Source organism: Euphorbia lathyris, chromosome 7 (genome assembly GCF_963576675.1).
Source record: "Euphorbia lathyris chromosome 7, ddEupLath1.1, whole genome shotgun sequence".
Taxonomy (NCBI): Eukaryota; Viridiplantae; Streptophyta; class Magnoliopsida; order Malpighiales; family Euphorbiaceae; genus Euphorbia; species Euphorbia lathyris.
Genome location: NC_088916.1, coordinates 12,855,591 through 12,927,679, shown reverse-complemented (window position 1 = coordinate 12,927,679; position 72,089 = coordinate 12,855,591). Strand labels below are relative to the sequence as shown.

Below are 72,089 nucleotides of genomic sequence, written 5' to 3'. Positions count from 1 at the left end.
GGGATCAGTCCAGACGTGATCACTCACAAGCTCAACATTGACAAAGATGCAATTCCCGTAGCTCAGAAGCGAAGAAACCATGGGCTTGAAAGACAAAAGGTGATAGAGGAAGAGATCACCAAGCTTCAACAGGCGGACGCCATTGAGGAGGTACTTTACACTCAATGGTTGGCGAACATCGTTCTAGTGAAGAAGGCAGGCGGATCTTACCGCATGTGTATCGACTTTACAGATCTTAACAAGGCTTGTCCCAAAGACAACTACCCTTTGCCATGTATTGACATACTCGTGGATGGAACTGCCGGACATGCGATGTACTCCTTTACAGATGTGAAGTCGAGTTATCATCAAATTCCCATGGAGCCTTCAGATAGAATCAAAACCTCGTCCGTGACTCACCAAGCCACTTATTGCTTCAAAGTCATGCCCTTTGGGCTTAAGAACGCAGGGGCCACCTATCAGCGGATGATGAACAAAATATTCGCAGAAAGCAGAGGTGATAACTACTCAGTCTATGTGGATGACATGATCATTAAAAGCACAACCATAGAAAGGCATGCAGATGATGTAAAGGAGGTACTGGACGTACTCCGATGCCACAATATTAAGCTGAACCCAGAGAAATGTACTTTTGGTGCGACGTATGAAAAATTCTTAGGGTTCATGATCAGCGAAAAAGGAGTTAGCCCAAATCCTGACAAGGTTAAGGCTGTCCTAGAAATGCAAGCACCACGGAACATTAGAGAAGTGCAACGCCTTAACGGGCGGATCGTAGCCTTGGGCAGGTTTATCTCCTGTTCAGCGCGCAGATGTCAGCCCTTTTATGAGGTTATCAAGAAGCAAAAGGTGTTCGAATGGAACGAGGATTGTGAAAAGGCCTTTGAAGGGATCAAATGGTTTCTCACGGAGCCGCCCATGATGAGTCGGCCGGTGAAAGGAGAGGACCTCTACATGTACGTATCGGTTATGGATAAAGCTATATGCACGGTCATGATACGAGAGGAGGATGGCCAGCAGTTTCCGATTTATTATGTGAGCAAGGTTCTGAAAGATGCCGAAACCAGATATTCTAAGCTTGATAAAATGGCGCTGGCTGTTGTCACCACAGCAATCCACCTTAGGCCATATTTTCAGGCTCATACTGTGGTGGTTCGAACGAATATACCGATGAGAAAGGTGTTGCAGAAGCCGGACACTTCTGGAAGGTTGATGGAATGGGCAATCCGCCTTGGTGAATTCGATGTGAGATATGAAAGGAGGTCAGCTTTGAAGAGTCAGGTCTTGGCAGACTTTGTGAATGAATTCACTGAAGAGGGGATAGATCATCCCAAGCCTCCAATGGAAGAGTGGACAATGTACACCGACGGCGCCTCCTCGGCGGATGGAGCTGGCATAGGCGTTGTGATCAAGGGTCCCCAATACATAAAGTTACGGTACGCAGCAAAATTGAATTTTCATGCAACTAATAATGCTGCTGAATATGAAGCTCTGGTATTGGGATTACACCTACTCAAAGAAATCACTCCCGAGCGGATTGTGATCTATAGTGACTCCAAACTAATGGTCAATCAAGTAATCAAGAATTACGAGGTAAAAGATGATGTTTTGGCCAAATACGTAGCAGAAGTCAAAAAATTACTAGATCACCTTGAGGCAAAAGAAACCAAATGGGAACTGATTCACGTACCCCGGGGGTCCAACACTGAGGCGGATCATTAAGCCAAAATGGCCTCTAGTGAGGAGAACTGGACAGATCCACAATGTCCCTTCGAAGTTAAAATAGCTCCAGCCTTCGCTTCAGAAGAAGTATCCCTACTCACAACAGTGGAAGATGATTGGAGATCGGCCATACGCCAATATCTGTTGGAAGGAGCTCTACCTGGGGATAAGGAGGAAGCGCGGCGGATCGTCAGAAAAGCGGCTTATTTCTCCATGATCAATGATGGCCTTTATAGAAAATCTTTTATCCACCCTTGGTTAAAGTGCATTCTGCCGGAAGAGGGACAACAAGTCCTCAAGGAGCTACATGAGGGATCATGTGGGGCCCATGAAGCATCCGCCACCATCTTGAAGAAATCCAGGTTAGCAGGTTTCTACTGGCCCACGGCCGAACTGGATGCACAAAAATTGGTAGAATCTTGTCATAATTGCCAGATTCATGCGAATGAATCACATACTGCAAAACATCTCCAGAGGCCCATCATAGAAGGACGTCCATTCGCCCTTTGGGGAATAGACATCATCGGACCATTCCCTCCAACTCGCCGACAGAGGAAGTACGTGGTAGTGGCTGTGGATCATTTCACCAAGTGGGTAGAAGCCGAAGCTGTCTCCTCCATCACTGCAGAATGAATGATGGAATTCATCAAGGACAACATCGTGGGAAGATACGGTGTTCTGCATACCATCATCACCGATAATGGAACACAGTTCAACTGTAGCGAGTTCAAAACTTTCTGTGAAGAGTTGGGCATTTTGAACAGATTTGCCTCCGTTTATTATCCTCAGTCTAACGGAATGACCGAAGTCACGAATCGGACGATCGTAAAAGGGAGAAAGAAGAGATTGGGAGAGCATGATAAGAAGTGGGTGGATCAGCTGACAAGCGTTTTATGGGCTTATCGCACCACCCCTAGGATGGCCACAGGAGAAACACCATTCGCCCTCTCTCATGGTGTAGAGGCTGTGATCCCGGTCGAAATACAGGTCCCGAGCGATAGAGTGGCCTTTTATTGTGAGGAGGACAACGGCAAAAGGCTAAGGGAAAGTCTGGATCAGGTAGGAGATCGAAGAGACCAAGCCTATGTACGCATGGCGGCGTATAAACAACGGATCGCCGCTTACCATGATAAAAATGCCAAGCTTGTGGATCTGAATGTGGGTGATCTTGTGCTCCGAAAGGCCGACAAAATCCAGTCTCGAAAAGGCAAGGGCAAGTTAGGGCTCAACTGGACGGGTCCGTATCAGATAGTGGACAAGATTGGATTCGCCACATTTAAAATTCAGGACATGGAGGGCAACACATTGCCGCGCATATGGAACCTCCAAAATCTCCGCAAATATTTTGTCAGAAAATGAAGTGTACACACGGTCTTGAGTACTCTTTTTCCTTTAATAAGCTTTTTCCCATGTGGTTTTTCTTATTAAAGGTTTTAACGAGGCTCACCTGTCAGACCTGCTTACTGTAATAAAGCATTTCTCATATCAATAAACATCAGTTGTTCTATTATCTGTGTTCTTTTTAAAAGTTTATTGCAGCAATATCAATATTCCAGTCTTAAAAAGAAGGGGGGCATCCAACGCTCTCCGCATTAACAAAGTATCGCTATCTCATAGCTACTTTTTCTCCTTAGACATAAGAGAATCAATCTTATGGGCGGATCCATCTCTAAGAGGATCCCAATCTCCGATAGAGTTAAAACGATCCTTGGACGCAAGGTCTTTACACTCTCTTATATATCCTTCCCAAAAAAGGATTCACAAGTCCTACGGGCGGATCACTTCACCTCAAAGACAGGTAGCAAATTGATCCCCTAGGCAGCTTTACTTCCTTCAATGGAATAAAACAGCTTCTAAACTTCACAAAGGTCCATGCAATGGAGTATGGCTGGCCACCTACTCCAAAATAAATCCTAGATGCCTATATATTTACTTACGCAAACGTAATAGTAAAATAAATAGCTGCCATAAAGGATTAAACAAATTGTACTTAAAGGATTTTTTACAAATCACAAGTAAACAACTAAGTAATAACGGGAGCATCCTCCTTTACACTATCTTTGCTTACGGCGCTTGCCTGGGAAGCCTCCTTCTCCACAGCCTCAGATACGCCAACCAAAGGTACCTCCTTTTCCACGGAAGATGTGGGGCCAAGAGGAAGGGCGTTATCAGTGATCGGTTCTTCACCCGCCTTGGGGGGCACTTCCTCAAGCTCCACTAGCGTGACATTAGTGGAAGGTTTGCTTTCTTCCATGGGTCCCTTCATCCATCTCCGAACATATTCGCGGAGGTATTCTTTAGCGTCTGACATTTTGTCATATTTGGCTACATCCTCTGGGTCAGGGACGGCGAACTGCGGATCTATAAAATTAATCTCGGGATGCGCCAGGGAAAAGTACGCCATGAGCAGTTCGCCGTAATAGAAGGCTTGCTCACCCGCCGTATATTCAGCTTCTCCTAGGGCGTCCTCATGGTTTTTGGCGTCTGTCACAGTCTTTTCCTTTAGCTTCTCAATCTCCGCATCTCTAAGGACTAAGGCGGCTGTGGCAGAGGCAAGGTTCGCATTAGCAGAAGCGATGTTCGCATTGGCATCCGCTACCTCTTTCTCCAACTTTTCAATGGTTGCCTTATCCGCCACACCTTGAAGGAGCTCGGCCTCCATAGCACGTATGCGAGTATACATCTGTAAAAACGAACAGTTTCATTCAAAGAAAAGAGCAAAGGAACAACTTTTTCTACAAAAAGAAATCCTTTCTAGGGGACTCACCATAAGGAGCTCCGTTTTCCCCTTTTGCGCATGAATGGAACTAGGGATCTGGTTCTGATTCCTTTGAACTTCGCCCACCTGACCCAGGGCCTCATCCAAGTCGTTTATGATGGATTCATTCTCAAGAGATCCTTGAGCGCCATATTTGGTGGACCAGTATCCGCCCAGATCAGGCTTCGCCATCTGCACAAACATTCAAGGATCAGAACTTAGATCTTAAACTTGATGAACAGGTAACGAGACGACCTACCTGTTCCATCTCCACCGCGGGCGTCGCGGGCTTCATGGCATCCGCCATAAGCTTAAGACCTCCAGAAGCTGCAGGTTTCCTCCTTTTTAGTGGCGGCTCAACCACTACTCCCGCGGGACGCTTCCCGTCATCTTTTTAGGGATTCGTCGCTTGATCTTTTCTACGCGCCTCTGCCTCCAGAAACTTCCTACGCTTCTCTGCAATAGCGTGATTGGCCTTAGATAAACCCCTGCCAAAGAAAACAATAAAGTAATCAAAGTTCAAGAAGAAATAAAAGTTACCTTGGTCAAATTGCGCAATCTTGGAGTAAATGAACTGCTCCCCCTCTCGGCGAATCAACGGAATATCGCTCATCATGAAGGCTAAAGCGTCTGCGTATGTCCATGCATCCGCCTTGATCTTCTTCATGAGCTCCGCCACCACTTCATCACTATCGGTCAATATTCGCATATCGCCTGTCATGTGTAAAGGCTTGGGATTCCAAAACGAGGGAAAACCCAGTGATTCGCCCTCTTTTATCTTCACATAGAAGAATTTCTCATCCCAGCAATGGACATTGGACATTTTGTCACTGAATGGCGAATATACTCCGAATTTGGCGAAAGTGAGATAGGATTCGGACTTCCGCTTCGAGGGTTTATGGAAAGCTCTAAAGACACGACCCGTATATACCACTCATAAATTTGAGGCGAGGTAGCAGTCTAAAGCAATATCCAACCAACCGTTGGGGTGCAGTTGGCTGGCCGTAATGTCAAAGTAGGAGAGGATGTCCGCCATCATCTTTGGGAGAGGAAGTCGGAACCCTCTCTCCACATGACTGCAATATACTGTTAGAAAACCGCTAGGCGGACAGGAGGGTCGTTGATGGGCTGCGGCTAACTGAGTCTCGTAATTATCAATCCAAGGGAAGCGATTCGCCAGATCCACTAGATCCGCGGCACTCATACGAGACGGAGTAGACTCCGCTCGAGGGTTCTTTTTCCTAGGTTGGATTAAAGAAGAGGCCATTGTCCCCGGAAAACACCTGGACTTAACGGCTGGAGCGGTACCAGAGACAGAAGTAGAAAGAACTTGATTCCTAGTGGAACGAGTTTGGTAGCGATTATGCGCCGAGTTACTAAACCCAGCTAAATCGGAGCTAACCGTGTCCTCGGAGGAAGATGAATTTTTCGATGACGAAGTGGTCCAACTAAAACTAACTATGATTTCAGGGGGAGAAGCCAAATTAAAAAGCTCGGAGGTTGATCTAGAGGACGATGACGAACTCCTAAACATTCAGAGAAAAGTTAAACAGAAGAAGATGAACTTACATGTGAAATCGAAAGCTTGGAACGAAACTCTGAAATTCCTAGGAAAAGCTTCGAGCAGTAAAGGAGAAAGTGAAGACGAAATGGCGAAGAAAGAGAAATCGAGGGAGGAAGAAGGATGTCTTCTCTTTCCTGGGACAGTGCGTCCGTTACACGTGTCACTCCTCGATTGGTATCGAACAGAGTGCTCATTAATACAGATGTTCATGACGGCGCGCGGAAGCTCAAAAGCCCTAAAGGACTTTAAAGGAATTTTGGGGGGGCTTCTGATAACATAAAGATATTATCCCGAGGACCAAAAGGGATATTCACCTTGAGAACGCCGCGTATTAATCCCCAAAGGAGAGCCGGCTGGCGGATCTCCACGGTCCTGCTCAGAGAGATCCGCTGGCGAACCTATGAGGCGAATCTCCTCCTTCATCTGATTCGCCACTATAACGGCTGAACGCCGACTCGGCCATAAAGACCATTCAAGAGCTATCAATTAGCTAACCGCCAGGTTAAAGATAACCTGTAACCGCCATTAATGGAGCATTAATGGAGACTTTCTAGTTGCTGAAGGTTACGACTTCCTAGCTATATATAGCCTACATCCCTAGGCTATCAAGGTACACATTCTCACATCCTTTGTCAATTCAGTTTGTTCCCTTGATTTACCTTACTGACTTTGGCATCGGAGCTTCCCCCCGTCGAACCCAACGACGCCCCCCACAGGGACGAAAGTTGATCAGAATTTCTCCACAAGTCATCAACCTTTATTGCTAAAGGGTGTCTTTGTCATTTTACCTTTTAAACATGATTCGCATGTTTCCAATAATTCGGAATCGATCGGATCTATAAGCCCATCTGAATGTAGCTTTAGCATGCGTCTCTTGTTTATATGGCCTAAACGACAATGCCACAAGTAAGTTGAACTATCTAGCTTATGTCTTTTGGTATCAATTGCAAAAGCAGGAATTTTGTTATCTAACATATAAATCCCATTTTGTGAAATTCCTGAAAAATAAAAGATCGAATCTTTATAAAAATTGCAACTCTTGTCTTTTATTGAAATATGAAAACCGTCGTCAATAAGACGGCTAATAGAAATAATGTTACGAGACATCTCAGGAACGTATAAACAATTCCTTAATTCTATTACAAGCCCAGAGGGCAACGGTAAAACATAATCTCCAATTGCGAGGGCGGCAACTCTTGCTCCATTTCCAACTCGCAAGTTTATGCTTCCTTTCTTTAGTTCCTTAGTCTGATTTAGCTCCTGCATATTTGTACAAATATGAGATCCACATCCGGTATCAAGTACCCAAGATTCAGACAGCGAAACTGTATTTATTTCAATATAAAACATACCAGATGCTGAAGCACCGTTATTTTCCTTCTCATGGAAGGTTAGGTACTCCATGCAGTTCCTCTTCCAATGCCCCAAGTCACCACAATAGTAGCACTTTCTTTTGGGCTTCTTTGGTTCCTTTCCCTTCGTTTCGGTGAGCATAGCCCCCTTGCTTTTATCAAGATGGTTTGGATTGGGAGAGACCCCTTTCCTTTTTCTTGATCCTTCAATAGCAAGGGCCAGTATCTCCTCATTTTCTTTTATAATGGGCTCGACTGACTCGAGCATATGTGCAAGCTCTACAAGAGAGGTTTGCAAGCCACTCATTTGGTAGTTTATTATGAAATGTGAGTAACTCTCGGGGAGGGACTGAAGAAGTAAGTTTTCACTTAGTTCATGGTCCATCGCATCTCCAATACTAGAAAACTTGGTGATAAGGCTGATCATCTTTGCACAATGTGTCATTACAGATGTGCCCATCTGCATCTTGCTTTTATATAACTCCTTGGTTATTTCGAAGCGTTCGCACCGAGTTTCATTCACAAATAACTCTTTGAGGTGCTTGACCATGGAATAGGCATCCATATCTGAATGTAGTTGCCTTTTAACTTCCGGTGTCAGAGATGCAAGTATGATGTCTCCCGTTTGATCATCATCAGATTTATGCTTCAAGTAAGCATAGAATTCTTGGTAGGGAGCATCATCAGTTGGGTAAGGGGGTATCGGTGTATCAAGTACATACCCTTTCCTCTCGAACTTCAAAACTATTTTGAGGTTACGAAACCAGTCGGTGAAGTTTGAACCATTCAATTTGTTATCGGTAAGGATGTAACGCAGATCGGTGTTAGTCATGATTTTAAGAGTGTGTTTAAACAAAACCTGAGAGTGAGAAAGATTAAACGTATGTCATTCATTTGTTTTAAAGTATATCAATCTAGAATTATAGGCCTTTTAATTTATTTCAGATTGCTCCCACTATTTTGCCAAATTAATAGCCCTCCATATTAATTCGAAGACTTTCACAAATCCTTTAGTGAGCTAGGATCCTAACTCCTGAGATTTCGCCTTGAGTTTGCTCAACAAGCTAGTCTCATTTGTTAGGTAGATTCATGTAATCAATCACATATTGAATGTGACTCCTAGGTTATTGGGTTACTAACCACATTAGTAACTAATATGCTATTCACATTAATCCCAACCATATTGCCCATTAGTTTATGACAACATGAGTTTGCTCATCCAATTATCATAATCTAATTTAAGTATTACCCCATATTCATGAAAGAATGACTTTCGATAATTCAGGTGTTACTATAAGACCCCGAGCTTGAGTTTGCTCAACAACCCAAAGGCCCCCAGTACTGCCGGCTGAATTATAATATTAGGGAGGGGCAACCGATTTTAATAACTTGCTTATTTACTTAACTTTTTAACGAGGGATTTTATTTAAGTCTCATAATCTAACTTAGTCTTAATTTGCTTTAGCATATATCAGACACATACATTCACATACATTGGCGTTATGGACATATCATCTAAATTATTCCGTCGAGCCAGAGACGGAATAAAAGGGCAAACCTAAGGAAATACTAACTATTACATATTTCTCTTTAGGTCCTCCGTCTTCTCCATGACGCCTTGAAATTACATATTAATTTCTATACTACTAAAGAAAACTTCAACTGAATTGAAGGGAATTAGATGAGAGGAGAAATTACAATAGATAGTATATAGGCAGGACACGCAAGCCCTATTTCAAAAATACCAAAAGACTAAAGAGAGGGTCCAAATATGTCCATAACTCCAAACATGCATAGACTCAATTAAATAAATTTAATTGGTTGATTACATAACTATCTTATGTAATATTCATGTTAATCACATTAACTTATCAAATTAACTTTCATCCAATTTTACTTCTAATAGTTTCGTATCCTTTTATATTAAACTTTTAGGTTAATATAACTATACAAAACTTTAATTATGCATGTTCCAATTATTAAATTTTAATTCATTTAACATTTTGATTTACAAATTGGTAAAACAAACTTTTAAATAAATTTTCATTCGAAAAACAGAAAACTATTAATTTCTGAAATATATATATATATATTTAAAATAAAACATTTTTAAACCATTTAAAAACAAGTGGGTATCGGGTCGGGCCCGAGAATGGGCCGCTGCCGATTGGCAGCGGCCCTTAGGGCACGCGGGACGCTGCTGCCTTGCGGCAGCAGCGCCCCAGCGCCGCATGCGGCTGCTGCCGCGAGACAGCAGCCGCGTGCGACAGCCGCCAGTCAACACCTTGTTTCTGACGAGGACGTGGCAAAAGTCAAGGCAAAAATGAAAACGACAACAATAATAATGACAGAAGCACTCAATTCACCAGAGGCAGAGGAAGAGGTCGATGATGCGGTTAAGGAAGAGGAAACTAGAGGCCGAATGAAGGACGTGACAAGTCTAATATTCAGTGTTATAATTGCTCCAAGTATGGTCACTACGCGGTAGAATGTTGGAGTCCTGCTAAGGAGGTAGAAGAGACTGCCAATAATATTCAATATGAGGAAGTAACTGGCATAGTGTTACTTACCTACGAATGTGAAGAAAATCACGAAAATAATATATGATATCTTGACAATGCGGCAAGTAACCATATGTGTGGTGACAAGAAGATGTTCGTGGAGCTCTATGAATCCGTTCGCGGTAATATTGTATTTGGAGATTCCTCTAATGTTCCTATTACAGGTAAAGGAACCATTCTTATTCAGCTAAAAAATGGAGTTCACCAGTTTATTGATGATGTTTATTATGTTCATAACATGAAAAACAATATTTTGAGTTTGGGATAGTTACTGGAGAAAAATTATGAAGTTCATATGGCGGACCAGACACTACTCCTATTGAATGAGAAAAAGGAGTTGATTGCACGAGTACCCATGGCGAAAAACAGAATGTTCACCATTAACATTCAGATGGATGTGGCCAAATGTTTGAAAACTTGTGTGCAAAGTCCCCCCTAGCTTTGGCATCTACGGTACGTGCATCTCAATTTTGGAGGACTGAAGTTGTTGGTACAAAAGCAGATGGTAAACGGATTGCCTCATGCTGGCGAGCCTTATCAACGTGTGAAGGATGTCTTGTTGGAAAACAATTCAGAACCAATTTTCCAAAGGAGTCCATGTCAAAACCAAAAGCGCCGCTTTAGCTAGTTCACACAGACGTGTGTGGACTGATCACTCCATAGTCCCTGGGTAAAAATAAATATTTTCTACTTTTCATTAATGATTATAGTAGAAAACATGGGTGTATTTTTTGAAGGAAAAATCAGCGGTGTTTGGTGCATTTAAAAAATTCAAAGCCCAAGTGGAGAGAGAAAGCGATCATTTCATCAAGGCACTGAGATCTGACAGAGGTGGTGAATATATGTCCAACTTGTTCAAGCAATTTTATAAAGAACACAGAATCCGTCATTTCCTTTCATTCGAGATCGCCTCAGCAAAATGCGTAGCTGAAAGGAAGAACCATATAGTGCTTAACATGGTGAGAAGCATGTTAAAAAGTAAAAATTTACCGAAGGAGTTATGGGCTGAAGTAGTGTACTGTGGTGTCTATCTATTGAACCAATCCCCAACTGCCAGTGTTTGGGATCAAACTCCACAAGAATCATGGAGCGGAATAAAGCCGAGTATTTCTCATTTGCGTGTTTTTGGCAGTGTTGCTCGTGTCCATGTACCAGATGAAGAACGCAAGAAGCTAGATAATAAAAGCAAGAAATACTTGTTTATGGGCTATTCAGAACATTCCAAAGGGTACAAAATGTTCGATTCTCTGACTCATAAAATCGTCATAAGTAAAGATATCACCATTGACGAAGAAGCATTTGGGACTGGACTGGTGAAAAAGAAAACAACTACAGTTTTTTATCATTTCATGGATGAAGACAATGATCAGAAAGAACCAGCCACAACCGTAGCCACAACACCAGCAACCAGTTCGACATCAGCAAGCTCATCCAATTCGAGTTTGAGTTCATCCTCAAATGATGAAGACAATTCAGATGAACATCCACTCCGGAAGCCTAAAAAATTCATACCTTTTAAAGATCTTTATGATGTAACAAGAAATCTCAATGATGAATTAACTCTTTATTGTCATTTTGTTAATGATGAACCAACATATCCACAAGAAGTAATGAAAGATGAAAAATGAAGAAAAGCCATGGAAGAGGAGATTCATTTGATCGAGAAAAATAAAACATGGGAGCTGACATCACTTCCGGCCGATGAAAAACCCATTGGAGTTAAATGGATGTTCAAAGCAAAGAAAGATGCAAATGGTGAAATTGTCCAACATAAAGCAAGATTGGTGGTGAAAGGGTTTAGTCAACGACCCAGAATTGACTACAATGAAGTTTTTTCTCCTGTTGCTATAATGGAGAGTATGAGACTAGTGATTTTAGTAGCTACTCAGCACAGGTGGAAAATCCATCAAATGGATGTCAAACTCAAATTTCTCAACGGTTATTTGGAGGAAATTTATATCCAGCAACCACCTGGGTATATTGTCAAAGATCAAGAAAATAAAGTGCTAAAATTGAAAAAGGAACTTTATGGTCTCAAGCAAGCACCACGAGCCTGGAACAACCGCATTGACAAACATTTTTAAGAAAATGGGGTTGTCAGATGCCCACATGAATATGCCATGTATGCAAAAGTGAAAAATGGAGACATGTTACTTGTTTGTTTGTATGTGGATGATCTTATTTTTACAGAAATAATCCAAAGATGTTTAAGAAGTTCAAGAAGACAATGACTCATGAATGCAAGATGACTGTCATTGGTCTAATGTCATATTATCTTGGCATTAAAGTGAAGCAGACCGACGATGGAATTTTCATTTCTCAAATTGTAAAGGAGATCTTGAAGAAGTACAAGATGGAAAATTGCAATTCCGTCAGCACACCGGTCGAATGTGGAATCAAGTTGACCGAAGATGAAGGCGGAGACAGAGTTAACCCGACATTATTCCGAAGCTTAGTCGGAAGTCTCGGATACTTGGCACGTACGAGACCAGATATTCTTTATACAGTCGGCTTAGTAAGTTGATACATGGAAGCCCCAATGGTGTCACATTGCGGCAAAAAGAATTCTCCATTATGTGAAAGGTACAATTAATTTGGGATTACTTTATTCAAAAATTAACGATTTCAAATTAGTTGGATACTATGATAGTGAATGGGCTGGTGACAAAGATGACCGAAAAAGTATAACTGGTTTTGTATTTTTTTTCTTGGTCATACTGCATTCATATGGAGTTCGAAGAAACAGGGGATTGTGACGTTGTCAACCTGTGAATCGGAATATGTTGTTGTTGTTGGAAATTAAGGCTAAGGTATAGTAGCGAAAATATAAAATTTTAGCCTACTTCCATATAACCATAGGATCCGTTAATCGTTATTTCATATAAAGAGGGATAAGAAGAAATACCTTTTGAAGAACAATCTACCGTTGTTAAAGAAGCGCCCACAATTCTTCTCCGAGTTCCCAAGCACGAAGTATAACACGGTGAGGTTAAGTTAGAATCAACCGTATGAGATGCAACCAAAATAGATTGCCTCTAATTAACCAACACAAGATCAAAGAGAAAAGAAGATGAATGAAATTAATCAAACGATGAAAGCCGTATTAATTCTTGTCCACGAACTAGGGGAGTCGAATTCTCTTTCTCTCTCTAGATGTAGGTTTCGAAAATCACATAGAGGGGAGGGTTAGAGCTTAGTCGAAATTCATGTAGTAGGGGGGTATATATAATAACTTGTATCTAAACCCTAGTTAGATAGGAATAGGTTACTTAATAGGAATTCAATTCGGAATAGGATTCCCAATTATTATCTCTTTATATATCTAATATATCTAGGATAATAATAAATAACCTAATTGGATAATAATAGGAGTATATTAATCTAATTAAAACTCCTAACTTAATTATCTCTTAATTAATTTAATTCACAAACCTAATCAAATTAGGATTAATGGAATTAAAATAATTCCTTATTATTACATATAAATTTCGGCCCCCCCTTCTAATTAAATGGGCCTTACTGGGCTCAATTGGGCTTCCATCTATTAATGACATCCATCTCTCTTTTGGTTTCAAGTCTTATGTGTGATCCATTAGGTTCTTACTACTTCTGGCCGTATGCAACTATTAAATTAATTTCTTCAAGAATTATATTTAATCCTTGCATAACGGAATGATGAATTGAGTATGTTATTGGCAAGTCTGTAATCATTCCCCCAGAGTCCGTTAAGAAGACAGGTTGATTCTGTCGTTAACCCTTCCGTATTAGTTACGGTATAATTCGATCCTTTATCAACTACATCCTTGAACTGAATCTTGTGACTATGGATGATGTCAAGTCACATATAACGAGACGTTCGTTTTACTTGTTCAGGCCGAGTCAACTCAAAAGATAGGTTAAGTGAAATCTGTATTTCTTACTCTTAAGCTATCACCTTGCAAGGATTTAGAGTCGGGTCTTCCACAAGCGATCCTTGGATGTATCTCCCATTAATCGGGAGTGATAAATGCTCAATCCAATGTATAACTACCCTGACATTACCTCCTGTGACACCCAACCTTTGCAGTTCACACCCCAGAGTCATCTCTGTTAAGGATCGTGGGACCGCAGGATCAAAGTCTCACATTCAGTAATTCAGGATGACCAATTAACATTCCTTTGAGTCTGAGGATTAGTTATACCTATTAGTACCAATGAGATGAACATGTGACAAGGATGAATCTACCCATCCTGTTATCTCAAATCGGATTTCCAATCCTAATGAACAACATTTCATCGGATCTATGTAACTGTCCAGATATCTGTAGAAGCTTGTGAGATCAGCTTTCTGTCGGACAGAAGACATTGTTACATACAAGTCTCAATAGTGATATATCAATCCTAAACATATCACTTGACTTGGGGTGGTTTTAAGTTTATTAGTTTATTATAAAGTTTTGTCTCACTTCATGCTTGTATGAACACTTTATAATCACTTTAAACAAACTCACAGATTTCCTTTTATTAGACTTTATTTAGTGTTTAAAAGGGATTGCCTTTATATAGTTATAAAACATATATCTCATTAAAACAAATGATATAAAGAACAATTCATTTACATTAAGTTTGTATCCTGCAACAATTGTCTATAGGACACTAAACCCCAACAGTTGCAACCTCATGTGTATTTCATGTAATTTGGTTCCGAAAATTGCTAAAACAATTTCAGATGACGCAAAAATGATCCAACGGAAATTTTTATTGATAATAAGTCGGCACTAACATTAGCAAAAAATCCAGTGTTTCATGATCGGAATAAACATATTGACATGAGGTATCATTTTATTCAGAAGTGCATTGAGGAAAAGGAGGTGAAACTGAAATACGTGAAAACCCATGATCAAATTGCAGATATTTCCACGAAGTCGTTGAAGTACGATGTGTTCAATCAATTGAGAACCTAGGAGTCACGGAAAATTAAGTTTACGGGGGCATGTTGAAATAATAAACTAAATTTTCTTTAATATTGATTTGGCAACATGAATCAACCACGTAGACATGCATTGTTTCTTTGAATAAAAACGTAGCAATTAAATGATCATATTGCTATATGAATACATGGTGAGATAAGAGTTAGTGGGTGCATGTGATTAGATTGTGATAAAAAAAAAGGAAATAAGGTTGTTGGCATGTGAAGACAAGTTGATAGTCAGATTACAGAGGAATTGGTTCTTATTAAGGCCACGTTTATGGCTAGAATTAGATTACAGTTTTGTGGCAAAGATTCAGTTTAATACTTTATAAATAGAGTTTATATTTGTAATTGTCAATGTGAGTGCAAATAAAAGGAATTTGTTAGTGTTTGTTGTGCCATTCGGAAAATAGATTTACTTGTGTTAATTAGTACTAAAATTCCCTTTCTATAAACTGTTTGTTTTTATTTTCAACACTTCTAGCATCTATCCTTGTTGCTGTTTTTGGATCGACATAGTTGACAAGATGTCAATGCCCCTTTGGGCTTTACTTTTGTCTTTCGAGTTTTGGGCCATATACAAGGCTTGGGCCTTTAATGATTTTAAGGCCTTATCAAATGTTCTTTGATTTTATGCTTACGTAATGATTCAACATTTTAAAGGTAAATTATAAACGTGGTGTATAACCTTTACTTATTTTCACACTTTGGTGTACAACCAAAAAAATTTCACACTAAACTATACAACCTTCAGGTGACCTCCCACTAAAGTATACAACCGGTATTTGTGACTGGTCAACATTGCCACGTCAGCATTTTGACCACTTTAAAAGTAAAAAATTCACACCTCTAATATGGAATTACTAAAATACCCTCATCCCTTCCAAATTGAAAAAAGTAAAACCCACTCCCTCTCTCCCTTCATTTTATGTATCTTATCTCTCTATCTTTCTATTTCTCTCTCTAAAAGCTTTCAATCTCTCTATCTTTCCCTTTCTATCTTTAACTTTTCTCTTTATCATTCCGACACTGTCCAGTTCTCTATGAAGCGGTTGACTATCACCGACCTTTCTGATTGGTCCAACGAGCTTGACAACGGTCTGTTTGTTCACCGGCTAAAGCTGCTAAAGACAACGAAAAAAGAAAAAAGACGAGCCGTTCTTTAAGACTGTAAGCATAAGGTAAGAGACGAGCAGTGGAATGATCATCCATCTGTTGCAGAAACAACTAGAAAATTGAAAGCTAAACCATAAAACAAATAGAGAAGACACCAGAATTTAACGAGGTTCGGCCAATATTGCCTACGTCCTCGGACACTACTAAATATTATTGCAAATGAACAAATATTACAATAGAGAAAGGAGGCGAAAAAAACTAAGCCTTAGAAATTAGATGAGACTAGTTGTGGGGCACCTTAAGCCTAAAACCCAAGCCCCAATATACAGTCTTCCAAACTCCCCCCAAAAGTCTAGCTTTCCAATGTGGGACTTTGAACAACTAATATACACTTTTTCATCTTCTTTCCTTTAGACTAACAATATAAGGTTCTTAAAAGAGAGTCATTTTTCTACAATCTCCACCTTGGTAATCTTCCAAGAAACCTCAACCAAACTATCTCTCCATCATTTCCCATAGTGTCTTCAAATTTCAACTTCAAGTAGAGATGACATTAATCAAGTCCAAACAATGTTGAAACTTGATTGATGTTATTACATTCGTTGCCATATCTGCAGGATTATCAGCAGTCGGAATCTTCTGAAGCTGTATTTGACCTGCTTCAAGAATTTCCCTTACAAAATGATAACGAACGTTGATATGATTCGTCCTTGCATGATAGACTTGGTTCTTTGCTAAATAAATAGCACTTTGGCTATCACAATGCACTTTGACATGCTTTTGTCCAACTCCCAACTCTTTTAGCAACCCTTGAAGCCAAATTGCATCCTTAACAACTTCTATAACTGCCATGTACTCTGCCTCCATCATAGACAAAGCAACTGTCGACTGTAAGGTAGACCTTTAACTAAGTGGTGCCTTTGGTATGGTAAACAAATAACCAGTAGTTGACCGCCGATTATCCAAATCACTGGCATAGTCTGAATCACAATATCCTACTACGTATTGGCCGACTTTCACATCCCGTTCAAACACCAAACCAACATCCATAGTATGTTGGATATACCATAGAATCCATTTCACAGCTTGCCAATGTCTTTTACCAGGATTATGAATATACCTACTCACAACTCCAACTGCTTGTGAAATGTCGGGCCTCATACACACCATCGCATACATGAAGCTACCAACTACATTCGCATATGGAACATTTGACATATGTTCTCGTTCTTCATCACTTATTAGAGATAGAGCTGCACTAAGTTTGAAATGACGAACAAGTGGAGTACTTGCTGATTTTGTCTTCTCATTCATGCCAAAATGTCTTAGTACTTTCTTCAAATATTCCTTTTGAGTCAAACAAAGTCTCCCCAATTTCCTATCTCTGCTTATCTCCATACCAAGAATCTTCTTGGCCTCACCTAAATCTTTCATTTCGAATTCTTGATTCAGTTGAGCCTTCAATTTTTCTATCGTTCCTTTATTTTTTGACGCAATCCACATATCATCAACATAAAGGAGAAGATAGACAAATGATCCATCTTGTAGCTTGTGTAAATATACACAGTGAGCATACTTGCTTCTAGTGTATTTCTGCCCCATCATGAACTTATCAAATCGCTTGTACCGCAGCCTTAGAGATTGCTTCAATCCATACAATGATTTGCTCAACTTTCACACTAAGTTTTCCTTCCCATGAACCTTATATCCCTCTGGCTGAGTCATATAGATTTCCTTCTCCAAGTCCCCATGTAAAATTGCAGTCTTTACATCCAATTGAACTAGTTCCAAATCAAACTGTGCTACCAAAGCCAACAATATTCTTATGGAGGTGTGTTTTACAACTGGAGAAAATACTTCATTGTAATCAATTCCCTCCTTCTTAGCATAGCCTTTAGCCACCAACCTTGCCTTGTAGCGAACACTAGACTTGTCAGGAAATCCCTCCATTGCAAATACCCATTTGCATTCAATTGCATTCTTTCCCTTTGGTAGACTTGCTAGCTTCCATGTCTGATTCTTTTCAAGGGACTACATCTCCTCATCCATAGCATTTCTTCATCTTTCATCTTTTGAACTTTGTACAGCTTCAGAATAAGAGGTAGGAATTTCTTCAACTGAAGATGCACAAGCCACCGTATCTTCATAGCGAGCATGATTTTTTCTATTTCTATGTGGCTTTCTCAATGTAATTGGCATCTGTTGTTGTGGTGATTCTTGTGCTGGAACCTCACCTTCTTCATCCGATCCTTCTAAAGTACGACTATCAAATTCTGTTGTTGGATCAATTTTTCTACTTCCTTCAAACCCCACCTATTTGGAAGTATCCTCCACCTGCTGTGGAGTACCATCTGTTTACTTATCTTCTACCTTCTTCAATATGGTGGATTTATCAAAAGTAACATCCCTGCTAAAGATTATCTTCGTGGACTCACAACACTATAAATGATATCCTTTGACTCTAGAGGAAATGCCTATAAATACCGTTTCTTTTGCTCTCAGATCCAACTTTGATTCCTTAATGTGGTAGTATGCAGTGGAACCAAAACACATGTAAGGAATTATAATCTTTAACTGGTTTTCCATGCCACACCTCTAAAGGTGTCTTGCCATTATTAGCAGATGATGGTAACCGATTAATGAGATGGCTTGCGTATCTTACAGCCTCAGCCTAGAACTGTCTGCCCGAACCAGCATTGGACAACATACATCGAACTTTCTCCATTAGAGTTTGATTCATCCATTATGTCACCCTATTTTGTTGTGGTCTATTTCTTATTATGGAGTGTCAGAAAATTCCTTCATCTTGACAAACTTTCATGAAAGGGTCACTTTTGTACTCTCCACCATTATCTGATTAGATACATTTGATCTTTCTTCCTGTCTGAGTATCCATCATCTTTTTCCACATGAGAAAAATTTCCAACACTTCATCCTTCGACTTCATAGTGTACACCCACACTCTTCTAGAGAAATCGTCAACAAAAGTAACATAATAGGATTTACCCTTTAAAGAAACTGTTTTGGAAGGTCCCCATACATCTGAGTGGACATAGTCCAAAATACCCTTGGTATCATGGATTGCAGCGCCAAACTTCACTCTCGCCTGCTTCCTTTTGATATAATGCTAACAACGATCTAACTTGCAGGTCCAAAATCCATTTAATAACCTTTGACTCGCCAAAGCTTTCAAAGACTTTTCGCCTACATGCCCCAACCGCATATGCCACAATCTGGTTGCTTCTAGCTCTTTATCATCACTGGAAACCATTGCTGTTGCTCCAATAATTGTACTACCATCATAATAGTACAAGTTGTTGCTCCTTTGAACTCCCTTCATTACCACAAGTGCGCCAGAGATGACCTTCATAGAATCTTCTTTGATAACAATCGTGAAACCGTTTTTGCTCAAGACTCCCACTAAAATAAGATTCTTCATCAAGCTCGGCACGTATCTGACATCTGTCAAAGTTCTGGTTGCTCCATTATGATTCCTTAACTAAATTAAACCAATTCCAATTGTCTTACAAGGACTATCATTTGCTGTGTGAACAACTCCACCATCTATTTCTTTAAAGTTAAAGAACCACTCCTGATTAGGACACATATGGTGGCTACAACATGTGTCTAGAATCCATGCTTGCAACCCATTTGATGATGACATGGTAGCCAATGAAAAGTCCGAGTTATCATCATACTCAGCAACATTTGAATATGCAATAGCCTTCCCTTTACCAGATTTGTTCTTCAGCTTCAGGCAACCTTTCTTATAGTGCCATTTCTCTCGACAAAAGGCACATTCATCTTTGCCAACTCTAGATCTTGACCTCTCTTTCTTACTTACTCTTCTTTTGGGAACGACCTCTCATGACTAATGCTTCTGCTACGCCACTGCTACTTTATTTCTTATATTTCTTTCTCAATTCGTAGCTATACAATGCAGCACAAACTTCACTTAGAGACACTTCAACCTTTCCATGAAGTAAAGTTGTTTCAAGAAATTCAAACTCCTCAAGAAGCGATCCCAACAACATCAATTCCAAATCTTCATCTCCAAAAGTTACGTCCAAGTTCATCAAGTCGGCAACAAGCTTATTGAAACTCGTGATATGATCATTCATCATCGTACCAGGAACATATGAGAACCTGAACAACCTTTTCTTTATATGAAACTTATTCTGACTGCTTTTCTTCAAGAACTTGTCCTCCAATGCCTTCCACAAAATACGTACAGAAGTTTCCTTACTGAATGCATATTTCTGCTCTCTGGAAAGGTATGATCGAATTATACCACACGCCAAACTGTTTATTGTTTTCCAATCCTTCTCATTAACATCTTCTAGTTTCTCTCATTCAATGGCAATATCTAGACCTTGTTGAAACAAGGCATCCAAAACTTCGCTTTGCCAAATGCCAAAATGACCAGTACCATCAAAGATCTCCACTGCAATTCTGCTATTTGACACGCCTATTCTTGACAAAATATGTCTTTACCGATGTGAGACCCTGTGATGTTTCATCAGTCGCCATCTCAGCTCAAATTGAAAAATCACCAATAATAACTTGCCTTAAGTAACTTCACTAGAAAAATTCCCAGGTAACTGGTGGAGTCACAAACGATCTCACTTAAGTACCAACTTTCTTAGGCAATTATTGCCCTTTTGACATATTTTTCTTAAGCACTTAAGACAATATATTATCTAAGATTTTTCCAAATGAGTGTTTTAAACACTACCTTTCAATTTGCTAATTTGTCAACGAAACCAAAAAAAACTTTTCTGATGTGCCGACCGATCAGTCTAGCTGCGACGCACAAAGCATACTAAGTTTTTAAACCAACGAAACCTCGAGAAAAGAAACTTTTCTAATGTGCCGACCGATCAGTCTAACTGCGGTGCATAAAGCATACTAAGTTTCTAAACCAAGGCTCTGATACCAATTGTTGCGGAAACGACTAGCAAATTGAAAGCTAAAGCATAAAATAAATAGAGAAGACACCAGAATTTAACGAGGTTCAGCCAATATTGCCTACGTCCTCGGACACTACTAAATATTATTACAAATGAACAAATATTACAATAGAGAAAGGAGGAGAAAACAACTAAGCCTTAGAAATTAGAAGAGACTAGTTGTGGGGCACCTTAAGCCTAAAACCCAAGCCCCAATATATAGCCTTCCAAACTCCCCCAGAAAGTCTAGCTTTCCAATGTGGGACTTTGAACAATTAATATACACTTTTTCCTCTTTTTCCCTTTAGACTAACAATATGAGATTCTTGAAAGAGAGTCATTTTTCTACAGAATGATCATCCATCTTCAACCCTATAAAGCTCAAACTCTGTCTCCTTGCCAGAGACTGTATCACCCCCTCTTTCCATCTCCGGCAAACACTGCTTGCCCTGAACACACAAAAACAAACATAAATTAAGATTACCCATCACTCAAACTTCTGAATTTTACAATTAATCACTATCATCAACAAATAATTAAGAAGAAATTGATAATAGTTAACTAGGCTAAATTAGTAAAAGAATAAATCAAAACAAATATATGAGCCAATAAATCAATTGGCAACCGATCAATCTCTGCTCCTTCCTCCATGTTTGAATCAATTTGAAGAAAAAAAAAAGAAAAAAAGACGAGCAGACAACGAATTGTGAAAAAGAACACATTAATGTTCTTAAACTGGAAAGAGAGAGAGATTGAAAGCTTTTAGAGAGAGAAATGGAAAAAGAGAGAAATGATACATATAAAATGAAAGGAGAGAGGAAATGAGTTCTACTTCTTTCAATTTGGAAGGGATGGGGGTATTTTTGTAATCCCATATTAGGGGTGTGAATTTTTGACTTTTAAAATACTGACGTGGCAACATTGACTTGCGTTGACCGGTCACAAATACCGGCTATACACTTTAGTGGGAGGTCACCTGAAGATTGTATAGTTTAGTGTGAATTTTTTTTGGTTGTACACCAAAGTGTGAAAATATGTAAAGATTGTACACCACATATGTAATTTACCCACATTTTAATAAACACATTAGCATGAAAATCAATTTAATTCAATACTCAAATTAAATATTTTATGAATCTAATTCCGTAATTGTTATTTTTGTCATAATAAAAAACTTTTGAAGATTATGTTTTAACAGTCTAATCTTGGTTTCTCGTTGCGTTCTTTGCTGCCAAAATATAAAAACACGTGATCATTTATTTGTTTGTTGTAGTTTTGCTTCTCATGTATGGTCTGTTCTTTTCATGTTATTGGTCTACAGCTCGGTAGAGTGGATGGTCTTGACACACTTTTGGCGGTCTTCCAAACTCAACATTTCAATCCACAACTCTCTGACATTTGGGCATCAACTTTCGTGAATGCAATTTGGCTTCTTTGGAGAATATGGAACCGTGCTATTTTCGGTTTGATTAATCCTAAAATCTCCTTATTTCTTCGGGATATTTAGAGTTCTATTCGTGAGATTTAGTTTGGTAGTAAAGGTAGTATGCATAATAATGAATGGTAGGTTTGTAAATGAGTCGAGCCGCTCATGAGTGGCTTGGTGTTCGGCTTGACTCGGATCGATTTATAAACGAGCCGCTTGCGAACACGATTTAGAAGCTCGATTCGTAAACGAGCTGAGCTTGAGCACGGTAAAACTCAGTTTGAAAGTTCGCGAGCAAACTCGGTTATAGGCTCGTGAACAAGTTCACGAACAAGCTCGATAAAGGTTCGTGAATAAGCTCATGAATAATATTGAATGAGATGTTTAATGTTTAATGATTTTTTTTGAAGCCATGTTTAATGATAGATAGATCTATTTTTATTTATTGGTTAAAAGGATTAAAATGAGATGTTTAATATTTATGTATGTAAAATTGTATTTATTTCATTTGCTAAACATGCTAATGCTATTATTTTATTTGATGTTATTTCATTTGCGAACACAATAAATGAGTTTGTTAATGAACATGCTTAACGAGCTTCTCGCGAATAAGATAAACTAGTCGGTTCATGAGCAACTCATGAACAAACGAGCTTATAAACGAGCCGAGCTCAAACACAAATTTGAGCTCGAACCGAGTTCAAAGCTGGGCCCGAGTTCATAAACATTATGACGAGCCGAGCTTGAGCAGTCCAAAGCCCGGCTCAGTTCGGCCCAATTACAACCATAATCAACAGAATATTTATGTTCTCTCTTAGCTCTCTTTACCTGGTCGTGTACCATTAGCTCCTTTAAAAGTAAATTGGCGCCCCAACTTCCAGGATGGATCAAAGTAAATACTAATGGATCGGTGGCTGGGACTACTACGGGAGGTGGAGACATTTTTCGAAATTATAAAGGTTTCCCTCAAGGTGCCTTCGAATTTCCGATTCCACTATGCTCCCTTTCGAGGTTGAGATATAAAGGGTTATGGTCGCCATCCGTATGGCTTGGTCTCGAGGATGGAGTCATCTTTGGATTGAGGCAGATGCTAACTATGTGGTCCAGCTTCTGAGTTCCAAATCGACTAAAGTCCTCTGACGTTTAAGACATGATTGGCTTTATTGTCTGTCTCTTGTGAATCAAACGCGGATTTGTGCTTCCCATATTTTCAGGAAAGGGAAGAGGATTGCAGATGCCTTATCGACTCATGGTCGGATTGCCCCGAGTCCATTGTTTTGGGACTCTTCTCCCCCTTTTCTACAATCATTTTGTTTCGAATGACTTAACGAATTTACCCCGATTTTGATTTCGCTAATTTTGTTTGTAGTTTTGTTTCTCTCTCATTTATTTGAATTTTCTTTATTCTTTAATAATATCTTCGACTTGTCAACTTCGAGGAAAATATTAATGGTACTTAATATTTTTTTATTAAATATGAAATTATATTTTTCTTTTTGTCTTTATCAATAAAATAGAGAGAATAATACAAAAAAAAAAAAATTCCAATTAAAGAAAAGAAAGAAAGAAATACAATGAATTGGGCAAATTACCTAGTAAGGTGGAAAATGAGAAAATGAAAGAAAAAACAAAAAGTCAATTAAGCGCGCACCAAGTTCAAGTATTGCGATTTGCTTTGGTTTAACCAGATTCTACTGTTGGCCGGAACGGCAATTTCAGTGCAAATCCCCCTCAATTAAGCGCCCAAGCTTTGCCCCCATCACCACCGCCGGCGCCCGCCACTTTCAAGAATGTCGGGAGCTGCTGCTGCGTCGAAGGGTTTCAGGTTTAGGGCTCGGCAACTTATCCTGCGCAATGATTCCTTCAAGAAGCCAACCTCCTTAACCAGCTATTTCCGTTCTCCGTCTCATACTTCTCCTAGTACTCACAATCTCAATCCCCAGCCGCTTCTTTCTAGTAATTGTAACGTCTTATACTCCACTCACTTTCCATGGAAGAATCTCCACCGTTATCGTTCAGCCGGAAATCTCAATGTCAATGCTTTCCTCAACGATTCGGGTGCCTCTTCCTCCACCTCTTCGAGGCCACCGGTTAGTCCAGCAATTCATAGCTTTCGTCTTTGTTTCCTTTTGATCGAACTTGTTGCTGATAAGATTTTCATTTTCCTTTTTGAACAGAACGCAATGTTGAATGGGCGAGTGTTGTTTTCAAGCTCTGCTGCTAGTAATCCTAATGCTAATAAGGAGAATGGAGCTAAACCATTGGTTGGTACTGATAAGTCGGAGAAGAAAGAAGTTGCTGATACGAAAATCCTCAGAACCCTTGTTAGTTACTTGTGGATGAAGGATAACCTAGAATTTCGAATGAGGGTCATGATTGCATTGGCCTTTCTTGTTGGTGCTAAGGTCTTGAATGTTCAGGTTCCTTTCCTCTTCAAGCTTGCTGTTGATTGGCTGACCACAGCTACTGGCAATGCTAGTGCCCTTGCTGCCTTCACTACTGCTAATTCTACTCTCCTTACGCTCTTTGCAACCCCTGTTTCCGTTCTCATTGGATATGGAATTGCCCGCACTGGGGCTGCCGCTTTCAATGGTATTTCTTTTTATTAGTGCTTGGTACATTTTGTCTTGCTTTTCCTTTCCACTTGCTTACTTGAATCTTTAATCCATCGTTTCTTCTTACTTTTTGGTGAAATTTTGTTTTGACAGAATTGAGGACAGCTGTATTCTCTAAGGTAGCTCTGCGAACAATCCGTCAAGTATCTAGGAAGGTAAATTATGTGATGCCTAATGCTTATTTTTTTCTTGTGTGTTTTCACTTCATAAGCTTCTTAAAATGTTTATTATTCTTCTGATGTGGTATTTCATAGTTCATCCCATTTTCTTAATATGCTCATATTTGGAACACCCAGGTCTTTTCTCATTTACATGACTTGGACCTTGGTTATCATCTCAGGTATTTGCTTTCGAGAAACCTATTCTACCTAATGATTGATGTTGGTCTGTTAAATTTGAGTTTTTTTTTTTAACTATTGACTTACTGTTTTTTCCTCTATTTGCACCTAATTATTCTCTGTTTAGTCGGGAAACTGGAGCATTGAATAGAATAATCGATCGTGGTAGCCGTGCGATAAATTTTATTCTTTCTTCAATGGTGTTCAATGTAGTACCAACTATCTTAGAGGTACGACTTTATGCTCTTCACTTTATTGAACATCTCATGCACGTTATAAGTGATTTTGTGTTGTGCTATTTGTAATTGACAATAGCCTTGCCTATTATCTGGATGCTTGACATTTGCCTACGAGAATCCTTTACTTTCTTGTTCATTTGTTTGTAACTTGTTAATATTGCATCTATCAATATGTGCAATTGTCTACCTTTTTCTCAAAAGCTTTTTCGCGTTTGTCCTTGCAGATATCTATGGTATCAGGTATTTTGGCGTACAAATTTGGAGCCCCTTTTGCATGGATCACTTCTCTTTCTGTCGCTGCTTATATTGTTTTCACATTATCTGTGACACAGGTAATATATGTTCTGCTGCATGCATGTGTGTACCCTTAAGAATAATTGCATGTAGGTGTGCTTAGGTTTCCTTTTCCCACTTAGACTGTATATTTGTCTTCAATCATTTGCTTATGCTCCATGTACCTATAAATGGAAAAGTAGCTAAAAACTAGATGCGTCCATGAGATTGGGACTTGCTAATCTCACTTGACCCAAATACCAAGTTACTGGGCTTGGGCAAAGGTTTTTTTGTTTAGTCTGATTTCCCTTGAGCTCAATTGGCTAAGAATGTAAAATTTGGGCTGGCATGTGAATTATATTCTTCTGAGGCCTGTTCTGATTCATAAGTTCTTTTATTTTTAAATATATTTTTGTCTTTTGTCTGAGCTTGTTCACCACGTTAGGCGTAACCTTTTGGGCTTAATTAGGCATGGGCTTCTGCATAAAAGCCTCGGGCCTGACTAGCCATCTTAAACCTGCCTTGTGAATTGGTCTACTAAAAACAATGTTACAGAACTTGTTATTAATTTCTGGCCATATTAGAATGACTTGCATGCAAAAGATATCAGTAATAAGAAGTTGGGTCCTTCATTTTCAAACTATGGATTGAAATCCTATCGTAGGATATGCATTCTCCTTCTAGAATGAATCAAACGGGCCAGAAATGCTTTTTTTTTTTCCCATGTGACTTTCTGTTGGGGGTGAAAGCCTGTGCTTGAGTATGTGTTCATGTCTTCTTCTTCTTCTTCCCATTTTTTATCTGGTTAGAACGGGTAGGTTGTAGGCAGGATATTTATAAGTTTGTTTCCATTCCTTAAGTGAGTGAACTTTCTACGTTGATCACAATCATATATTCACTTACTTTATTATTCTCAGTGGCGAACCAAGTTTAGGAAGGCCATGAATAAAGCTGATAATGATGCTAATACAAGGGCAATTGATTCTCTAATAAATTATGAGGTGAGATTCAGATGTTCCACTTTCTTAAATTTATCTTTGGTTATCTGTTTTCCAGGAACATCAGAACATGATTATCTTCGATATCTTTTTTTTTTTTGGTTGCATATGTTTGTTATTACTTACATTTTAACTATTGTTTGACTTCATACTAAAAGCTTTCAGTTCTTTGATTTTCTTCCTTCCTTTTTGTCCCTTCTGTTGTTTCCTAGACTGTCAAATATTTCAACAATGAAGCTTATGAAGCTGACAAATATGACGAGTTCTTAAACAGTAAGTAGCTTAATCTGATTTTATTTGTACTTCTAATCTACTTTGTGACGTCAAACTTGGACCATCTGATCTAACCATTAAATTTAAAACTAATGTGGGTTTGTGAAGCTAATTTGATGCTATAAAACCAATAGAATATGGGTTTCAAAAAAAAAAAAAAAGAAACCATTTGAATATAATCTCATGATATGAGATGTGTCCCACATTAGAAAGGAAGAAGGAAGCCCAGGGCGGCATTCTGTATTAGCATTTGTTGGTGTAGGATGCGACACTTAATTTGAAGTAGCACAGTGTTAATGAAGATCATGGTGAAGTTGCACGAAACAAATCCTTTTTTGAGATCTGTCTATAATTATATCAATAATATTAATTACGTATTTGCTTGTGGTGACACTTCGACAAAGGTGCATAATGTTTTTATGTATGCATGCTTTTGTATATTTCCTCTATCTGCATGTTATGGTGTCAAGCTAATCAAATTGCCACTTGCAAGACTTGTATTTTTCTTGGAACGTGGTTGCTCTTCTGCCATGGCTTAAACCTTGCATTAACTTGAGAAAAGTAGGGGACTTGAACCCAAATTCTCCATTTAATTTTTATATTGTTTGTTAATGAATTTATAGACATAATTTTCCATCATGTACATAGTTTTTTTTTTTGGCTTTCTTACTTCTTTGGTAACTTAGTCCAGTCCACCGTTTTCTTATAACTAAACACCACTTAGTGTTTGTATTGTCCTTCTAGAAATGCTTAATTGCAACTCAACTTCCAAATTGCATGAGAAAGTGTTCGTTCTTAAAAGCCTCCCAAGAAGGGACTACATCAGGAAAACTAAACCAGTTTCTTTTTATTTATTTATTCAGTCATTTTTTTTTGGTCTGGAAATCGGCAAGGTGATTGACATAAAGTGTATGTGGTGTTGCAAAAGAATACATGGCAGATTATTATTTTTTCTATCCTACATAATGGTTATGTTATCTCAATTTATATTTTTCCTTTCCTGCAACTTGTGTCATTTATCTTTCATTCTCATTTAACTTCATATAACCACTTCAGGGTATGAAGAGGCAGCTTTGAAAACACAACGAAGTCTCGCTTTTCTGAATTTTGGTCAAAATGTGATATTTAGCACAGCTTTGTCTGTAGCTATGGTGTTGTGTTCCCATGGGATTATGAATGGCCAGATGACTGTTGGTGATTTGGTAAGATTTCTTTGTGTGATTACTTTGTCACTGTGTGCTGAATGTATAATGGTGGTCAGCAAATATTTAAAATAAATGTCAAAATGCAGGTTATGGTAAATGGACTTCTCTTCCAGTTGTCCCTTCCCCTTAATTTCCTTGGCAGTGTTTACCGTGAGACCATACAGAGTCTTGTTGACATGAAGTCTCTGTTTCAGTTACTTGAGGTAATATTCGAGGAACTTCCTTCAGTTTCATCCAGTTTAGTGTTTGTTTTGTTTTTCTTTTTCCTAGCCCTGTTTTTTATGTTGGGAAAGGAACTTTGCATTCCGAGGATCTTCCTGCACCCTGTAGTTGCATTTATTGGTAAAGAGTGGATATATTTGGAGGCACTCACAAACTTTTGATGGTTGCAACTTGGAACAAGTGATTGATTTATCATTTGTGCATTATATTGTAACATAAATTCTTAAATAATGGTTTGTCCAGGAGAGGGCTGAAATTAGAAATAAGGATGATGCAAAACCACTTATGTTAGGCGGGGGCAGCATTCAGTTTGACAATGTAGACTTCAGGTACAATGTTACTTTCTTTCACTACAATTTTCTTGGTAGTAGAGTAGTCTCACAACTCCATTTATATGCAGTTAGGTATTACGTGATGGCATTATTATTTTATGTTAACCATCTGTTCGTTTCTTGGATATAAAAAATCTTACCCCGAATTAATTTCTATCTAAATTACTTCCGCGGCTCCAGATATCAACTTCTACTGTAGCTGGATCCTATATGATATTTTTTCAATGTGGCAAATTGACTTATGAAACCCTTTGATTTCATTAGTTTTTCTTTTCTTGTTTAAATCCTTGAAACTCAGAAATTGGTTAACAAAGTTAATGGAATTGAATAGCCTTTGACCACCTCTTCCTAATGCAGGAATTGAGAAAAAGCTACCCCAGGCATTGCATTACTCTAAATTCTCCCAATATTTTACAGTCCTTAAGTTATGTAAATAAAGCCTATAATGTACAGAAATTTAATGACATTCCCTTTTGTATTCACTGTTTTGATCTTGGGCTTGAAGCCTAAGGAGGACAATAGGAAGATAGTTACATAGAGATGATGTAGGAGACTAAGTAGTTGAGAAAAATGACTATCAAATATAACTTAACCAACTGCTGGAATTCCGTACAGCTACGAAGGTTTTTAACTTGATTGTGTAGGTGGTGATAGTGACACCCATAAGGAGTGCATTTGTGGTTTATATTTTTCACAACACAAAGAGGGTTATTTCTTTCTAGCAAGAAAATCTACCAAAAGCGTATATGGATTAGGGATGCAATTAATTAACTAAGGAGAATCTTCTTTTTGCTCGTCACTTACGACTAACATAAATGTGACTAGAGCTTGCAGCCTTGGGAGAAAAACAAAACAAAAAGAAAAATAATGAAAAGGAAGAAGCTCACAACTTAGTTCAACATGATACAACGAAACAGGTTGAAGTGATAGGTATTTCATCAAGGAGGAATTAGATAGTGGTTTGATATGCATTCCATATGTGCCAACACAAGACAACCTTGCTGACATTCTTACTAAGGGGCTAAGTAGCTCACTTTGAGAATATTGTATCCAAGCTGGAAATGAAAAATTCTTATTCACCAGCTTGAGGGGAGTGTGGGAATTAGTGATTTATTAGTTGTAAATTATGAATCAGTTTCCTAATGTGTACATGGTTAGTTGGAACATACTAAGCTGTAATGAAAGAAAATAAGGGAGCAACCACAACAGCAAATTAGGGAGCAATTACAACAGCAAAATAGGGAGCAATTATAGAAGAAATATTAGGAATTAATCACATGCTCCAATATTATTTACCTGTAATTCTTCTGAATCAAGTTGTACAATTTAAAACCATAAAAACTGACAGTTGGTATTCTAGGTCAAGGGTTATTTTTGTATCTTTTAGCCTTATTAAAAAATATCAGGTTGGATCTGTGTATGAGTATTTATTTTTATGTTCGTCTTATCAATTCTTATAAGTTTGGAATCACTATTTATTTATTATTTTATTTTATGTTTCTTGTATGAACCAAATCTCTTAAGGTCTAGATTTGCTTTTGGTGCTATAGTGGCACTAGCCCATTATTTGAAACGTGATCTACAGTTACTTTTGAGGTCCATCGAATCTGACAAACAAACCTAGGATCTCTACTGTTCTACTGATGTGCTATGTAAAAATGCAATTGTAATATTGTCCATATACTTGTAATATTGTCCACATACACCTCCCAAGGGATAACTAGTTGACAAACACAAACCAAAATTTAGTCAGCTTGTTAAGTTCCGCTGCAGTTTCACGACAGTATTTTCATTCAATTATTGCTGAAGTTTATTTTTTGATAACATAATACTGATAAATAAGCTATACTATATCCATTCTTTATCCACTTGATGTTCTTTAAAGTAGTTATCCCCTAGGAGCCTCTGGATTCTTGGAGGATCTTTAGAAGATTTTAGCTGGATTTGGTTATATCTACTGTCATTGAAAAGTTTGAAATGACGTCAATGAGAGTTGTTGTTTAAGTTTTTTTTTGTGATGTCTTAATTACCTGTTAAGTGCTCATATGCTCTAGCTTACAGTTACCTGGCAGAAAGAAAGATTCTTGATGGCATATCTTTTGTTGTACCAGCTGGAAAGAGTGTGGCAATTGTTGGAACGAGTGGAAGTGGTAAGGCTCAGTTCATTGCGGTCTGTATTTATACGATCTTTGTTTTCCATTGGGATAATTCTCCTTGAAGAAACTTTATCTATTGGACAAACTTTCTTAATGTCGGCATATTTTGAGGTTGCCCAAACATAGAGGTTATACCTAAATCGGCTATTTGTAGTAATCTCATGCTCTTTGGGGATGAGGGTGCTCATGGTTCTTTCTGGATTTTCAGTTTTTCCTGTTATTCCTATTTGATGAATAATCTGAATACATACAAGTATAGGTCATATATGCAACTAACATGTCTAAATGGTTTGCTAGCGACTACATTTTTTGACAACATAATACTGATAAATAAGCAAAACAGAAATTCGAAAAGAGGCAGAACCACACACATTTCTTCTTCCTATTGCGTGTAACAATCAGTGACATGATGCTTGACTAAGTGAAGTATTCGTTTTGGATGAGTTTGTATCAAATAGGTTTTACAGTCGCAATTAGAAAATTCAGTTTTTTTTTTTACCTTCCTTGATGACTGTTAATTCATTTGAGTTGGTATGTGTTTGCAGGCAAGTCAACTATTCTCCGACTAATTTTCAGATTTTTCGACACACATTCTGGCAGTGTAAGGGCTTATACCTTCATTACTTATTCCTTGGGTTTCAAATTTTATTCAGAAGTTCTTCTTTTTAGTTTCCATTCTAATTCTAAATGGCGAAATAATCTGCAAAAAAGTTATTATTATTACTAGTACTATTTTTTTTCTCACTTCACTTTCTCAGACTGGACTTACTTCTTTGGTCTGTGATAGTGCTATATTCTAAGTTGTCTTCCACATTGTGGTTGGGGGCTAACATTTGATTCTTGACAGATAAGAATTGATGATCAAGATATACGGGATGTCACACTGGATAGCGTACGAAAGTCTATTGGAGTTGTTCCACAAGATACTGTAAGTTTAGTTGGGCCTTTCAAGAGTTTATTTTGCTGATTCCATGAATATTAAATGGTCTCTTGTGAGATGTTGCAAAATTGTAATATTGATGTTAAGCTACTCTTTATTCAATGACAGGTTCTTTTCAATGATACAATATATCACAACATTCGTTATGGTCGTCTTTGTGCTACAGAAGAGGAAGTAGGTCTTTTGATTTTTTTAGAACTTATTTGAGATGAATTGTTGTTGATTCTACTTGGTTTTATTTTTCTTAACAATTATTTACACTCAGGTGTATGATGCTGCTCGACATGCAGCTATCCATGACACTATCATGAACTTTCCTGAGAAATATTCTACTGTGGTGGGGGAGCGAGGGCTCAAGGTGAGAGGTCTATTTGTTACCTGTTTGATTTGTACAGTATATATGACTTATGCTTTAAGGATTTGGGTAAGGTACCTGTTATGTTTCAAAAAATTACCATGTCCACCTTAATCGCAAAATGCAATTTAAAATTAGGAACTGCTACATTATTTGTTTATACATAATTAAGATAGGATTCATTCAATCTAATTCACGGTTATATTGTTTTTTTCCTTGTTCTTGCTAGCTGAAAATGTATTATGTCTCATATTTTTCATTCAATTTTTTTTTGTCTTGCCTTATCTTGAAGATAAGATGGCTTAGGTTTCGCCCATGTGGCCAACATGCTTATTCCTGCCCCCGTTATTGCATTTATGTTTCTGTCCATTTGGACAGTAGATAGTCGGTGGGAAGTTATCAGTCAGTTTCCTTGGGGGCTGTACCAGTTACATTTGTTGTAAGCTATGGTTTATTGGATAACTATGGCTATGCTAAATGGACCTTGCATTAAGTCTCATTTTTGGCGATTTACTTCAGTTTAACTCTTATAAACTTGCCAGGCAGTACCAATAATTTCACTTGGATCACATCAAAATATAAGGGTTGCTAAATTGCTCACTGGAATGCTTTTGTTTTAGGATTTGGTTTCTCATGTTACATTTCATACACATGCAATTCTTTAAAAGGCGAAGTACATTTCTCTCTGATTTTTTTTCCGTCTCTACTCTAGCCATACTCAATGTTCACATGCATTTAAGTCAAGTTGAATAATTGAACAAGTTTTACTACTCTTAACACTATTATTGCTTACAAGAAACATTTTGCATAAGGTTTGAATAATCTAAATGCAGCTGTATTACAACTCAATTCTGTGTTAAATTTGAATAATAGGGCGTGATTGAGTTCAGTACAAAATCAAGTGATCACAATTGTTATATATGATAATATGTACAAACTAATATATGTTAATTGTTTTGGTAGTTGATTTAATTTTACTTGAGAGGCATAGTTTTCTTTATACAACTATTCTAGTACTGGGAAAGCTGAAGGGTAAACTATGATATGTATGTAATTCTAGGAACCTGCATAAAGAGCTCATATCTGGTTTTCAATGCCCCATCACGAGGACTCAGTTATTTATGCATGGTTTCAGATTAGTGGGATGTTAAATTGTGCTTAATTTGCAACTTTTTTTTTTCCAGTTGAGTGGCGGTGAGAAGCAACGGGTGTCATTAGCACGCGCATTTCTGAAAGCACCACCTATTTTGTACGAACTCCACTCTTTTTATTGGCCAATATTTTGTGTGTTTCTATTTAATTTGTCAGCTATATCCTTTCTCATGTTTTAGTTTTTTTTTTAATTGTTTCCTTAGCATTTACTCAACTTATATGAACCTTGTAAATACTGAATGTCTTTATTTTTCCTATCAAAATCACGTTTCTTCCTTCCTTCACAAAGCAATTGGAAGTATCGCGAAATGTTCCCAACAAAAGTTCTTAATTGGAAGTTCTAGTTTGTGCTTATTTGGATGTTGTTTCATTGGTATCTAAAATTTATGTGCTTGGTTAACGTGAACTGTGTAACTTTAGTAAATGTGAAGATTTTTCATGAGTCCTTATGTTGTGTATGTTCAATTGGTATTCTAGAATTTATGTTGTCCCTAAGTTTTATTAGATTCATTTCTGGATCTTGAGTTTTGGGAGATCTTGAAGAACAAAGAAATTTGTACTCCAGAAAACGTCAGAGGAACAATATTATGAGAAATGAATAATAAATTGATATTTACTGGATCATATTTTGGCAGGTCACCTTGATTATGATATAAAATGATGAGAAGTGTATTGTTATCAGAAGGAAAGTTCAACTATGCTTAAGTCCTAAAAAAGGAAATTTAGGGATAATTTGAGTGTTTACTGATACATTGAAGGCCAATACTAGAAACTGCATCTAGTTTATCTAGTTTGGTTGAACCATCTTTATTTTGTTGTTCGATCGCATCACATCCTCATTTTATCATGTAAGGTACCTATATTTTGCATTTTGGACCATCGATATTGCTCTAAATTTTGGTGGATTATGTGGTATCATATGGTATTCTATATTATTTAAATGTGTTGCCTCTTTAAAGTCACTTTTCTTTTGGATTTGGACATAAATCTTCCCTAATAATGATAATATCTTGTGCTAAATGCACATGTGATTCAATTTACCATATATATTCAATCCATCATTTTCCAATGTTAGCTTGAAGAACTATGTAACTTTTAGTTCTCTTCTTTCTTAGCCTTATATATTGGATGGTCTTGATTCAGGCTATGTGATGAAGCTACTAGTGCACTTGACAGTACAACAGAAGCAGAGATATTAAGTGCACTAAAGTCATTGGCCAACAATCGAACTTCAGTTTTTGTTGCTCATAGGCTTACCACAGCAATGCAATGTGATGAGGTACCGATTTTAAATGACATTCTTTCTCAATTTGAAGAACTTTAAGGGCATTAGTTAGTGATAGGAATCCTTTTCGAAGCTTATTAAAAAAAGAGTAAATGCTGCATTGAGGTTTGACCATAATTATGATTCTATTCATGCTATCTGCAAAGCAAATTATCTACCAAAAAGAAAGCAAAATATACATTCCATTTGAGAGCTAATCCCACTGAGTTAGCTGTTTAGAGGAATATTATTTCACCTTATTTAGTCTAACGATTAGATATTGAAATCAAACAAACCGTTCGCCTTTCTTTCTATCTCTCTATAACGTTGAATAGATCCTTAGCAATCTTTTGAACACAGGTTTTCCTACTTTCCTTTTCCATCTTACTTGAACAAAAAGACTAACATCCTCATGCAGATTACAGACTCTCATTGTGACAATTTTTAAACTTGTGGCCTTCTTTTCCATAAGGGAAGCAACCAATAATTTTTTAATCAAGTCCATTCCAATCCTGTGTATGGATGCAACCCACATGACACATTCTTTTTACCTTTAAAGGAAAAGGAAGGAAACTTTCAGACTGTTCTTTACATACTGTTCAAGTAGAACTAAACAATCATTTATCTATTAGGTGATAAGAATTCAATTCATATTTTGTCAATTCTTTAGAAGTCTGTCATCCTATAACTTTTTCTTTTACTAATTGATCTTTAACATCAAGATCAAGTATCTGAGGCATGTGCTTGATCTGAGTATGGATAATGATGATTCCAGGGAGAAATTCTTCAAATATTGAAGGGTATTGTCCGAGAAAGTTGAGAGGGGAGTGGGGATGTGCTGTTGTCCAGTGTTGAGAAATGATGGAGAGTAGTGGTTCTAATTTTCTAGGTTTTGGATGTTTATGATAGGATTTCAAGTCGTAGCATAGTCAATGGAGCTGAAACAACCTATTTCATGGTAACAGCTATTGTATTTTTAGGATAACCAAATTATAACCCATGCCATGATTTCCAAACTACGGCAGCTCAAGGAATTGGGATAATTATACACAGCATCCGAGTCCTTGAACTTGTTAGTTTCAAATTATCACAAGATTTTAGTTTGTGTTAATAAAACTTATGTACTAATATTTAATTTTCATTAGAATCAATTTGGCCATAATGTTGTCTACCATTTATATTAGGTAATACTAAGATGTATCATATTTCCATTTCTATCTCTCTACCGCCTCACCTTGCCTAGACTAGGCACCCAACCGAGTTCCTTTCAATCTTTTAACAACGTTACTTTTGTACTCCTACATATATATATAATTAAAATTAGGGGATGTAAATGAAAAGGTTATCTTATCAAATGAGTTCTATCATTTTTAGCCAATTTTCTTTGCGAGTCTTTGATCATTTTTCTTATAAATGGTAACAATTTTGGACTTAAATTCATATCAAAATGCATCTTAAAAGAAGTGGATTGCCTCATATATATAAATGGTCTTGCGCCTCAAGCCAATGTTAGATATCTTATAATACCTCACACTCAGGAATAAATATTTGAGTGACTTAAAATCAAGAGACCTAGCATGGGATTAGGTGGTTTTGATACCATATTACATGAATTTGGAAAAGTTTTCTGTATATATTTAGTCATCAAAGACTATAACATATATATACAACCCTAACCTTCACCTATCCCACTTGTATGTGAAAACAAAATTTGTAGAAAAAACCTCAATACATCTCGTAAACTCCTTTCAAATCAGAGCATATATTAATTATGCTTAGCTTGCTATAAATGTGATGTGATGCATTTGATTCTTAGGTAGAACCTTGGTGAGCACATCAACAAATTTGTTTTCGGTTCTCACATGTTTAATTTGAATTAACTTATGCTTTAACTTTTCTCGAACAAAATGATGATGTACTTCTATGCTTAGTTTTTTATTTTATTTTATTAATTTTTTTTTTTTTATGAAACATGAGGATTGTGGCAATATGAATAGTTGCTTGATTGTTGCGATACAAGTTCAGTGGTTGAGGCTTCGCTAATGTTGCTAAATAAATGTTGTATCCATATAAGTTCACATGTGGTTTATGTCATACCTGTATATTTGATTTTGCACTTGATTGACATTTTATAGAATAAATTGCCTTCAAAAGATGCAATACTTAGTAGTAGCTGCTTAGTCAATGTTTGAAAGTCCTTGTTTCTACAATGACCATGACGTTTGTAGGAGATATCATGTCGTGCAGCCCCTTTAAGATATTTTAGTACATAATTAATAGCTTTTTTATGTGAAGTTCTAAGAGATCGCATAAATTGACTAACAACACTTACAATATCGAGATGAGTTATTATGAGCTAATTCAATTTCCCACAACTGAGTGGATCTCCATCTCACATTCAGTATTAGGGGGAGCATGGCACTATTTTGCTTTAGCTAAGCTAAATTCATCTAGTAATTTCAAAACATATTCCTTTGAGATAGACAAATTTTGTTGCTTCTGTGGAACTTTTCAATCTATATTAAGAAACACTTTAAAGGACCTAACTCCTTTATTTGGAATTCAGTGTGAAGAAAAGCTTCCGACTTGCTAATACCAATATCATAACCGTTACAAAATAAATCAATGTAATAAAAGTAAGTATTCCTAAGTTAGCTAAAGCATGCTTAGGCTGCTATAGGACTGTTGTAGGTTGTTGTGGCTCTACAATGTCTCCTTGACTGAAGGTAAAAAGCTAATAAAAGGTAAAATGTTCTTATATATTATTAATGATTAGCAATAAGTATTTATTTATACAAAAGGTAAAAAGCTAAACAAGGAACGCTAATAAAAGCTAATTAATTTACACCCAATGACTATTGACTATGACATCTACACTATAACACTCCCCCTCAAGCTGGAGCATAGATATTTATCATGTCCAGCTTGTTACGGATATAGTTTACCTGAACCCCATTTAAGGCTTTAATGAAGATATCTCCAAATTGCCCATCAGCTCTGATATAGGTTGTAGAAATGAATTTGGAGTATTAATTTGCAACATTTTTTTTATTTACTCAACCATAAGCTAGTGTACGAGTAGTTTTCGGTGAATTTGTTTGTACCATATCCATTGCCACCCCTAGTTGCTATAGTGTAGACATTGACCTATGGGTTTAAGCTTTTGGTTGGATGCTCCAATAGAGATCAGCCTATTCAATTAAAAAAAGGTTCTATTGCTAATTGTGCACCATGACATTAATATTTCTATTTTCTGTTCTCTCATCTTCATTACATAGTTATATATTCTTTCTGTTCCTTTCAATATGGCTTTCAGATAATAGTTCTGGAGAGTGGGAAGGTGGTTGAGCAGGGACCCCATGAAGTTCTCATAGCAAAGGCAGGAAGATATGCACAACTGTGGGCACAGCAAAATAATACTGTGGATGCCATTGATGCAGCTATTAAGTTGGAGGCGTAACTGTTGGTTCTTCCTAATAAACCTTCCACCTTCTGTCTAGCACCATACAAAGAGAAATGTTGGCTCAGATTTCTACATTGTAAGGAAGCCCATGAATGAAGCTCTTGTAGTTGACTAGTCTATGGGGCGGCATAGGCAGTTTGTGTCGTATGCAAATGGGCATCCTTCATCTGCCTGGACCAATGGAACTAAATTTTGGTGAAATGCACATAACCCTATACAATTTGGCCTTTCAGATACATGAAATGTCTAAAAATAAGATGGAAAATTATGTAGCTTAGTTCATTCTGTTTTCGTGTCCATCTTCTAATCCTTAGATTGGGTGAAATTGGATATAGCGAGATTAAGTTATTTCTCCTCATTGTTGTATAGTCGCTATGAACATAATAAATTTCTTTGTATCATTACAAAATATTTAAAATGTTACAAAGATTTTGTGATTTTAAAAATGCCATTTGTTTTCGTGCGATTTTTCATTTAGAGATCTTCTTAAGAGTAAATGTCCTTTGACCTACATCAAGTTTGTTGGTTGTACTTTCCATAATAATATTTTACTCAGTAAATTAAGAGAAGAAAACAGTATGCCTATAGGTCTGCAGTAATGTGTGATGCAGTATGCATTGTTGGCATATTCCGCACCTTATGATTTTCTCTTCAATATTCAGATAACATATGTCCATATATATTATTTTGTTTTCCAAATATTGTGTAGACTAATGATTCAACGTAGCCGTCTTGGAAATGTTCAGGCTTTAACTTGGTAAATTTTTCTTGTCGATAAAGACAATGCTTATGGCACTATGCCAAATGTGTCAGGGTTACTGGCGCTTGAATCTACGTACATTTGTCAAATTGCTCAATCCACGTAGCACTTAACCATATCACGAGAAAGGTGTGTGCAGCATCTCAAATTTTATGCAGTGTTCAATGTATTTATATAGTGTATATTTCTATGCAGTTTTTCATTTTAGGTTAAAGCGCCTCAGAATGAGGAGAAAGAATTGAGATTTTGCCAGTTGTGGAAGATGATTTTCAGTCATACAAGTATTTGTATGTTCATTTCTGAGCAGTAGGTGAGAAAGCCGGTTTTATAATTGGAGTTGTGTGATTTCTCTGAAAATAATTTTCGCATTATTTGTTTATGGTGCTCTATCCTGTGTTCTGTTTATCTATTTTTGATATGGCTTCGATTATCTTCCTTGATTGCTGAAATTTTTATGTTCGGTAAGTAGAATACTTTGTCGTTCTTTATGTCCCAACTTACTCAGTCTTTGGTTTTGTACGCTTTCCCTTTCTCATTTTCAAGATCAATCGGTGATCTGATTGTTAATGATTTTTATCTTATTTGTTTGTTTATATTATCTTGCTTCTGCCAAATGTGGAAATCATTGATGCCCCATTTTGAAATTGATTTTGGTTGAAGTAAAGGTTCATAATGGCAGGATAGAATAATTGGAAACAAAATCAGGTTCACTTTGGGAAATATATCTTAGGAAAGCAGAATGATATTAAAAATTCCATTAACAAACTTTAGTTCATTATTAGTTTTTCTATGAAGAGATTCAGATGTGACCAAATGGTGCTTAAGATATGAGAATAGAGTCATCTTCTGAGTGTAGTATGCTGTCTGATCAGTACACATGCCGGTCGTATTGCAAATCCATATCCTCTGTGGCGTCCACCTTTGTGGTAGAGAACGGCGGTTTTCATCTCTTTAGTGAGGTAATATGTTTTACATAGCCCTACTTTGCTGTGGGGCCACTCTTTCTCTCCAGCAATAGGTCAAGCAAGATGAAAAGTGGGCCCCTTAGCATAGATCAGTAATTTGTTTTCTGCAGTACTATTGATGCAGTTTTTATTTTTTACATTTGATTTTTGGTTTGATCATATGTTAATATCTGGATATGCATATAGCATAAATATCAGCTGCTTTCTGAAATGTAATAAAAAGAAAAGTTCTCATTAGATCTTTATTTTTACATTGTGTGGAGAAGTAACATTGTTCTACTTATACTTGAGATATATATTAACTCATTTGGATCTTTCTTTTATATTGCCACTTTTAAGTCATGTTCAAATCACAAGCATTTTCTTTTGTTTCATGTTTGCCACTGAACCAAAGCAACAGAAGACAACTCAAACTGAGTTGTTGCAACAGAGAATATATGTGTTGTAGCTTCAAATTAACTTATTTAGCCAAACTCTGTACTTATTTTTGCATATTCGGACAAATAGCCCCTTATATTCACATATATATCACATTTTTCATGATGCTTTATATATGGAATAAACAGACTTCTTTCTCCAACAAGTAGCACTATTAGCTTAGGTATTTGTTAATTTTCAAGTTCATTTACTTGTACAGTGAAATAATCTTGACTAAATCTATTATTTCTGACATTGGACAGGGCCAAGAGATGGTAGGACTTCAAATTCTTCTGAAACTGGTAGGCGTATGACATATATGCCTCAGACCATCCGCAGTGAGAACCGAAAGATAGTTTCTGCAGCTCTTAATGCCCCAAAATCACTTGAACTGGTAAGTTTATCATGCATGTATTTCCAATTTTAGAAACTCTGGTATTTTCTGTTCTGATTTAATTGAGTGGATGGTTCAGGTTACATATGCAGCTACCCAGTACACATAGTCTAATGCGGTTTGCCAAGGATTTAGGACCCACAGCACAAATGTTTGCCAACAAGAAACTAGGGAAGTATCCAACTGAAGCTCCCAAAAGTCTTCCCTCGACTCCAGCACTATTTGGCATGGCTGCTAATCGCTTAGCACCTAAACTACCCGCCTTGCAGAATCCTGCTTGTCTGAATCGGGGTATGGGCAGTCAGATGCCTTATAATATTCTTTCCAATACATCTACTGCTTATAAAGGAAAGATGGTATGCACCGATGAAGGAACTAATTATTTCAGGCAAGATCATATCCGTACTTATAATGATGGTTTGCGTCCTAGTCCTAGTCCTAGTCCTTATCCACCATCCCAGTCCAGAGCCAACCAGCTTGCCTGCTGCAATGTGGTTGTATCAAATTGGGAGGGGACAGAATACTGCTGATCCTGCTCAATTAAACCAAAACTATGCAGCAGGTAAGGCTGTTGAACCAGTGTATGGAGAGGGGCCAGAGTTGTGCTGCTCCATTTGGGATGGCTAAGGGTGTTGAGCCACAGCCAGTGGGATGGATGCAACCAAACAGGCTGGGGTTAGGTCCTTCTAATGCTCAACAATCATCCATGAATGGTAATAGGCTGGTTGATCTCAATCTTCAACTTCGAGTAACGCCTTGTTTGATAACCAGTTTCAGCACTTAAAATTAATACATTAAGTGCTTTTTGGGTTTAAGCTTGTTTGATAACACACCTTTAAGTATTTCAGTTAAGTCACAAAATCACTTATTCTGGTAAGTAAAAAATTTTAACTTAAAATTTTAAGTTAAAATATTATTAAATTTTTAAATTCAGTATCTATTTTTAGTATTTATCAAACACTGTTATGTAATACTTTCAGCATTTATAATATTCAGCACTTAAAATTCAGTATTTATTTTTTCAGTACTTAATTTTAAGTTTTATTAGACGCCATCAGTTAATTATCTGGGTGCCTAGATCAGGCTCAACAATCACAAATGATTTGGTTTATTCTTTACATGGTCAACTTCCTCGTTGATTGATGGATGCTAAAGTAACCATTTACAGATGCTCATTATTAGTATTTCCAAATGTTTGTGCTCTTTCTTTCTCATTGCTCTTGACCTGATTGAAATTGATCCGATCACCAATGATTATAAAGTGGTAAACGTATTTGATCAAAAAGCAATTCATGTTTTCTCCGTGAAGATGATAATTGACAAAAAAAAAAAAAAAAAACCCTACAAAACATGATCATGACTTCAACTCTCATTTTCAATCAAATTTAAAATAAGATTAGTAACTAAATTACAAAAAATTAAAATCCTAAAATCCTAGGGTATAAAGTTACAATAAGATTAGTAACTAAATCACAAAAAGATATAAAAGTGAGAATAAGAAAAGTTAAGGGTCTAAATACAAATGAAATAAAGGGAGCAAACAAATAACATCCAGTCATGTTTTGACTTCCACACTTCAACTCTCATTTTTAATCAAATAGATATAATCAAACCTCATTATTTTGTTCTGTTTTCAATTTGTAAAAGGTTCAAGTAAATTTATGTGATTTCAATTGATTTGTACTTTCAAATATATGATATTTTTTTTTGTTTCTTCAATTATTATATTCTTGTATCCTTGACTTTTTGAATTAATAATTGCTGGCCACGGAAATTCTTTCCATTCCCAAAGGCACATTTGGTTAAAGGAGGATGAGCCTTTACCACTCTACCACAACCCCGTGGTTTTTTTTATCTGTCCAAATTAAATATTTTGTTCAACTAATTTTTTAAGAGGTATTTATACATCATCTCAAACGTTATATGCCTCACATTTACAAATAATATAACCATTTCATGAGTGCGTGAGATTAGATTCAAATGGGTTGTTTTTAGCATATAAAATCTCCATTGAAGTCCTTGAAAGTGTTAAGCTTTCATATGGCTTTTTGCACCAAAATTGTGTAGTGTGCAATGAAACTCTGGCTGTAATGATTCAGTTCGAAGTAGATAACATCGGGATAAAAAGCCAGCAAGGAGTGATCATAAAAATGACAATGAATGCATGAATAATGAACTAAATCACTAATTGGAAACGAAAAGTGAGTGACGGAATATATTAATAAAGTGTGTTTCCAATATATAAAGATACGTTTTAAAAGCGTGAAGCCTAATGCTTGTGTAAGACTTTCTTTTCGAATAAATTACACTTATGGTCCTGAATTTCAAAAACAAATATAAAAGGCTTAATAGGCATCCATCCCCTTAAACTTGTAACTTTTTTTCACCTAGCCCCTCAACTTAGGAGACAACCTCTCAACCACATTAACTCTCCAAAAACATCACATACAACCCCTTAAACTTGCAAATTTTTTTCACCTGACCCCCTCAACTTAGGAGACAACCTCTCAACCCATTCAACTCTCTAAAAACATCACATATAGCCCCTTAATGCCTATGTGGCTCTGACATGGAATAAGTTGGGATTGCACTCATTAGAAAGCGCGTGAAGGTTGGCTTTAGAAACTTAAACGGTAAAAATATCCCATTTCTTCTTAAATCCCTATCGTTTTTCTCCTCAGAAATCCTTCCTCTTTTCTGATTCCTTCGATTCACCTCTTTTCTGTCTCCGATCGGTCTCCAATTCAAGTTCAACAGTAAGTATTCATCTCCTTCATTCGTCATCTACCTTCTTCTTCTGGTTTGCCTCTTTCTTCTTCTGAGATAATTTTTTTTTTGTCAATTAGGTTAGGGCTTGTGTTGTTCTTGAAACCGATTTCATGGTGGGTACTCATGAATCATGTTTTTGTGGTGAATATGTTGTACTTAAGGTTTCGTGGGAACCTGCAAATCAAGGAAGAAGACTCTACGGATGTCCAAATTATGGGGTAATTTACTGGATTTACATGGAAAAATTTAAGAAAAAAATGAGACGTGGCATTGGTGTGGTCAACAGTCCAGCGCGTTTTCTACACGGGTCAATATTTTGACCGGATATAGAGGTGTAAGGGGTTGTATGTGATGTTTTTGGAGAGTTAAGGGGGTTGAGAGGTTGTCCCTTGAGTTGAGGGGGTCAGGTGAAAAAAAGTTACAAGTTTAAGGGATTGTATGTGATATTTTGGAGAGTTAAGGGGGTTGAGAGGTTGTCCCCTAAGTTGAGGGGGCCAGGTGAAAAAAAGTTACAAATTTAAGGTACTGGATACCTATTAAGCCAATATAAAAACCTCTCAACTTTGCCTTTGATTAATATAATATTAATAAAAAAAATTAAAGTCGATTAGAATCACATTTTTATAAAATTACGGTTTCAAGTTCAGAAAGCATAAAGAAAAGCCAAAGTTGAGGGGTCATGAATGTAATTTACCCCTTCCTTTTCTGTAAAACGTGAGTCCTCCCCTCCTGTTCTATTTAAGTTTTCAGCTTCAGATATTTTTGTCCACATCTGAGAGAACTCAAGGCTACCATTTTGCATAATAACATTCTTATCCAATTTCTCAACCACCCAATTTTAAAACCATTGCTCTGCCTTTTGCTTGGCTCCTATACTCCATCCTCCATGATCTCCTTCTGCACCACCTACAATTTCCTGCTCTATATTTGAAACAAAAATCCATAACTAAAATGGCTGCACCTGCCTGCTTGCAATATGTAGCCACACCAGCCAGGAGCAATCTCCGGCACCATCACCCGACAAGCAACTTCACGGTAGCAAAAATGGTCGGAAAGAGAAATCTGATGGTGCTGGGATTGGGATTGGGATTGGGAGGAGGATCATCTATAAGTAAAAGAAGGGTTGGATTAGTAAGGTGTACCGGGAGACGAATAGAAGACTTTATAGGAGGGGATTTGGCGAAATTTGACCTCGGACGTTGGCTAGCAGATGTGGAAGAGCACAAAGCACTTGCTATTTACACTCCTCATGAAGGTGGTTACGAGGGTCGTTACCTTAATCGCCTCCGTTACCAGGGCTATTACTTTCTCGACCTCTCTGCTCGTGGCCTTGGTGATCCTGAAACTACCCTTACCAAGGTTCATCCAGTTTGTCCTGTAAGTTGAAAATTCACACCTACATGTCAACATGTAATATATGCTATCAAAATTGTTCAAAATCGTTGACGCCTATAATGCAACATTCAAAATTCTGATCAAAGTATTTGCTTGCTATTGCAGTCTCATTTAGGGAAGCAGCCTATAGCAAGGTGGTACTTCCCACCAGAAGTTGATTTTAGACTTGCCGCATTGCCGCCTGATGCTAAGGGACTTGTTGTCTGGGTACTTGAAGCCAAGGTGATCCCATCACATCAATTACTTTGCAAGCACAACTTGAATTATTGAGCTACTAGCTACTCCTGCAGTTGATTATAAATATGTCGGTGCAGGTTCTGTCGAAAGCTGAACTGCAATTCCTGGCATTGCTTCCTTCGCTTCGTCCTAAAGTTAGGGTCATCGCTGACTGTGGAAACTGGTAAGACTTTATTATGGATCAACATTAGGAAACTTTCTGCACTGTGAGACCTTTAGACTACTTTGTTCGACAAAGAATGAAATATGAACAAGTTACTCGTTCGCTCACATACTAACCTGTAAGTTCAAATTTGCAGGAGAAAATTCTTGTGGAAGCCACTAAAAGAAATTGCAGGACTTGCTCCACTTACTGAAGCTTGATTTGAGGCAACAAGCAGCATCGATCTTGCACTTCGGCTCTGAGCTTTTATTTACTTCCAAAGCGAGCACTGCAACTTTGGAGGAAACGATTATGAATTGATAAACATCATCTATCAATCAAAGCAACTCTAAGATTTGACAAATATTAGGAAAAGCACCTACCGTCCAACTTGTCAATTTGTAACTACATCTCACCGATAGAAGTAAATCACGACTGTTTGATGACTTCAGATACTTTGTCACACCACATATTCATTAAAAAGTAGTTCAATATCACTCACAATGGTGGCTTTACAGTTCATACTTGAATAACCAGTCCAAAGTTTTCCATACATAAAAAAGAATTTAGTTATGCTAAGACAGACAGAAAAATGAATATAAGGACTATACATCAATAATAAGGTGAAGGAATAGGATCTTTTGCAAATTCCTAAATCCTGTATTGGCTTAACAATTACATTGGTAACCAAGACCTTGTACAAAGAATGAATTATCGATGCCTCATAACTCATTGAATACATAAATATGTACATCATATAGAAGCCTACAACTGACAAACTAATTAAATTCTTCTCTTCCGGCGTTTTCGATTGTCCAAATCAAGTAGTCTTGATGAAGAAGAATTTGGTAACGGATTAGATAAACCAACTGATTCTGGAATATCTAGATTGACAACCGTGGTGTGGTTTGCTGTGGCACGCTTGGTGTCAATTTCCTGCAATTGCTTCACTTCAAATCTTACCTTGGCTATCTGCTCCAAGACCAGATGGAAAATAATTAAACGTGAACAAAAGCATTTCTTCTACTTCATTCATTTTTCTCACCATAAGGACATAAATGTAAGACCAAAGCATGCTATCCTACCAATTCAATGTGGTGAATGGATGATTGTGCATCTAAAAGTTTCTTTTGCAGTTCGTCAGACTTTTTCTTTCTAAAGTCCTCGTTCTCCATTTGATTTCCAACCTCACCTAATGCTTGATATAAATCTGGGGGAGAAAAGGAAACACAACCAGAAGAGATAAGTACACCAAACCAATAGTTCTAGATGGACATTTACAGGTAAGGTTATGACCACATTAATAGGAAGCAAGTAAAGTGGCATTCCAATTCAATTATGAACAAAATAAGGAACTATCACATCTCTTTTGGCACACATAAGAAACAATGATTACAAATCCTTAACAATTGATAAAAAAAAGTTATAACTTTTTCCAGAGAAAAAAAAGGGGAAGAACAAGCACTTTGTCCTGTTGTTTATTTCAATTTTGTTAAAATAGAAAAGTTATAGCTTTTAAACGTCATGCTAATTCAATTTAAACAAGAGAATCAGTTCTCCAAGAACTGTATTTCTACACCAAAAAAGCCCATCCAGGATTCATTAAACTCAGCTAAGATTATCTTAGATTGGTCAAGTCTATAAAAATGCTTTTTCTTTGTTCCTGACAGATAACGGTAACACCCCTCTGTTCAGTTCAATCATCATTCAGTTTTTTCCCAAACCCAACCTTCACCCAATCAAGAAGCACAGTTGCCTTTCATGCACACATCACCAGGAAGTGGCCATGAGTTGCTATTCTATGGCAAGCTGAGTGTCATAAGAGACTACAAATTAAAAAGAAACATGTAACAGCACTAATACACACACATATATACACAAACAAAATCAAGCCAACCTGCGTTGCAGCACTTAAAAATATTTTGTGCATTGTAGGACCCGAATAATCATTGAAAATATTCACTGCTCTTCGTACCTGTCAGAACAGATATTACCCATATCTGAGTGGGGATATCATTGAGCTTCTTTGCCAATGTAAGGGCGGATCTCAAAATCTCTCTAGCTTGTGTAGTATCATGCAGAGCAAGTGCCAAATGTCCAAGGATTGTCAGGTACTGCGCTATAAGTTGAAGGTTCGCCATGCTATTATGTGCAATCTGCAAGCCTTTGGCCAGCCGAGCTCTGCATAGAAAGCATTCTTTTTGGATGAAGACATATATATCCTGATTATCTTCATTCAAAACCTGTGAGAACATATAGATATAGGGGGGACAAAATGGGATAACTCCTGAATACAATTCGCTATCCATGTAGAAGTGGTGAATTAGGGTTGGGAATTGGTGGCTTCATGTGATAAATGAATTGACCCATTCATGATATGAAACAAATGGCTGTATAATGGCTTGACTTGCAAACCCCATTACAACCCATTTAATTTAGTGATGTGAGTTGAGTCATGTCAATTCAACCAATTAAATGTAACTATTATTGTAAACTTAGAATGTTAAATGTCATTGACATGTAATTGTATATTAAATTTCATGTGGCATCAACCCATATTATCTGACCTATACATGATTGATCCAAATAAATGTGTTATACAAATTGTGTGAATCCAATTAAAGTCCGTGTTGTGACGTGTCGACCCTTTCATAAATGGGTCATGTTTGTGTTGACCTTAATTGTATCACCTGAGCAAGTCAACATGACATGAACATGACCAACTAACCTGTTTTGACACCCCACGACTACACAAAAACCTTCAGGTTATATCCTTTTCTTTTCACTTAAATTCTTGTTAAGGAAGTTTAACTCGAATATAATTCTTGAAGCATTGCACCAAGACTCATCGATTAGGATTTGTAGGTTAGATAACAAAAGAAAATATTTATGTTGGTTGTTTATCTTCCTACCATAGCAAGGAAAACATGGCAAATGGAGCAGGATTGCCAAGAAAAGAGGTAGGAGAATTTAAGGGCGAGACAAATTAAAATGTAAACATAGAAAATATTTATGTTGGTTGTTTATCTTCCTACCACAGCAAGGAAAACATGGCAAATGGAGCAAGATTGCCAAGAAAAGAGGTAAGGGAATTTAAGGGCGAGACAAATTAAAATGTAAACATGGTTATTAAATAACAAGTAAAATAATACTTCATATATTGCAAATGCAAAGGGAACTAGACATAATTAAAACACATAGATTTGGTTACATCCACATGGTCAACCATCTTCCATGTATAGACCAAAATGACTATAAGTATCTACCTTGATTCTTCATACTCATCCTGTCTCATCAATAAAAGTCCATAAGCAAAAAGGACGCTTGATTGCTCTCTGACTCCAACAAAAGAATCCTTCATTCTGTAAATTGGTCCAATTAAATCGAGTGCCTGCATGAAAACACAGAAATAACTTGTCAAAAAATAAAATGAAATGAAATTTTTTACAATATAAACTGAAACCAGTTACCAAAAGAATGAATGGTGTCAAAGATTACAGAAGATATTCAACCTGTGATGATGATTCAGCATCACCAATACAGAAGTAAGAGATGGCCGCATAAATTTGGCACATAGCTTTCATTGATTTGTTCTCTGTCAGCTGGACACAAAATAATCATATACCATAAACATTTTTTTTGCCAAACAGAATAAGCACTTATATGGACGACACGTAGCAAATTTTAGTAATTAGTGAACATAATGCAGTCTCAGCGTGCCATGTTAAGCACTAAAACATAGTAAATGGACGTACATTTACAGAATATCCATGAAAAGTTAAAAAACATACATTTGCTCCTTCAACAAAATGAAAAGCTGCTTCGCTATAACAACCAACTGAATGAGCATATTGGCCCCTGAGCATCTCAATAACACTCTCACAGGCTTGCAAAATTGTTGGAAATCGAAGGAACCAATATTTCATTTGCACAAGTGCCTGAACATATAGGAATAGGATTAGTGTCCTGATTTCAGAACCTTTAAAGAAGCATAACAGAGCTGAAGAAGATGAAAGACTTGATAGCTAAAGAGCAGAAAAAATAGAAATTAATAAGGCACATTGTACTAACTGGACAGAATATTATGTTTATCTGTTTGTAATAAATGCAATTGCAATACTGCAATCATTAATTTCTTTAAATATATGAATTTCACATAGAGAAAACCTGTTTCCAAAGTACTGATAAGTCGCCCAAAATTTAGGCCGAAGGAAAAATCAATTAGTTCAGCTTTTATTTTTTACTTAGACAAGTGCCCCAAAATATCTTTAAGTCATTGTCTAACAGGGGAAGCTCAAACGTAAAACATGTCTCGAATTCCAAATAGCCTGAGTTTGAATAACTATTAGTACTTTAACAAACATTTTACATCCTTCTTGACAAAATAAGAATGAAGAAAAGATTTCAAAACAAAGCAATGCATAAATTTATTACCACTTACCTCTTGTGCATCTACAAATTCAGACCGGGTGAGCTCCACAGCCACTTTGTTTTCAAGAAATTGCATTAATAGCATCAAATAGACGCCAGCCATCCAGATGGCAGAGTGCTGCAAATCCACTTCTGCATCATACAAAATGCCAGGAAGCTCGTGCGATTAACATAAATATCAAATTCAATATCGTCATAGCTATCTAAGAAGAATATAAGCTAACCTTTGACACCATCAGTTATTCCAAGCTTCACCAGCTCCCCTGCATGAAATATAATTATCAGATTTCTAAAATGTGAATGAACAATTTCTTATTTGGTCAAGTCCTACTATCTATAATGAAAATCTTTCTCAACGCAAAACTATTGTGTAAGAACTACAAATAAAAGGATTTTTTTTTTGGAAGAACACATATTCATATTAAACAAGAAGAAAGTCAGGAACATGGGCTAGAGAAGTGGGGATACAACAGGTCTGCTCTCCCACCATTGCCTGACACCCATACCATTTAGCCAAGTTATGGTCGTTCACATTAGCAGTTTTTCTAGCAAAAACTACAGAAACAATAACAATGCTAAACTATTGTGTAAGAACTACAAATGAAAAGGATTATAATACAATAACTGCTGAAGATTGAGAAGACAGAATGTACTGAAATTAAGCAACAGATTTTGATGTTACAAATACCAGCCAACTGAGGGGTTAAAAAACATGCCTTCAGTTCAATCTAATTAAAGAACATTTGGGACTGTGAACTGGATGGTAGTATTCTTTGTTTGTCAAAGTTGGATGCTGGAGCAGGGGTGGGTATCTAAAATTTAGTGTCACAAGTTGTGATAAATAACAAGCACGCCTCCGGTTCAATGTAGTCATAGATTAATTGGGAATCTGAGCAGGAATACAGTGTTCCTAGCTTCTCTAAGTTGGATGCATGAGCAGGGTTGGTATCTAAATTTAGAGTCATATTTTGTTGGTATCTAAATTAGAGTCATATTTTGTCATATCATAACTCAGAAGTGTTGATAGATGACAGTGACGTGCAACCACATAAGCACAGTGTTATTAAAACTGGCCATAGTAAAAGAAACAAAACTTTATTTTAGTACAAACAACAAACCTTGAATAGTCTGCATTCCAGATTGAATTCGCCTAGCACAATCCTTAAAAAGTCCCCGTGGACGCGCAAATATGACCATCATAAGGTCAACCAGAGCATAGACAGCACTTTTTGGTAACCACTCCCCATCAATAGGAGGTGGTGCCAGCACTAGCTTATCTTGTGACCGTCTTGAATTTCCAAAGTATGCAGCTTCTAAAGATTGTTCCGGAAATGACGTGGATTTATTCTTATTAGTAATTTGCTGCTGAATTTGAGAAAGTTTCAGTGACAGTAAAGACCTGTCTTGGCTGGGTAGGTCAGGCCGAGAAAGACTTTGATTCAAGGCATTGAGTTCATTATTTAGGCGCTGGATTTCACGCATTTTCTGTAAGTCAGCCTTCATAGCTACATCCAACTTGTCAACATGTTGAGTTGCATTCTTATAATCACACTTGCGAAGTTGATAGAATATGTGAAGGAGCTCATTGTAAAAGAGCAAACCTGTACATTCTTCTCTCTTTCGAGTGATAGAAACAAATCAATAATCGGGAGAACAGAAATTAATTTCAACAGTCAAGCAAACACAGAAACTAGACATGAAAATGGTAACGGAACAAAAAAGGAAACTTTAAAGGAAACAACAAGGAAAAATAATAATGCCTTACTTTATCAGGGGATATGGAATCCCAAAGCTGATCACATCTATCCATAGCAGACTGAACTAAATTATCATCACACCATTGCATAAGTTGCACATGTAGAACAGAAGTTGCAAAGAACATCTGAGACACAAAAAACCCATAACAATTCTATAATTATGGAGCCACCAATATAAAACCAGAAAGAACCACAATTATTAGAGCCAAACCCCAAACCTGCAATTCCGGATAATTTATTTGCTTAGCAATAGTATACCCATCTTCCAAAGAAGAAACAGCAGAGTGATAGTCCCCTTCAATAATCAAAGCATTAGCCAGCTGCGAATTGAAATTGCACGACCATAAACTCACCGAAACCCTATATTTCACATCCAAAAAAAAAAAAAAAAGTGAAAAACAAATAGAAGAAAAACACAGCAATATCCGAAGACAGATACATGAGTATACATACTCGGGGAAAGTGGAAGCAGTGAGATCGAGAGCTTTGTGGAGAATCTGTTTCTGAGGGGGAATGGCACCAACGAGATGATAACATTGACTCAATAAACTGTAAGTTGTGCATTTCAATTCGAAGCAAGAAGGGATGGTTTTGAGCAGCAATTGAGAGCGTTCAAGGTGAGATTTAGCTTCGGTGAGATTGTGAGTGTGTTTGAGGAGAAGAGTAGCGATTCGGAGGCGGGTTTTGACTTCAACAATTGGTAAGAAGGAGACTTGGCTTTGACATAGTGCTTCAAGGCATTTCACTGCCTTACCTATTTCCCCCCTTTTCTCCTCGTCATCGGCCAATCCCCATAGTCCTTCAGCTACCGCCTCCATTTTTCTTTCTGCTACTTACTTGATTTCCTTCTTTGAGTTAAACAGCAGCATCAAGCGGAAAACCGAATCTGGTTTTTTACTTTTGTTTCTGTTCAACGTTGATTCTCAACAAGAGCCAAATATTTTAATTTTTTCTTTTTATTATTTTTTTTTTCATTTTTTAGACAACAACCGTCTTAAGCTCTCACCATTGTTATGTTAAGATGTCTTTGATTCAATTTATTAAAAAAAAAAGGGTCTTTCTTCGCGCACAAAGATAACGGAAAAGAATGCATAACGGAAATATGAAAAAAGAAACGAATCCGTTATTGTTAGTTTCGGTTTTAAAAAGGAATGTGATACCGTTATTCTCTTTATAGCTGTTTTATTAATGTAACCGATGTCTTGTATTTCCAAGCTAGGCTTGGGGGATTATCTTGATTACGTGAAATAAGATAAGAAAACGGCTAGATGAGAGCCAGAGTCCGGCATCCCCAACTCCGATGATTAAGCAAGTGAAGATTAGATGTATGAGCTTTTGGGTAATTGAGAGAAGAATTAGTTGTGTATCTTATGATGTTGAGCTTAGTATTTATAGTATTCTCGAAGGATATCTTATATTTTAGTAGGTTTTCATGTGGCATATACTTAATAGTATATTCATTTTGGAAAACCTTTGGGACTATCTGCTCCTTCCATAAGTCCCAACAAAAATGGAGGAAAAGAGTGTGCACTTGAATTTTCTTGTGATTGAGACACGTGTATCAGCGTTTATGCTTTTTGAAAGAGTGACCCTTATTGGTCCACGTGTATCTCTTCCATCATTCCTCTTTTGTGATGATATGATATTGAATTCATAAATGGAAATATAGAAAAAAATGAATGATATTGAATTTAATTATTGCTAGTTTCGGTTTTAAAAACAATGGGATATCCATTATTCTCTTTGTAGTTATTTTATTTAATACATATATGTTCTGCATTAAAAAGAATTAACCACATGCAATGTAATTGATGTCTTTTCAAGCTAGGCTTGGGAGTTACCTTAATTACCTGAAATATGACAAGGAAACGGTCAGATGAGGGCCGGAGTTAGCATCCCCACCTTTGATGATTAAGTAAGTGAAGATTAGATGTATGAGCTTTTGGGTAATTGAAAGAAGAATTAGTTGTGTATCTTATGGCGCCGAGCTTAGTATTTATAGTATTCTCGAATGATATCCGATATTTTAGTAGGTTTTCATGTGGCAGACCTATAATAGTGTATTCATTTTGCGAACCCTTTGGGACTGTCTACTCCTTCCATAAGTCCCAACAAAAACGGAGGAAAAGAGTGTGCACTTGAATTTTATCTTATGATTGAGACACATGTATCAGTTGTTATGCTTTTTGAAGGAGTGACCCTTATTGGTCCACATGTGTCTCTTTCATCATTCCTCTTTTGTGATGATATGATATTGAATTCATAAATGGAAATATGGAAAAAATGAATGATATTGAATTCAGTTATTGTTAGTTTCGGTTTTAAAAACAATGGGATATCCATTATTCTCTTTGTAGTTATTTTATTTAATACATATATGTTCTGCATTAAAAAGAATTAACCACATGCAATGTAATTGATGTCTTTTCAAGCTAGGCTTGGGAGTTACCTTAATTACCTGAAATGTGACAAGGAAACGGTCAGATGAGGGCCGGAGTTAGCATCCCCACCTTTGATGATTAAGTAAGTGAAGATTAGATGTATGAGCTTTTGGGTAATTGAAAGAAGAATTAGTTGTGTATCTTATAGCGCCGAGCTTAGTATTTATAGTATTCTCGAATGATATCCGATATTTTAGTAGGTTTTCATGTGGCAGACATGTAATAGTGTATTCATTTTGCGAACCCTTTGGGGCTGTCTACTCCTTCCATAAGTCTCAGCAAAAACGGAGGAAAAGAGTGTGCACTTGAACTTTATCTTGTGATTGAGACACATGTATCAGTGGTTATGCTTTTTGAAGGAGTGACCCTTATTGGTCCACATATGTCTCTTTCATCATTCCTCTTTTGTGATGATATGATATTGAATTCATAAATGGAAATATGGAAAAAATGAATGATATTGAATTCAGTTATTGTTAGTCTCAGTTTTAAAAACAATGGGATATCCATTATTCTCTTTGTAGTTATTTTATTTAATACATATATGTTCGGCATTAAAAAGAATTAACCACATGCAATGTAATTGATGTCTTCTTAAGCTAGGCTTGGGGTTACCTAATTAATTACCTAAAATATGACAAGGAAACGGTCAGATGAGGGCCGGAGTTGGCATTTCCCACTCCGATGATTAAGTAAGTGAAGATTTGATGTATGAGCTTTTGGGTAATTGAAAGAAGAATTAGTTGTGTATCTTATGACGTTGAGCTTAGTATTTATAGTATTCTCGAAGGATATTCTATATTTTAGTAGGTTTTTATATGGCAGACCCTTAATAATATATTCATTTTGGAAACACTTTGTGACCGTCTGCTCCTTCCATAAGTCCCAGCAAAAACGGAGAAAAAGAGTGTGCACTTGAACTTTATCTTGTGATTGAGATACGTGTTTTTGCAATTATACTTTTTGAAGGAGTGACCCTTATTGGTCCACACCTGTCACTTTCATCATTCCTCTTTTGTGATGGTATGATATTAGATGCCCCCCTTTAAGACCTTTGTATGAAGTGCTTTAGGACTTCATTTGTAACTTTGGCTCACTGTTGGATTGATGAGATTTCCTTAGAGCTGTTCGATTTATTCATGAGTTCCCGTGTGCCACTATTTTCTCTTATTCTCTTATGTAAAAAAATGATGACATGGTGTTTAGAGCCAGAGAACCATGCTGATATGTCATGTGAGTATCTTTTCCGACGTCATCATTCTCTTATCTCTTCGCAATTTTTTTGTTTTTTATGTCTGTTGCGCTTCTTAGGAGTAATTATTACTACTCTTTTTTGGTTTTTCAAAGTTACCCTAAGAATATGGTGTCATGATTACTCCCTAATGCGTGTCGTCTCTTGGGGTTCTCTTCTGAATCAATATAAATATTAAAGAGAGTAGTTTTGGGTGCTTCTTGCTTTCTCCTCTGTAATTTTGTAAATTTTCTTTCCATTTTACCTTTTCTTCTTTACTGTTGTATGAGAGGTTTGATCAATAAGAATTTGAAAAAATATTGTGGTCTCATTTCTGAATATTTTAGGGAGCCTCTTTTGTAATTTATGCCTCGTGGAAGTTTTTATCAACCAAATCGAGTTCAAAAGTTGACTTTTGATCAGAGTGAGTCAATATTCGAGTACCTATTGCATACATAGTACTTAGTAAGAGCGTCCTAACACAATCAATAAGGCTTGATTCTGAGTTATATGGAGCAATTTATACTTTGAACAAGTTTCGATCAAACTCGAGCTTTGGCTAAAACATTCATATACATCATCACATAGTAATATAGGCTCCCAATAGGAGTCCAACGAGTTTGGCCATGCTCAATTTGGACATCAAGGGTAAGTTTTTAGAGTTAATAGAAAGATTCTGGGATGGTAGAATCTTGTCTCGAGGATGTGGGGTGAAACATGGTCCGCAACTACGTTTACATGGCTTAAATTGCGTAATTGTTGTTTAAGTTGCTTTTACACGATACAAATTGTATTTACGTGATTTAAGTTGTGTAAATGTGGTTACTTTTACATTATTTCAGGAAAGTCCGACTTGATCGCACTTTTTAGGATAAGCTTTGTTTTTTTTGCTAGATTTATGCTCCAAGCAACTTATCCCATCATTTGGGATGTTTTTACCTTCCAAAATGCCTATAAATATGCTTTTTGCATCCTCTTGAGTAGATGATGAATTTCTAAAGTATTTATGAAATTTCTTGTGTTATAATCCATTTTTAGATTTAATTTTCTGTTTAGTTTTTTTTCTTCCCATGACACTATCCGAGACACTTTTAAGTGTGATGAATTCGACAAGTTCGAATTTCTGAGGGAAAAATATCCTATCAACAGTCATCTTCTACTCCATTCTATTTTTTTCATTATTTTTGCAATTTTTATTTCGTTTTATCGTATCTCGAGAGACAATCTGATCTATTTTTTTTTGCATACAGCTGACATATTCATTTGATACAAATGGCTAAAACGTGATGATACAAGTTGATATCATTGTTTAACATTAAAGAAAGGACAATGATTCAGAAATAAAATGAACGTCGGCAAAATAATTATGATTATTTAATTTTACGAGTTCTTTGAATTTTTTTATAGTTTAAACTTTTACTTTTATTCAATTTAATCATTGTCAATTTAGCATTTTTAATTACGGTAAAGTATAAAAAAAAAACACAGTGGTTTAGTTCGTTTGCAAACTCAATTTTGTGGTTTTGAATTTTACAAATAAAGGTATGTGTTTCATGTTGTTAGCAAAGAGAGTCTAAAATACTCACACTGTTAAAAAGATGTTGACGTGGAAAATTTTGATGAAATAGTTGAAAAGTAATTTATCATTTTTATTTTATTTTTTTAATCATTTGACTTGTATCACGGCTCCTACAACTCATCTACTCTCTTAGAGCATCTTTAGTGATTGTTTTTAGGAATCCATTAACATTTTTGTCAAAAGCTTAAAACACTCAACAACCAAAACGATAAATTATTAAATATATTTAATTGTTTGTAACTACAAAGATAAAAGGTCTTGTTTTTTTACAGATAAAAACAATAAGTCTTATCTATCGAAAATAAATGGTAATATTTTAACATAAACGGTAACATTAAATATATATTTAACATAAACTCTAACATTTTTTAGAACCTAAACAATTCAATTCAAAATTAATATGCCTCTTTATTAGAAATTCAATTCAAAAATTAATATTGCAATGGTAATGTATTTCAAAAAAATTCGTTGCATTTTTTTCATCAACTGCAGTATCATTGTCTTCCTTTGCAACAATGTCTTCTTCTTCAAAACATCATTACCTGCTAAATTTCCGACCATTTCATCTTCATTTACAGTTTCATCTTTGTTTTGTCCCCACTCTATCTCAATAAGTATTTGTTGCTCATAACTTTTGTCCTAATCCCACTTTTTCTTTCCTTCAAACACTACATCTTTTCTAATTACCACCTTCTTTGCCATAGGATCATATATCTTATACCCTTTTGATTCATCACTAACCCCTAAAAACATCCCGCTTATACTCTTGTTGTCCAGTTTGGTTCTTTTGACATTTGGGGCGTGTATATGACATACACATTCGAAGATTCTCAAATATTCAATTCATGGCCTCACTCCACTCCAAATTTCTTTTGGTGTTGCATCCTCCAGGGCTATATCAAGGAAACGATTGAGCACATAGATTTCCCATATCACTGCTTCGGCCAAAAGGATCTTTGAATTCCTTTCTCATACAACATGCTCCTTATGCAATTCATCACTATATGATTCTTCCTTTCTACTACTCTATTTTGTTTTGGTGTATATGTCGTTGTCAATTGCCTTCAAATTCAATTTTCTGTACAAAAATCATTGAACTCAGAAGATGTGAATTCCCTTCCTCGACCTATTCATAAACACTTAATAGCAAGAATTGTTTCTTTCTCAACATATATCTTACACAATTTGAACATAATAAAAGTCTCTAATTTTGCACAAAAGGAAATATGACAAGGCTTTTCAGCTATAGTCATCAATCAAACATAGCGCAATATTTCCTTTCATTATTAGAAATATGTGAAATTGGACCACACAAATCAGTGTGAATAAGTTCTAACCTTCGAGTTTCTCTCCATGTGCTTCTTTTTGGAATGAGCTCCCTGTGTTGCTTTCCTTTCAAAACAATAAACACACACTTCATTCGAGAGTGTTAGTTAAGGAAGGTTATGAACCATCTTATTTTGCAGCAGATTTTGGGATCCCTTTGGGATTCCTGTCAGATAGTGGGCAGCGGCTTCACGCCACTGTCGAAACAAATATAAAAAATTACTTTATTATTTTATAAAAAGCAAAATAAAATTATATAAAAATTATATTGATGTTGATTGAATTTGTACAATTTTCAAGCAAGATCAATTTTAACCATGCACCACCGAAAATTTGAAAAGACTTGTTTTACAGTTATTTAGCTACATCAAACATTCTAAACCAGTTTGTCGATAAATTGAAACAGTTTCATACATTTTTTTTGTAACTATATTAATAACACAGTAAAATATTTTAGACAATTTCAAAAAACTAAACCTGCTACATATAAATTAATCACAATTTTTTTTTGAAATTGTCTAAAATATTTTACTGTGTTATTTTTTTTTTTGTAGGGAAAAGAAGGAAAAAACAGAACACCATGTGAAGTATATTGACAATACTCTTGATTGTAGCAGATTATAGTTGTTGTAACTATCTACTCCTTAGCTGAATATTAGTTATGAGTTTGTTAGATATTTTAGTTAATAAATAGAGACCATTATACTGTAATCGTTACTTCACTAAAATGAGAATTAATCTTTGTTTCATATGGTATCAGAGCACAAGGTGCTTACAGATCTAAATGCCGCCAAAGAAAAAGAAAGCAGTTAGAGAACTGCAACCACATGAATATTATACTGTAACTTTCTTTGAAAGATGAGAATGCTCCCGATGAGAAATCAGCAGAGTATAATCAATGGTTGAAGCCAGATTGCTTAGTTACTGCGTGGATTCTCAACAGTATGACCAAAGATATTGCTGATGGATTTCAATATGTGTCTTCTTCAAGAGAATTGTGGCTTGATTTAGAGCATCGATTTGGTACCAGTAATGGTCCTATGCTGTATAAGATTCAAAGGGAGATTAGTCTTATGACTCAAGGTAATCTTTCAATTCTACACTATTATAATAAACTGAAACGTTTATGGGATGAATTGAATTTTCTAACACCAACACCTAGTTGTCATTGTGGAGCTTCTAAGACTTGTGACTGCAATGCTTTCCAAAGAATGGCTGATATTTTTGAAGAAGCAAAATTGATTCAGTTTTTGATGGGGTTAAATGAATCATATGAACATGTGAAGAATCAAATATTGTTAATGGATCCATTACCCACCATTAACAAAGCATATTCTATGTTACAAAAGGTAGAAAAGCAACATGAGGTTTCAATTGTTCAAACCACTGAAATTGCTAGTTTTTTTAGAGGAGATAGAAGATCTATGGGACAGAATTACACAGGTAACAAAGGGAAAATTAATGGTGATACAAAAGGAGATAAATATTGTGATCATTATGATATGAGTGGGCATATTCGTTATTCTTGCTTCAAACTTATAGGTTATCCTGATTGGCATCCAAAATCCAAAGAAAAGAAAGATTCTAAGGGCAGAGGTCAAGGTAGATCTGGTTCTGGCTCCAGATTCAACAGAGCAAATGCTGTCCATACAAATACAGATGTTTCTAATGGCGGAGAGTATAATGAATTTGAAGAAGATGATACTGGAGGGGCTCTCAACATGCAACACATGATATATGAGGTGTATAAAATGTTGAAAGGCAAAGAAAAGATGGTTGCAGCTGATTCTCATATGCATATTCCTTCAGATTTTACTGCATTTACAGGCTTCTCTGGTAAGGAAAACTTAACTATACCTATATTCAATGATATGTGTTGGATATTGGATAGTGGGGCTACTTCTCACACGAGTCCTATGAAAAGTTGGTTTAGTGATATTAAGTTTGCACATAAACAACAACAAGTGATATTACCTGATGGTACAATTCAACGTGTAAAGTGCATTGGTAATGTGAAACTATCATCTGTTGTTGAGCTAAATGGTGTCTTGCTTGTACCACATTTTAAGTACAATTTACTTTTAGTTGGAAAATTGCTTAATCAGTCCAATCTTGAAGTTCTTTTTCATGAAAGTTGTTGTTATCTGCAGGATAAAACAACTCATGATATATGTGCAATAGGGTGGAAGGTTGATGGGCTCTATTTGCTAGATAACAAATCTTTTTCAGAAAAGATCATAAATAAAGTCAAGCACAATTGTTTCTTTTCTACAGATCAAGCAGAACCAGATATTTGGCATTTGAGATTAGGCCACACCTCTGTTGATGCTTTAAGTCATATAGATACTATTGATATTACATGTAATTCATCACACTATAATGTTTGCCCATTCGCTAAACAACACAGATTGCCGTTTGCTAGAAGTGTAATTACTACTAAGCATAGAGCTGAATTGTTACACATCGATCTTTGGGGTCCTTATAAGATTCCTTCTATTTCTGGTGCAAGATACTTTTTAACAATAGTTGATGATTACACAAGATTGACTTGGGTTATTTTACTTCAATCTAAGTCACAAGTTCTCAATGCTTTAGCTGTTTTTCTAAAAATGCTAAAATGTCAGTTTAATGCACAAGTGAAGGTTATTCGTAACGACAACGGATCTGAATTTATCAATCATCAGTGCATCATAATGTTTCAAGAACAGGGCATAATACATCAAACTACATCCGTTTATACACCACAACAAAATGGTGTTGTTGAACGCAAACATAAACATTTGCTTGAAGTCGCAAGGTCAATTCTATTCCAAGCAAGTTTGCCAACGATTTTTTGGGGTGAAGCTATTCTATTGGCAGCATCTATTATCAATATTTTGCCCACTCGATTGTTGAATTGGAATACTCCATATGAACTTTTTCATCAGATACCTCCTAATTATACAAAATTTCATGTTTTTGGTTGCAGTTGTTATTTTGCTTCAACAAAACCAGGAAAAGATAAATTTAGTCCGAGGGCAGAACATGGTATTTTCTTGGGATTTGATCCAGGAAAGAAAGGCTATAAGATTTTTAGTTTGAGTACCAACAGGTTACATATTTCCAGGGATGTAACTTTCTTTGAGAAGATTTTTCCTTTTAGTAAATCTTCTAACTCAGTGGATCCTTATTCCATTACCCAATGTTCTGACTTATCTGATATATCACATGCCCTTTTACTTTTTGAATCAATGTCAAGTTCCCATGTGCCTGACATTTCTATTTCACCTAATAATTCACATGTGCCTACCCCACCATCCACTACTTCTATGCCTTTTACAAATTCTACTCATCCTATGCCCTCTACAGATGTTATTTCTCCTTCATGAAAATCCACAAGGATTAAAAGCAAACCTAATTGGTTGCAAGACTTCACTGCTTGCACTATCTCTCCTTATCCACATTCACCATCTATTCTTAATTTTACTTCAAACCATAAAGCATTCCTTACTACTCTTATGCAAGAAAAAGAACCCACTCACTATCATTAAGCAAAATTGAATTCTAACTGGGTTGTAGCTATGCAAAACGAGTTGAAGGCTCTTGAGGATAATCATACATGGGACATTATTCCAATTCCCAAAGAGAAAAAGCCTCTTGCAACAAGACGGATTTTTAGGATCAAATATAAACCAAAAGGAGAGGTTGAAAGATATAAGGCAAGATTAGTTGACAAAGGTTACAATCAAATTTTTGGTGTTGATTACCATGAAAGTTTTAGTCCTGTAGCTCGTACGGTTACAGTCAGAATATTTCTTGCGATTGGGGCAGCAAAAGGATGGAGCATTCATCAAGTTGATGTGAATAATGCTTATCTTCATGGCCATTTAGATGAAGAAATCTACCTTTAAACCACCTTTGGGTTATGCGCAGGTACCCCATGGTTATGGTTGTCGACTTGTTAAGTCTCTTTACGGCCTTAAACAAGCTGGTAGACAGTGGCACAAGGAATTATCTACTCAACTTGTTGATTATGGGTTCAAAAGATCAAAGAATGATTATTGTCTTTTTACTATTAAAACAACAACAAATTTTTTGGCAGTGCTCATTTACGTGGATGACATTTTGATTATGGGTTCAGATGATGAAGATATATCCAAGGTGAAAAATCATTTGCATAATTTGTTTACAATTAAAGATTTGGGTCCGGTGAAGTATTTCCTTGGTGTCGAGGTTGCTCGATCTAATGTTGGGATTTTTATTACTCAAACAAAGTATATTCATGACCTTTTGATTGATTCTAGATTACAAAATGCTGATGACGTTTCTAGTCCTATGATTATAGGTTTGAAACTCAGTGAACCTGGTGATTTGTTATATGATCCCGCACAATTTCGCCGACTAGTAGGAAGGCTCTTATATCTCAGTTTCTCTCGACCAGATATTGCTTTTGCTACAAATCAGTTAAGCCAATATATGCAAAGTCATTGTACTCATCATCTTCAAGATGCTCTACATGTTTTAAAATATCTTAAAGGTACTTTCCATCATGGTTTACTTTATCCTAGCAATCAGAATTTAACTCAAGTTCTTGCCTTTTGTGATGCTGATTGGGGTAAATGTACGATTACTCGATGGTCCGTTACTGGTCATTGTGTTTTTCTTAGTGCTTCTCTTATATCTTGGAAAATGAAGAAACAAGCTATTGTTAGTCGTTCTTCTGCAGAGGCGGAATATCGAAGCATGGCTACAACGAGTTGTGAATTAAAATGGATTAGTTACTTGTTAACTGATTTTGATATTCATCCGTCTCTACCCATTTCTTTACATAGTGACAGTCAGTCGGCTATAGCCATCGCCAAAAATCCTGTGTTTCATGAGAAAATTAAACATGTTGATATTGATTGTCATGTGATTCGCGATCATATTGCATCTGGTTTCCTTTCTACTCCATATGTTTCTACTCGCGATCAATTAGCCGACCTTCTCACCAAGCCTCTTAGTTCTCATCATATGTATCCGACTTTACGCAAGATGGGCTTTGTTTCCTCTGCTCCATCTTGAGGGGGGGGGGATGTGAAGTATATTGACAATACTCTTGATTGTAGCAGATTATAGCTGTTGAAACACCTTTCTACATAATTTTGATTTGACAAAATTGTTAAAATACATATTCTAAACACACTAAGTTTAAATGCTTTGATTTATCCTACTAATGTGTTTGTTCAATGTTGAGTATAAATGTTATAAGTCATAAGGATTGGATGGCCCAAGCCCAATACGGAAGCCAAGGCCCAAGTCAAACAACTCAGTACACTCGGCCCGCGTATATCAAGACATTGCCGTTTTGTTCAAAACGCAACTCAGCAATCGGAAGGATCTAGAAGACCTTCGGGAACAACTTCAAGATGAAGCTGCTGAGTAGTCTCGACAAAGCGTACAAGACAGCAGCTGGCAAAGGAAAACTTCCAGACAAAGTGTTTCCTCTTTTGGCAAAGTTCAGACGACACAGTATGCTGTCCAGTTGACTTTACCATAAAAGGAGAGACCATCTGCTGTGCTGACCGAGGACAGAAGATACACAATTGTGATTGGCCGAGAGCTCTGTGCAAGTCAGGATGACAACGACACATAGCCGTTTCCCTCCAACGGTTATTTCGAAATTCGAAATGACCGAATGACCAGACGTTTCTATAAATAGTGCCATCACAAGCTTCACAACACACAGAACTTGATCAAGCCATTACGCTGACCAAATCTCTACAAGTTCTGCAAGCAAGAAGCAAAGCAAAATTCTTACACTACATTTTCATATATGTGTAAAAGTCTAGAGTGATTGTAAATCATCTAAAGTGTCTTAGCACATCTTTGTATTAGGACAAAAACACTTATCATTTCTAGAGATAGAAAGGAGAGGCTGAGTACTCGGTTTTAAGTACTCAGTGGAGAGATTAGGATTGAGTAGAAGTATAGAGGAAGGTACTCTTGTCATACTCAATTGCTGATATTGTAAAAGGTTTGAGGCTCTACCTTTAAAGAGCTCAGTAGAGGATTCGAAATCTCGGAAGTGTTCCGGGGACAGGACGTAGGCTTAGAAGAAGCCGAACCTGGATAAATCTGCTGAGTGAAGTATTTCTAAACCTTAACTCCTTATTTATATTGCTTGCTTTAAATAATCAAAACTGACCAAGTAAAGAGGTCAAGTTGAGTTGTGCGCGTTGAACGTCTGAGCTCAAGAATAGACTCTAAGTGCTATCTCCTGACTCAAGCTAAGAAACTGACCTAGTCACCTGTTGACTAAACCAGTATCTTGCTGTTTACTCTGCGCCGCTGTTGAAACCTTTTTTCTTTAGAAAAAGAAGTCTGCCTAAATTGAAAAAAGTTTAAATAGTTCCTAACCCCCCCTTGGAACTATACTTGCAACTAAACAAGGGACCAACAAGTGGTATCAGAGCTTAAAAGCTCATTACTAAAGGTCTAACAACCTTGAGTTGATCCATACCATGGGTGAAAACAGCACTCGGTTTCTTCCTGGAAACCAGACAACTCAGATATTACCTGAGGGGCTGTCCATTACTAGGCCTCCCCTATTCTTCGGGTCAAACTATACCTTTTGGAAGAATAGGATGAAGAACTTCATTCAAGCTACAAACATGAGTGCCTGGCTATCTATAGTCCAAGGCCCGTTTGTACCTGTGAAAGTTGTTGCTGGCCAGTCAGTTGTTAAAGCTGAGATTGAATGGACAGAGGATGATCTCAAGAAGCTTCAAAACCATGCTTCGGCTATCAATATGCTTCACTGTGCGCTCGATGCTGCAGAATATAACAAAATCTCAGGTTGTGAGTCGGCACAAGAGATCTGGAAGAAGCTGGAAGTCACCTACGAGTGAACAAACAAAGTAAAAGAATCCAAGGTGAATCAGCAGATGAGACTGTACGAGCTGTTCGAGATGAACAATGATGAGGGCATTTCAGACATGAACGCAAGGTTCACCAACATCATTAATGAGCTCAAGAGACTTGGGAAAATCTTCACTGAGGAAGAACAAGTCAAAAAGATACTCAGGAGTCTTCCAAAAGACTGGCAAGCAAAGAAGACAGCAGTTGAGGAAGCTCAGGATTTAACCACCTACAAATATGACGAACTCATCGGTTCATTGCTGACCCATGAGATATCCATGAAAAACTTTGAGGTGAAAGAAAAATCTGATGACAAGAAGCAGAAGTCACTTGTCATGAAGGCTGACTCCACTGACGGGAGTTCAACTGATGATGAGGAGATGGCCATGTTCACAAGAAAGATGAAGAGGCTGTTCAGGAAGAACGACAAATATTCTAAAAAGCCTTACAAAAGGTTTGATAAGAATAATGCTGACTAAAGCGACAGCAAATACAGAAAGGACAGCTCAAAGCCCATTACATGCTTTGAGTGCCATCAAGCTGGCCATATTAAGTCGAACTGCCCCACGCTAAGGAAAGACAAGAAGAGTGGGAAGAAGGCAATGGTGGCTACTTGGAGTGACAGTGATGAATCTTCATCAACAGAAACTGAGGCCACCGAGTCAGCAAAGATATGCTTTATGGCTGACGAACTTGCTGAGCCATGCGTCTCTGAGCATGCTGACCCATCCATCGCATCAGATGATGAAGAGCAATCAAATGAGGTAATTTCTCTTCCCCAACTCAGAAACGATATGGTTAATGCCCTGAGTGATCTCTATACACTTGTTAAGAAGTGTAATAAAAAGGTTAGAGCACTCAGCAGGCGCTGTGACGAAGTGGAAGAGGTCAAACTGAGTGACCTCAGATACCTTCTTCAGGACAATTCGACTCTGCATGATAACATGAAGATCATGCATGAGTATGTGTCTGAAGTCCAGTCAGTTTCAAAGAAACTTAGGAAGGACGTCACAACCATCCAGAACCAATTAAAGGTTCCTAAGAAAAATAACACCCCTCTGAGAACTCAGTACCAAGGTACTCAGCAAAGATGGAATCCCCAGTGAAAAGTCCAGTGTGACTTTTGTGGGAAGTTAGGACACACTACTAAAGTGTGCTGGCACGCTCAGCACTGGGGTGCTGACAAGTCAGTAAAAAATCCTAAACAGAAGGACAGTTGTGACTTCTGTGGAAAGAATGGCCATACTGTCCATATATGTCACCATAAAATAAAATATGATGCTATACCTGTTGCACCTAACAAGTCAGGACCCAAAAAGAATTGGGTACCTAAAGGAAACTGATTACAATGCAGGTAAGCCTGAGATGTGCCGAGAAGTCAAAGATGTGGTATATTGACAGCGCATGCTCAAGGCATATGACGGGTGATGAAACTCAGTTCATCACGTTTGAACGTAAACGAGGAGGGAGTGTAAGTTTTGGAGACAACAAGAAGGGTAAGATAGTAGGCTCAGGAACCATCGGAGGTAATCCTACTATTGAATCTGTCTCCCTAGTCAGCGGACTCAAATATAACTTACTCAGCGTAGCTCAGCTATGTGACAATGGGAGAAAAGTTATATTTGATGCTACTGGATGTAAAATATACGAGGGTAAAACTAATGAGTTAATTTTAACTGCCCCTCGGATAGATAATGTCTTTATGCTAGACTTAGAGAAAAAGTTTTCAAAAACTGTGTGCTTAGTAACAAAGGAAGAAAATTCCTGGCTATGGCACAGGAGACTTGGTCATGTAAGCATGGACCTCCTGGCCAAACTAGCAAGAAAGCAATTGGTTGAGGGACTGCCTGAACTTAAATTTCAAAAAGATCAATTATGCCACGCTTGCTAAGCTGGAAAACAAACCAAACAATCTTTTCACAGTAAAAACATTGTCTCAACTAAACGTCCGTTAGAATTACTACACTTGGATCTCTTTGGTCTAGTCCAGCCGCTGAGTCTGGGTGGAAGAAGATTTTCCTTGGTCATTGTAGATGATTTCTCTCGGTATACGTGGGTTATCTTGCTGACCAGCAAGGATGAGACCTTTGAGACATTTTCAAATTTGGTTAGGAAAATTGAAAATGAGAAAGACCTAAAATTAGCTCATATCCGTAGTGATAATGGTGGAGAATTCAAAAACCAAAAGTTTGTTGAATTCTGTGAAGCCAGCGGCATTGACCACAACTTCTCTGCTCCTAGAACGCCTCAGCAAAATAGGGTTGTTGAAAGGAAGAACAGAACTCTGGTTGAGATTGCCAGGACAATGCTGGATGAGCATAGGCTTCCAAAGTATTTTTGGGGAGAAGCTGTTAACACAGCATGCTATATTCTGAATAGGGCTCTAGTTAGACCTATACTTAAGAAAACCCCCTATGAACTTTGGAAAGGACGAAAGCCCAACATTGGATACTTTCGTGCCTTTGGCTGTAGATGTTTTATTTTAAATACCAAAGATATCTTAGCAAAGTTTGATTCAAAAGCTGATGAAGCTATCTTTCTGGGCTACTCAACAAACAGCAAAGCATACAGAGTTTTTAATAAGCGAACTCAAGTTTTAGAAGAGTCAATACATGTAGAGTTCAATGAAACTGACCCTGCAGGTAGATACCAGCCGCTGACCGAAGATGATCCAAACTCAGTAACCATCGCTGACTCAGAACCAGCTACTGAGTCATTCACGAAAAGGCTGACCAAAAGTAAGAGTGAACCTAAGATTACTTTTACTGACCCATCTACTTCTGCAGAGATTGTTGAAACAGGAACAGCACAAGACATGAATCTACCCAAAGAAATAAGGATTCCAAGAGGGCACTCCGAAAGTGCAATCCTGGATTCTGCTGGGAATACCCTGATGACGAGGAATCAACTCAGGAAGTACCTCAGCAATGTTGCTTTCGTCTCAGTACAAGAACCGAAGAATTTCGCTGAAGCTGAGTACGATGAATTCTGGATGAACGCAATGCAAGAGGAGCTCGATCAATTTTGAAGAAATGATGTATGGGAGTTAGTGCCTCATCCAAAGAGTCAAAAGACCATCGGAACAAGATGGGTCTTCAGGAACAAGATGGACGAACAAGGAAACGTAGTCAGGAACAAAGCAAGGCTTGTAGCTCAGGGCTACAGTCAGCAAGAAGGTATAGACTACGGTGAGACCTTTGCCCCAGTGGCGAGGCTAGAGGCAATTAGAATATTATGTGCATATGCATCTTACATGAATTTTAAATTATTCCAAATGGATGTCAAAAGTGCATTTCTTAATGGAGTTATAAACGAGGAGGTTTATGTAAATCAACCTCCAGGTTTTGAGGACCCTAAGTTCCCAAACCATGTTTACAAACTCAAAAAGGCTCTGTACGGCCTCAAACAAGCACCACATGCTTGGTATGAGAGGCTGACCAGTTTCCTGCTGACTAGAAATTACGTCAGGGGCAAAGCTGATACAACCTTATTCATTAAGAAAAAGGGTAAAGATACCCTGCTGGCCCAAATTTATGTTGATGATATAATATTTGGTGCAACTAACGAATCAATGTGCAAGGAGTTTAGCAAACAAATGCAGACTGAGTTTGAAATGTCTATGATGGGAGAACTCAACTTCTTCCTCGGTCTTCAAATTAAACAAGGAAAGAATGGCATCTTCATCAGTCAAGCCAAATATGCCAAGGAGATCTTAAAGAAATATGACTTGGAAAATTGCAAGCCAATATCCACTCCTATGGGCACTGACACTGTCCTCTGCGCTGATGAGAATGGTAAGTCAGTAGACAGCAAGTTATATCGAGGTATGATAGACTCTCTACTTTACTTAACAGCCAGTAGACCGGACATTCAGTTTTCAGTATGCTACTGTGCTAGATATCAATCTAACCCTAAGGAATCTCATTACATTGCTGTAAAAAGAATCCTTAGATATTTGCAAAGCTCAGTGAACGCAGGTTTGTGGTATCCAAATACTCATGATTTTACACTTATCGGATACACTGACGCTGACTATGGACGAGATAAGCTGGAACGTAAAAGCACCTCTGGAGGATGCCACTTCTTAGGAAGCTGTCTTGTATCCTGGTTCAGCAAAAAGCAGGCGTCAGTAGCCTTGTCCACCACTGAAGCTGAGTACATTGCTGCTGGTCATTGTGTTGCTCAAGTCCTATGGATCAAGCAACAACTTGAAGATTATGGTGTTCAAACGAAGACAATTGAGGTCAAATGTGACAACAAAAGTGCAATTGATCTGTCCAAGAACCCAATTCAACACAGCAGAATGAAGCATGTCAGCATCAGACATCACTTCATTAGAGACCATGTACTCAAGGGTGAGATCAAGCTGACCTTTGTCCCAACGGACGAACAGCTTGCGGATATCTTCACGAAGCCACTGGCTCGTGAGCAGTTCAGCATACTGAGAGAAGCAATTGGTATGTTTAATCCTCTTCAGTAAATTCCTGTGCTAAATGAATATGAATGCTGAGTGAATTACATACTGAATGATTTATTGTTTGCTGAGTTACTCATCGGAACTGTCTGAATATACAATAACTGAGTAAAACTTGCATACTGAGTAAATTAGTTTAGAACTTGAACTTAAAATCATCCTTAAATACTGCACTGACCACTCAGAATATCAAACGCTTGACATTCTAAATACTGAGTGATTAATCCGTTAGCATAAATGCAAAGCACGCGTATAGCCTAGGATGACGTATTCGCCGTAATGTGTCATAAATGCCAGGATCATTGTCGGTACATGATCCCAAGGCAAAACTGACACATGGATTCGATTAAGATCCACACCGTTCATTTCGTCTATAAATTATGGGTATTTCCCCATCTTTTACTCTTTACGCTTAATCAATTCTTAAGGCAAAGAAATCACTTAGAACTTCTTTTCTCTCAAATTCCTCTAATTCCTCCATATTCGAAGAATGACTAAGTTGTCTTTCAACGTCTCCGGTGCCGGCCACCAAAAGTCCAGCTCCGATGAACCTTCACAAAACCCTTCTACACCAAGCAAGGGTAAAACTGGCCAAACATCTGGCCAAGGGAAAGCTGTTAAGATCAGGACCTACTCCAAGGTCTTCGACAATGTACGAGAATGGAAGGTAGAACCCTCCAGATGAGTTTCGGAGCACTTTGTACAGAACGAACAGCCATTTGCTGAGTGGATTTCCAAGAACGAATGGACTGGGCTATTCTCGGTCAGGGATGAGACATATCCTGACCTAGTGAGGGAATTTTACCACAACCTCAAGGTTGCCAGTGACTCCGCCGACTACCTGAGCACTGAAGTAAAAGGGAAAACCATCTTCATCAACCCTCTGTACATAGGAAATCTCCTCCAGCTCAAAACTGAGGGAGTAAGGCTGAGGAAGTCAGGAGATCAGGACAAAACCGACTACGTCCATACCTTCTGCAAACCTGAGGGTCACTCAGGAGAGATCTCAGCATCTTCGATGGGACAGCATAAGAAGATGGCTCACTACCTGCTGAGCTACTTCATTTACCCAAAGATCAACTGCACTACATTAACAACCAACTTTGAATAGTGCTTCATATGGCACATGCTGACGTACACCCCCATCAACATGCCGGTTTTCTTAGTTGCTGGGTTCCTATGCAGCACGGGTATAATGAGGTTGGGATCAATCATCACCAGGATCCTCATCGACCACAAGATTGACCTCAAAAGTGAGGAATCTTTCAGAGGAACCGAAATCACAGCTGCCTCGCTGAGGGCACTTAAATTTGGACAGCCATTGAAGAAAGGAAAAGCTGCTGCTGCTGCTGGCCAAGCTGATCAGACTGAGGAGACTGTTGCTGAGCCTAAGAAAGGGCGAAGAACTAAGGCCCCAGCTTCACGCAAGAGAAAGTCTGCTGAGACTCCCTCATCGAATGTTGAGTCTCCTGCTAAGAGACAGAGGTCAGCTGGAAAGTCAGCTAAAAAGAGAACCAGGCAAGATGAGCCTGAAACTGAGGAAGCTGCTGAGCTACCTCAGAAGAAGCAGAAGTCTTCAACACTGGCACCTCTCGACGTCATGCCAACAGATTTCATTGTACCGGGTGATTCTCATTTCACTCAATGCCAAGGTACTGATGCTGAGGAACCTGAGGTCCAGTTAGATGACCACTTCATCTCCCAAGTTGAGGAAGAACTTGATGGAGATAATATTGAGAAGGAAGAAGAAGACGATGAAACCAGCGGTCAGGATGACGCTGAGGAGTCTGAAGAGTATGACAGCGAAATTGAAGCTGAGGACGCTAACACTGGGTTAGCTGGTGGAGCTGTGCAGACTGACACTGAGTTAGCTGCTGGGGTTGATCAAGTTGATCAAGCTGACCAGACCCATACTGAGGAAAAGGAACCTACTCCTACTCACTCAGAAGAACCTGCTCATCATACCACTCCACCACGTAGAAGGCGAAAGCTGGTTAAAGCCAGTGAGAAAATGGTCAGTGAACCCCCTGTGCAATCACCATCTATTCCTGAACTTGTCCTCTCCAAGACAACAAAGGATCCTTCTACCGTCCAATTAAAATTTTTCAAACGGCCCTCAACTTCCTCTACTACAACGCCGTTGGAAAAACAAGCCTCTGTTTCTTCTCAACAGGAACATGCCGAGCATAACCCTTCAACCACTTCAACAAGTCAGGTTGAACCAAGCACTGCCCATGCTGTTTCCTCAAGCATGATGCTGACTCCTCATCCCTCTGCCGTCAGCACAGACAGTGTTCGGGTTATGACTTCCATCAACAACCTCTCTGCTGATCAATCAACCTTACCTCCAACTCAAGTGCAGATTGAGCCAAGTCATCCAGTCACTGACCAGGGTACTCCTTTCACTCCACTTTCTTCTGGTCATACTGATGTACATCGGGATGCCACTGAGTCCGGGAAAAAGCTCATTGACTCAGTGCAAGCACTCATCCACGATCTTCAACATTCCGCTTCGCCTGCTGCTGGATCTTCAATTCCTGAGACAACTCAGCTCTCCCAGGTCACTCTACTTCTCAACGAAGTCAAGGGACTCAAGGATCTGCTGAATGTAGTCTTGTCATTCCAAGCCTAGCAAGCTAAGCAGGATTCACTTGCCAAGTTGGCAGAGATA

General features: G+C 37.4%; 4 protein-coding genes across 5 annotated transcripts; 3 read left to right on the top strand and 1 right to left on the bottom strand.

Annotated features, from left to right (window-relative positions):
- Nucleotides 1–23,986: 23,986 nt before the first annotated feature.
- On the top strand, nt 23,987–38,667 carry LOC136201250 (ABC transporter B family member 25, mitochondrial). Of its 2 annotated transcripts, XM_065991877.1 has the most exons (19): nt 23,988–24,486; nt 24,574–24,988; nt 25,105–25,166; nt 25,308–25,351; nt 25,477–25,579; nt 25,813–25,920; nt 26,779–26,862; nt 27,072–27,132; nt 28,189–28,334; nt 28,424–28,540; nt 28,803–28,888; nt 30,953–31,041; nt 31,593–31,648; nt 31,895–31,975; nt 32,096–32,161; nt 32,253–32,345; nt 33,527–33,591; nt 34,638–34,773; nt 38,075–38,667. In XM_065991877.1, exons 1-19 carry the CDS (start codon nt 24,187–24,189, stop codon nt 38,216–38,218), a joined length of 2,256 nt encoding a protein of 751 aa, XP_065847949.1. In that variant the 5' UTR covers nt 23,988–24,186; the 3' UTR covers nt 38,219–38,667. The 2 variants fall into 2 exon arrangements, with proteins under 2 accessions (XP_065847950.1, XP_065847949.1); XM_065991878.1 differs by lacking the exons at nt 33,527–33,591; nt 38,075–38,667 and having other exon boundaries at nt 23,987–24,486; nt 34,638–34,776.
- A 153-nt stretch (nt 38,668–38,820) lies between these two features.
- On the top strand, nt 38,821–41,772 carry LOC136201251 (uncharacterized). Its single transcript, XM_065991879.1, has 3 exons — nt 38,821–39,940; nt 40,627–40,757; nt 40,837–41,772. The coding sequence occupies exons 2-3, from the start codon at nt 40,735–40,737 to the stop codon at nt 41,285–41,287; spliced, it is 474 nt and encodes a 157-aa protein (XP_065847951.1). The 5' UTR covers nt 38,821–39,940; nt 40,627–40,734; the 3' UTR covers nt 41,288–41,772.
- Nucleotides 41,773–44,327: 2,555 nt separating this feature from the next.
- Nucleotides 44,328–45,751, top strand: LOC136235365 (NAD(P)H-quinone oxidoreductase subunit N, chloroplastic). The gene is made up of 4 exons (XM_066025001.1): nt 44,328–44,903; nt 45,027–45,143; nt 45,236–45,321; nt 45,458–45,751. The coding sequence occupies exons 1-4, from the start codon at nt 44,478–44,480 to the stop codon at nt 45,519–45,521; spliced, it is 693 nt and encodes a 230-aa protein (XP_065881073.1). The 5' UTR covers nt 44,328–44,477; the 3' UTR covers nt 45,522–45,751.
- LOC136235363 (sister chromatid cohesion protein SCC4) lies at nt 44,916–52,468 on the bottom strand. The gene is made up of 12 exons (XM_066025000.1): nt 51,942–52,468; nt 51,707–51,848; nt 51,497–51,613; nt 50,850–51,348; nt 49,956–49,994; nt 49,742–49,863; nt 49,092–49,238; nt 48,813–48,902; nt 48,567–48,691; nt 47,276–47,481; nt 46,386–46,510; nt 44,916–46,272 (listed from the first exon to the last, which is right to left on the bottom strand). The coding sequence occupies exons 1-12, from the start codon at nt 52,304–52,306 to the stop codon at nt 46,084–46,086; spliced, it is 2,166 nt and encodes a 721-aa protein (XP_065881072.1). The 5' UTR covers nt 52,307–52,468; the 3' UTR covers nt 44,916–46,083.
- Nucleotides 52,469–72,089: the final 19,621 nt, after the last annotated feature.

What these genes read in the sequence shown, in the direction of transcription:
- LOC136235365 (XM_066025001.1), top strand. Translation starts at nt 44,478, where the DNA reads ATGGCTGCACCTGCCTGCTTGCAATATGTAGCCACACCAGCCAGGAGC. An exon ending in TCTGGGTACTTGAAGCCAAG is followed by an intron (nt 45,144 to 45,235) that starts GTGATCCCATCA and finishes ATGTCGGTGCAG; the next exon opens with GTTCTGTCGAAAGCTGAACT. An exon ending in ATCGCTGACTGTGGAAACTG is followed by an intron (nt 45,322 to 45,457) that starts GTAAGACTTTAT and finishes TCAAATTTGCAG; the next exon opens with GAGAAAATTCTTGTGGAAGC.
- LOC136201251 (XM_065991879.1), top strand. Translation starts at nt 40,735, where the DNA reads ATGCCCCAAAATCACTTGAACTG. An exon ending in CCCCAAAATCACTTGAACTG is followed by an intron (nt 40,758 to 40,836) that starts GTAAGTTTATCA and finishes TGGATGGTTCAG; the next exon opens with GTTACATATGCAGCTACCCA.
- LOC136235363 (XM_066025000.1), bottom strand. Translation starts at nt 52,306, where the DNA reads ATGGAGGCGGTAGCTGAAGGACTATGGGGATTGGCCGATGACGAGGAG. An exon ending in ATTTTGTTGAAGGAGCAAAT is followed by an intron (nt 48,903 to 49,091) that starts GTATGTTTTTTA and finishes TTTTGTGTCCAG; the next exon opens with CTGACAGAGAACAAATCAAT. An exon ending in GGTAATATCTGTTCTGACAG is followed by an intron (nt 46,511 to 47,275) that starts GTACGAAGAGCA and finishes TTTCTCCCCCAG; the next exon opens with ATTTATATCAAGCATTAGGT.
- LOC136201250 (XM_065991877.1), top strand. Translation starts at nt 24,187, where the DNA reads ATGTCGGGAGCTGCTGCTGCGTCGAAGGGTTTCAGGTTTAGGGCTCGG. An exon ending in TCACATTATCTGTGACACAG is followed by an intron (nt 25,921 to 26,778) that starts GTAATATATGTT and finishes TATTATTCTCAG; the next exon opens with TGGCGAACCAAGTTTAGGAA. An exon ending in ATATGACGAGTTCTTAAACA is followed by an intron (nt 27,133 to 28,188) that starts GTAAGTAGCTTA and finishes TAACCACTTCAG; the next exon opens with GGTATGAAGAGGCAGCTTTG.